This window comes from Symphodus melops (assembly GCF_947650265.1).
Source record: "Symphodus melops genome assembly, chromosome: 9".
Lineage (NCBI taxonomy): Eukaryota > Metazoa > Chordata > Actinopteri > Labriformes > Labridae > Symphodus > Symphodus melops.
Window position 1 is genome coordinate 21,793,482 of NC_136699.1, and position 60,528 is coordinate 21,854,009.

At 39.3% G+C, this 60,528-nt stretch overlaps 3 protein-coding genes across 5 annotated transcripts; all 3 read right to left on the minus strand.

Annotated features, from left to right (window-relative positions):
• Window positions 1–5,925: 5,925 nt before the first annotated feature.
• smad5 (SMAD family member 5) lies at window positions 5,926–12,974 on the minus strand. Its single transcript, XM_079352840.1, has 6 exons — window positions 12,085–12,974; window positions 9,607–9,888; window positions 7,839–7,946; window positions 7,393–7,614; window positions 7,043–7,299; window positions 5,926–6,933 (listed from the first exon to the last, which is right to left on the minus strand). Exons 1-6 carry the CDS (start codon window positions 12,485–12,487, stop codon window positions 6,790–6,792), a joined length of 1,416 nt encoding a protein of 471 aa, XP_079208966.1. The 5' UTR covers window positions 12,488–12,974; the 3' UTR covers window positions 5,926–6,789.
• An 18,488-nt stretch (window positions 12,975–31,462) lies between these two features.
• On the minus strand, window positions 31,463–42,793 carry ap1ar (adaptor related protein complex 1 associated regulatory protein). Of its 2 annotated transcripts, XM_079352837.1 has the most exons (10): window positions 42,487–42,767; window positions 39,800–39,848; window positions 39,676–39,702; window positions 39,234–39,259; window positions 39,050–39,146; window positions 38,789–38,887; window positions 37,528–37,589; window positions 35,556–35,641; window positions 35,239–35,361; window positions 31,463–33,700 (listed from the first exon to the last, which is right to left on the minus strand). In XM_079352837.1, exons 1-10 carry the CDS (start codon window positions 42,555–42,557, stop codon window positions 33,429–33,431), a joined length of 912 nt encoding a protein of 303 aa, XP_079208963.1. In that variant the 5' UTR covers window positions 42,558–42,767; the 3' UTR covers window positions 31,463–33,428. The 2 variants fall into 2 exon arrangements, with proteins under 2 accessions (XP_079208963.1, XP_079208964.1); XM_079352838.1 differs by lacking the exon at window positions 38,789–38,887 and having other exon boundaries at window positions 42,487–42,793.
• A 3,085-nt stretch (window positions 42,794–45,878) lies between these two features.
• cfap100 (cilia and flagella associated protein 100) lies at window positions 45,879–60,309 on the minus strand. Of its 2 annotated transcripts, none has more exons than XM_079352836.1 (14): window positions 60,195–60,309; window positions 58,043–58,152; window positions 57,749–57,938; window positions 57,406–57,467; window positions 57,013–57,176; window positions 56,847–56,927; window positions 56,378–56,547; window positions 51,171–51,255; window positions 50,783–50,819; window positions 50,523–50,677; window positions 49,728–49,851; window positions 49,451–49,653; window positions 46,461–46,554; window positions 45,879–46,039 (listed from the first exon to the last, which is right to left on the minus strand). In XM_079352836.1, the coding sequence occupies exons 1-14, from the start codon at window positions 60,292–60,294 to the stop codon at window positions 45,914–45,916; spliced, it is 1,701 nt and encodes a 566-aa protein (XP_079208962.1). In that variant the 5' UTR covers window positions 60,295–60,309; the 3' UTR covers window positions 45,879–45,913. The 2 variants fall into 2 exon arrangements, with proteins under 2 accessions (XP_079208962.1, XP_079208961.1); XM_079352835.1 differs by having other exon boundaries at window positions 57,406–57,470.
• Window positions 60,310–60,528: the final 219 nt, after the last annotated feature.

The following is a 60,528-nucleotide window of genomic DNA, read 5'->3' on the forward strand; positions in this document are numbered from 1 at the left end:
AGCAACCTAACCCAAACCCTTTTCCCTTTCTTACCAAAACAAAATGACTAATAGTGCTTTTTATTGGTGGGCGGGGCTTTAGTGCCCCTTTGCTTTTAATTGGCTTGGGTGCTCAATCAATGATGTTGCCGTTTCAAAATAGAAATACGATCCGTGCATTGGGCAGAGTAATGTCAACACAAAATTATGTTTCGAACACGTTTTCTTGCAGCGCCTTCTTTGTTTTGATGTAGTTTGAGTTCCTTGTTGAACTAAAAAAAACTGTCAGCTAGCCAACTAACTAAGTTAAGTTTTGCTTGCTGCAAACTACAAGCATTTTTAAAGGGTTATGTTGTTCACCTTTGGCTGTCCAAATGCTTTAAATGACCTTCAGTCAGCAGATTGGACTCCTACCGTTTGCCTTAATACATGAAGTCCATATTAGTCCATATCTGAGGCCTCGTAAGAGAGGAGAGAACAATAGAGAGGAACTACTATGATATACAGAGGAAGAGCAGATGATTCGCTGTCTTTTCTAGAAGACATAACTGACATGAACCTGACCTCAACAAGGTATTAATAAATTGCAGTCACAGGAATATGAGCAGCGTAGCCATAGTTGGTCCAAGTTTATGTTTCTTGCAAACTTCAGCTGCATCACCTTCACCTTCACCTTCATATGTGATTCAACGCAAATATTTCGTTTTTTGCTCAGTTCTGCTGAGATTGAGACTACACCTTCTCTGGCAGTTTTCAGTCACTTAGTTAATCTCTATCTTACATGTAAATGCATATTCTAAAGGGCTTTATTGGCATGGGAAACGTGTCTCGGGCCGTGACAGGATTGGACATGTTTTGCTGCCTCATTGTTCTCCCAGTATGCGCAGACTTTATATTGGTCAGAGAGCGACTCCAAGTCTGGGACTTTAGGTCAATCTGGTTGAAAAACCCTTTTCTTTTTGTTATGTATGTCTGATAGTTCATATACTTTCTATTTCTATATCTCTTTAATCTGATTGGTCCACATTTTGTGAGGGCCTGGTGCAGTTAGATTGTGTGAGCCTCGGGATCAGCTGGCTAAGAGGACTCTTCTTGATGTTCTCCCTTTGGTGATGAACTGCTTTTTAATAAGCATAGAATGTGATTACTCTATTTTGGATTCTAATTAAAGGGGGAATTGTCTGAGATTGTTGTTGGGGTGTTTCTGAGGACTCTGAGGATGCTTGTACAAATCTCTGTGCAGAGTCTCTATTGGGTGTCTGTCCCATTTATCAAAATCTTTATTTGTAAAAGGATCCCACACTTCACTACCACATAAGTTTGACTATAGATTTGAGTATTTTGAGCCAGATTCTAATTGGTAAAGGATTGTGTGTAGCTGTCTTTATGGAGTAAAAGCCCTTCTTCTCTTCTCTATTAACTCATTCACAGCCAGGCTAAAAGTTCCAGTGGATGTGATTTTAAAGGGATACTTCACCCATTTACATGAAGCTGTGTATCATTAGAAACATGGTAGTAGTGTTGAATGGTCGTGAATCCAACCCTCTTTTTGCCCTGAGACGAGAAAAATTTGTTTTTCTTTGCTTGAAAGTTTTCTCCATGTGATGCAAAAACGTCATATTGCATCTTTTTGCAGTCTTTCACCATGTAGTTAACTAACTATATAAATAACCTCCTAGGTTCCTCTGGATTGTTGGTGGGGACACAGGGATGGCCTGTTGCTTTGTCCTCTTCAGGACAGTGAGCATGTGAAAAACCTGGATGTCATCATTAATTGAGATATACACTAATGTAACCACATTACAGCTATTACAAAGCAAGTCTTCCATCATTAAAAATACATTTCCAACCCATGTCCCAATCTGACTCTGAGAAACTGCTCCAGCCAATTGTATTACTGTGATGCCCTATATGCTGGACTTACAAAAAAACAATAAGCAAACTCCAACTTGTCCAAAACGCAGCAGCTAGAAAGGTAAGAAGGACAAAGAATAATGGCGCACTCCAAGCTAGGAACAGAATCCCCAGACCAACCCAGAAATCAACAAGATGACAAATCACCTCTTTTCTGATCATGCTGCAGAGAATGAGATATTTACTGCTGCAACTCCATAGGCTGTAAATAACTTCCATGGTTGAAAGCTTTAACGTCCATTCAATGAGAAAATTCTTGCAAATGCCAATATATGGCAAATTGTGCAGATACATTATTCTTAAATAAAGGTGAAGGAAAAAGGTGACAGATCATAGAACACTTTCCAGTGAGATTTCTTGATGGAGTAAGGAGTATAGAATTCCAAGGGGCGCTGCATGGGGTGCAGGGGAAAAGACAGAAGGCAAGAGTAGTTGGTCAAAGAGCCTTCTTGTGCAGGCACATTGGTTTTTATCAACAATCGCCTTATTCCAGTTCCATAGGTGAATCCAGTCTAAATGTTGGTGTTACACCTTAACTGATATAGACAGTTAAATAATGTTTTTTCATCTCATGTATCTTTGAAATACTATATCTTCCTTTAAGTTTCATAGTATACACACAGACTATGTTAATTGTTAAACAATGGGTCTCTCAAAATTTACCAGGAAATGACAATATTGTCGACTTCTGTTCAAGCTTCTAGCATTTGCTTGTCAGGGAGTTACTATTCTAGTCAACAATTGCTCATAAGGTCATATCTAACAGAACCGATGCTTAATATAGTCAATTTAATTGATTTGAAAATGAAACATGGACACTATGTAACACAAGGGATGTGGTTTGATGCAATGTACCAGAGTTAGGAAGAGAAAATGTACATTTGCAGTCCCTTGGCAGATCAAAATTAAAATATAACTGAAAAACAACTGTGGTGGCTATTTTTCTGAAATATCTAAATAAAAAATAATCAAAAGGCCACTAATGTATGTACTTTACACACCAAAGTAAATTCTGACAACAAATAAATAGCTCCTACAGCTATAAGTTATGACAAAAATAACAGTAATACAGAGCAGGAGATCAAAAACACAACACACACACACTAACATATCAAGAATATATTATGTCCAAAGTAGTGATAACAGACCAGTGGTTACAGGATTGAGTGTTTTTCAGCAGATTTTCCAGTTTATTATAACTGTTCTATACCTCAGCATCTTCTCTCGGCTTACTTAACTGTTCAGTTTAAAAAACACTACATATCAGAAGGGATCCCATGAATGTGAATGTATCACATCCTGTATCTTGTTTAGTTAAAATAGGATTGCTTCCAATATTGGTGATACAGGCAGTTAGATAAACCTGAATAATTTTTTTTATTTAGATGGTGCTTATAAAAATCTGAGTACTGCAACCAAAAAAGCAGTGTCCTATCGATGACAGAATTTGTTCCCCTTAGGGACATAAACCTAAACAATATTTCTATTGTTTAGGTTTATGTCCCTAAGGGGAACAAATATTTTTGTAAATAACAAGTTGTCTGTTACTCTAAAAACAACTTTGACAATGGCGAACACTTAACAAAATCACACTGTTTATTCAGTGTCTTTGTGTGCCTGTATCTATGCATTGACTCTTGTGTTCTGTCACACAACACACATTGGAATGTGAGTTAGTCAAAACAACAAACAGGCATGTTTGTAGGGACAAGGGTTGGAAATTAACTTTTTCACCTACCTGACACTGTGACTAGTGGATTCAAATCTTACCACTCACTAATTTTTCTAACCTGCCACTTTATTGTAACCGGGAGCATGGTTAGAGAAGTTGGAGAGTGTTTTCATCGCAGCCATGTTCTCAAAGGCTAACTCATTGCTGATGTAGCTAAAAATAAACCCAATATCACTTAGTTACGTTAATTTTATTTACCAACCACAGTGACTGGTAAGTTGATCCAGTTCAGCTGATTTGCACAAAAACAGCTATTTGGCAGGTGATGTATTCTCATTTCCAACCCTGGTAGGGACTATAGCCTCAGTTTTGAACATATGTGCAACATATTTTGTTTGGCTTACTTAACAGTGGCAGACTACAAGATGCAGTAGCATTACTACAGTGACGTTTCAGATTGATGTTATAAGCAGCCACCAGCCGACACTTAAATGATAAATACAGTGGAGAGGAAAAGTCGAAGCATTTGAATCTCAGAATCCTTTCACATTCATATGCCTGTGACAAAGTGGGTGAGACTCTTCTCTTACTGACCATTTGTCACTTAAATATTATTCATATTAAATCACATTCTTTACAGTTGTCTATCTCATGGGGTCTTCTATGCCTCTAAAACAACTTGGATACCTTTTCAGCACTGTGGCTGGCTGACAGAGTCATAGCTCCTTGAGCCATGCATTCCTTTAGCTCTCAGCAGTAATGATTTCATGAGCTTTTTATAATAACGTACAATACTAACAATAAGTTAGGGATATTGTTATTAACATGACTGCTTTTCCCATTTGGTCTGAATTTTAATGGAATAAGTAATAGTTCCCTGAGATATATTAATGAATGAGAAGAAGCACCATTTTCATTAGTGCAATATTTAATCCCCCAGCAATTTAGACTATAACAGAGATAGCCCCAAATAACCAAAATTGATAGTGAGTTGCGTGTGTTTCCATCATTTGCCGCATTGACAGAGACATCTCATGTTCCTAACCATCCTCATAATGTTGTTCTGAGGCAATGCATTCCACTCCTCCACAAATGCTACACACAGTTCTGCCAGGTCTTGTGGGGGTTGGGTATTGGTATCCAGTCGCTGCTTCAGCTGGTCACGGACGTACTCTATGTTGTTCAGGTCAGGGCACATTGCTGGTCATACCATATGAGGCACTCCGATTTCCTAGGGTTAGGGTTAGTCGAGATGTGAGATTTTTTTTTGTGCTACCCGTGTTTAGTTCCATTTGCGATATACCTGCAAAAACACTGTAAACACCATTATATTTAAGTAACAGAAGACCTAATGTAAAGTGTAATGCTAAATTTGACAGTGGATTAATATAAAGATAAACTGTTTGGTTGCAAAGAGGATTTCAGACTCTCCAAAGGACAATTGATTTTGACTGTATGAAAGGAATTTTTAAATGTATTGTAGCACTATAGAACATGTTGATGTCTGTTGTGCAGAATCTATTCTATTTCCTATTAAACTTAAAAAAGTATCACTCGCAGGTTTATGGAATTTTAGCAAGAAGACTCTGCTTTATATGTAAAAGTGATACTGAGACTCTTTGTTTCATGTCAGCCACTGTTCCGAAAACAATATAAATGTCAAATGGGGCATTTGTGGCTTCGTGGTAGAGTTGATTATCTGCTAACCAGAAGGTTGAGGTTCAACCCCCAGTTCCTGTTGTTTCATGTTGAAATGTCCGTGGCAAGAACCTGAAACCTCAATTGCCAACACTACTGCGTCAGCAGCATATGATTAGACAAATTAATACTGGTGACACCTGAACGCTTTGGTAAATTAAAATAGCTTGAGACTACACCTAGCACAGCAAAATGTAAATTCTGGTGTACAATTAGAGTACAAGTTACGTTAGGCCACAGTAAGGATTGTATAAAATGTATGGAAGCCTATGGTATTCAGTACTGTCGTTCAGTAAGCAAATATATTAAATGAAAAGCAAGATAAAAGGCTTTGTTCTCTGCTTGGATCATGAGATGGACAGGCGGATGGTGCAGCGTCTGCAGTAATGCAGTCATCGGGCGAAGAGGCATGTAAACCTAAAAGGCAAAGCTTTCAATATTCCAGTTGATCTTGATTTCAACCTTACCTATGGTCCTGAGCTTTGGCTGAAATAAACAGGAGGGTGGCTGAGCTGGGCCTTAAAGACAGGTTGAGTTAGCTCTGAAATGAGTTGGTGAGTAGTTAGGAGTGCCACACGGTTTTATTGAGATGTTGAGAAGATCCCCTGAGTGTTTGCATCTGGCTTAGTATTACTAGAACAAATTACATAATAAAACAATAATTGTCACTGAATAACAATTTTATTTGTTTTAGCTAGTGTCAATATTCTATGAACATATTGCCTTGTACATACACCGAAATTTAAAAATGCCTCAGAAAAAAACGAGTGCACTGCTCGTAATTTTGGTTAATAGAATTAGTTTGGAAAATATTCTCTCTTAGTTGCACAAGAGTACAAATAAGAATCAATAAGGTTATCCATTGCCCGATCATATTCAACAAACTAGTGCTGTAAAGTTGAAAACGGTGTTAGCTGATGGTATATTAAAATATTACAGTGATTAATCTCCCACCTTAAACACTTTCAGTTTGACATACCTTACCCTCTCTGAAAGGCAGTAGCTCAGTGTTTTTATCACATAGAAATAGAAAGCATTTGATATAACTCAGCCAAATGGTTCACACATTTGTTTCTTTACAATGTAAATGTCCGACACTAAGAAGATGAAAAATGTTTTTGTCGATAGTACACAAGGCATAGTACTGAAATATTGGCTTCATTACCAACTAAACATACAAACAAAAATATTTGACAAAAGAATAAAAACTTGATGCAAAAAATAATTTTGGACTTGTAGTGTGACAAATGTGCCCTCAATGCTTCCTGTTATACTTAGTCAAGCTGTACTGTGTTAATGTTGTTACTACTACTCCCTCTCATTTTTATGGTATTTGCTCGTCATGTTACTACAACTGAACTCATTCAGATTGTTACATTTCCCACCACAGTTCAATATCCTTTCCCAAAGTTAGGTGTAAACAGTTCAAAAAGTAAGAACAACTTCATTTACAATTCACAGAAGGGAAGAACAGAAAAATTAACAAAAACGTGGAAAGGATTTTCCAAACTCCAACAACACCATCATTAGGAAACTGAGGAGATTGGGTTGAGAGGTGAGCCCATTTGAGTTAGCACCTTGTCCAGCCACTGAAGGGGCCCATGCAGGTGCACCTCAATCCAGCAGGGGGTGCTGGTGACATCCTGTCTATGATACTCTGCACCCCAGCCCTGTGAGAACACAGAAAATAGAATAGGTTGATGTTTTCCTTATAAAATGATGAGGCTATGTCTACTTTGTGTCACTACCCTCTTTAAAATCAATTCCCAGAAGCCTTACCTTTACAAAGCTCATCCTTATAGTACACATCTTGGTAAGCTCATAGACAGCCTCAAAGCCATGGTTCACTGACTGGGCCAACAGCTGAGCAAATTCTTGGTTGTTGAAAATCTTAAGGCTGCATCCACTGGGGATTTTGCAGACAGTTGTGGGATGAAAGCCATGGTGGTAATTACAGTTTCGGCTCTGGACAAAAATGCTGGTGTCACTGAGGCATTCTGCGTACACCTCCCCTCCCACATAGTACAGGTGCACTCCTAGTTAAAAGACATACAAATGATGCATTAAAAGTGGCCTCTGTGAAACCCCATCAATATACCTGTTGTACTGTTGGCAACTGTTAGTCATACCTTTGCCAATGTGTCTGCGAGTATTCTCAATTGTAGAGTTACGATTGACATTTGAAAGGAGTCCAAGGCAAAAGCGGTTCTTGTTGTTTGAAGGGTCAGTGAAGCCGTCCACCAGCACGCTGGTTGATGATGCATGGTAAGCCTCACCTACACGATTGTTGAGTTCATAGTAGACAATAGAGCACCAGTGGCTTGGCTCCTCATACTCAACTGGTTGTACATCTGGGGGAATGAACAACAGGTGAGCCAAAAACTTTGTTGATCCCCAAGAATGAAAAAAAGTGTGTGAAGAAAAAACACTTTTTGGTTTTAGTCACAGAAATACTTCAAACTAATGCAAGCAATTTAATTCAAATCATTTCCAGAAGTGCCATTGATGTTCAAGATGAGCCCTGGATTAATTAACTGTAATACTGTCAAAAACTGTCCTTCTAAATGTTACTAACCTCCTCTGGTGATGGTCGGCGGAGCCAGCGTGCTACTTGTTTCCATGGACTGGCTCTCCTGGCCCAGTTGTTCATCGGGGGGCATGTAGGCAGGGGGTGGGGTGTCAGCTGTTATAATAAGGGGTGTAGTTAGAAAGGATGAAACCAGGTGTGGCTGCTAGCAAATGAAAACACACACCTTCCATGACTCTTACAATCATTATAATGCCTATTATGTTTTAGGCAATTATGACTAAGCCGTTCTGGACAAATAATTAAATAAACAGTATATTCTGATATTCTTAAAGGTCATTGAAATATTTCCTACAAAACCACCAGATATCAGAAAATAACTGAAACAGGAGCGACACACAACATTTCAATATTTAACTACAACGGTCAAAACGAATCAGACAAAGTTCAATGCTTTCACTGTTTCTGTGCCAGTCACAAACAGTAAGAGGCCCACTGAAGAAGCAGCGCCTGATGTTGAGTGCGTTTGAATGAATCAACAACATTACCTGGTTGCTGGTAAGAGCATACTTTTAGTGACTAGTGTTAACATCATATCTTTTGGGGTCTAAACTTCTGGAAAGTACAAACTGTGTTTACACATCTTAGTAATAATTTCACTGAATAATTCGATGTATTGAAGCCTTTCAATAAAAGGACAAACGTTATGTTGGCAGGCTTTACTACATCAAATTAGAGCTGCAGCTATCGAATATTTTAGTAATCGAGTATTCTATCGAATATCCCGTCGATTAATCGAGTATTCGAATAAATCATACTTTTGCTTAATTAAAGTTTAACTCGTCTTGGGTCGTCCCTACAAACCTGCTTCTTTGCATCTCTGTCTGCTCCTGCAGCGCGTGCATTCAGCGCGCTCACAGACTACAGAGACCATAGACGCGTCTATGACAGAGACTGTGAGGACGTTGCTATCGTTATGTTAGCTGCAAACACGGAGAGAGTGAACGGAGAAAAGCCGACCGTTTGACCGGATCACGTGTTCCCGACTGGGTCGTATGGATCACTGATCAACTGTGTGCTGACTAAAAGTTAAAAGGGGCACGCCGCGCTCGCGTGTGCGTGTTGAAGTGTCTGTGTGTCAGAGAGAGGAGCAGGTAGCTGCAGCTACATTAAACGTGTTTTATACTCATACCAAAGTTTTGATGACGCAAAAAAACAAAAACTTAACGAAGCCTCGAGGCAGCGAAAATTCCTCGATGAATTTTTGTAATCGAATTATTCGAGTTATTTGAGGAATCGTTTCAGCTCTACATCAAATAGTTATCAGAACATAGTTTCACAAGAAAAATACTATGTGTTCTACCACATGTAAAACATTTATACAATAACAATACAAATGAACTCTTAAAAAAGGACTTTTACAGCCTGTAGTACTGTAGGGTACTTAACTCTTGCCTTTTAAATTTCATGTCATTTTTCTGTCAGTTTAGCTGCCTCTTTGTTTATTACTTTGTATTTTTTGTGATACACATTGTAACTGTGTTTGAAACAGTGTTGTAAATAACATTGTTATATTAATTTCAGTGTGGTTTTACTACTAACAGCCCTGAAATCAACTACATTTCAGTACAGAGGAGCAACAAATCTAACCAATCAAACAGTTTCCATCTTTACACAGAGAAGCCTTCAAAGACCTTGTCACTCGCTGCTTTGCTTGGTCAGGCTATCGTTACCTAGTTGAGGCTTGTTTTTGAGTCAGCTGCTCATCTCTGTGTCACTCTGCACAGGGTTAGGAACAACCGTTTAATGGGCATACCTGGAAGCTGGAATGGACTGGAGGGCCCCGAGCTGGCAGGAGAGTTTGGATAAGTACCACTACTGGCTGGCGATGGAGGGTATGGGGAGTTAGGAGAGATGGGAAAAGAACCTCCTCCACTGTTGCTGCTGCCGCCCCCACTGTGCGGCTGCTGGAAGGATTCTGGAAAGGTGGCGTTGAGTGGCATGTGTGGCTCATTGTGGGTGAGATTGCGGAATTGTACCAGCAAGCTGTGCTGAGGGTTGAATTCACTGTGTCGTGGTACCAGGACAGGAGGGAGCACTGGGAAGAGGAACAGAGGGTTGGGTGTAATTAGTTAAATTCATAGAAGACATAGTGAGGGGAGGAATGTTATTTTCTTTTTCAAACAAATATTATATGCTAGGTGCTGATGTCTAACACACGTTTTAGCTCCAAAACCCTAGCTGACTTTGCATAAATACTTAACTCTTGTAAACAGCAATGGGTATGTGATTGGCCGCTACCAGGAGTACTGTTAAACTGAAGGACAAATGGCGCTCTTATCTGCATTTACTTCAATCCCTCTGCTTTAAAGGACAGGGCGGCAATTTTGGAAAACTAGTATGACTTTGAAAGTCTCTTCATGCTCCGTCTGCACCCACCCCCTCCGTGCTCCCTCAAAAACCACGCACCTCACTTACATGCACTAGTGCCATTGGTCCAGAAGTGGACCAATGGCACTAGTGTGAGCTCGTACATGCATGGGGTAGAGAACAAGCAGGGACACAGGGAGGCACGATTGGTTCATAAAACAAGTGCAGACATTGGTCGAAGTTTTTACCCGTTTACAACTGCTACAGATAACAGATTTTTTGATGACGATGATAAAATGACTATTTCAACATATCAGCGTTTACTGAGATAGAAAAGACATAACAGAGCATATTGTAGACCATTAAACAGATAATTAAATGGTAACAAAGTAGTATAGGACATATGCAACAGTTAGACTTTCTGCAGTTAATGTAAATGTTTGCAGTCTTCCAAATTTAGGTTTGCAATGATTAAAAAAATTAAATATAGCTTTTTTTTTTATCTCATATGAGCTGTTTTTTTTAAATTTATTCTTCTGTACAGCACTTTGGTCACCTGCGGTTGTTTTAAATGCTTAACAAATATAACTGGATTGGATTGAATTGGATTTAAAGGTTTAATCTTCAAACATAACAGTTTCCTTGACACATGCACAAAAAGTGAATCCCCTTATTGCGATTAAATCTATAGTTACATATTTTAAGTTTTACATTCACATCATGCGTTTGTTGTTTGCACCAAATGAAAGAAGTATCTTTTAAGAGTAGCGCTATCGATAAGCAGTACTGGTATTGGTAAATTCATAACGATACCCATCACTACCTTAATAATGCATCATCTTCATTTTTCAAAATGAAATAGAAACTTCTAGACAGGCTTGTTATAAAATATCTTATTAACATTTAAACAAAAGGTACAAAAACAAAGATATAGAAATTATCTTTAAGATTTTACTAATTTGGTTATGTGATTTTACTCTATAGGGTGTAGACGATTTTGTACATGAAAGGTTAAAAGTTTTAAATTGCAAGCAATTTAAATATTGTTCCATTTCAAATTTGCTGCTACAAATCCATCCTCTTCTTCCAATTTGTGATGGGCAGCAGGCAAAATGACTCCCTAACCATGGAAATAACAAGGTAAGAGCACCATCTCTCTACTCTCAAATTAGAGCGTTCCCGAGCCAGAATATGAACCTTTTATTTACACCAACAAAACAAAACTGAAACAGAATACCAAGAGAATGACCTAAAATAACCGAAATATGGGGGCACCGGTAGCGCAGTGGCAGCGCATGCGTCACCATGTGTCGAGGCTACAGCCCCCACGCAGGCAGCACTGGGTCCGACGCCAGCCTCTGGCCCATTTCGCGCATGTCAATCCCCTCTTGTTCTACCTGTGTCCAACACTATCGACTTTCTCTCTCTCTCCAATAAAGGCAAAAAGCCTAAAATAAATCTTTAAAAAAATTAAAATAACTTAAATATTTGATCTTGACGTCTTTAGCTAAAAGCTGTATTCTTTAACGCTGTAAACTGAGAGTTTAAGTTTAGATTAGACATGATCCAAAATTAGTTTTTTTTTTTTTTTTTTTGAATCACTGAGCGTGCTGGAAGTTAGTTAGGGTGAGTATAGTATGTAATTAAAGATCGCTCAGAAGCTGCTTCCTGTCTGTCTACTATCTGTCCCCACCAAGAAAATCCCACAGTGGGATGTCTTAAGCGGTCAACATTAAGCAGACAAGGCAATGATAGGCACATTGAAACGCCACCAAATGCAATACTATACTACTTGGTTAACAATTAATCAGTAAATTGCATGTAGTCGTGTCAACCACTCCTGTTTTGTTTTAGTCATTACAAATATAGAAATGACAGAAACGCGTTGCAGCAACTGAGAACTTTGTAGCCTCAGAGTACCTACCAGGACTTTCTACTCGTTTGTAATGATATGGGTTGATGCAGACCTCCTTCTGTTTGGAACCAAACGGGTACTCGCACACCTCCAGTGGCTTAAGCTCATGGTGAGACTGAAGGTCAGGCCAGCGCCACACTCTGCAGTAAATAACGTGAGGCAGACCTTTCCGATGAGAAACCTGTAGCCGGCCATCCAATGATCTTGGAATAGTTACACACTTGCTGGGCTGACCAGGGCAGCTCAGAGCCTTCTCCAAGTCCTCCATGGCTCCTTTCTTCTTCTTCAGCTTTTTCACAAGGGCATCCACAGCTTTTTCTGCCCATTTCTCCTCTTCGTCTCCTTGCTTCCAGCCAAGAAGTCGCTTCACTGCTGGGCTTGTGAAGGAGAAGAGACTGGACATGGAGGTCATGTTGCAGGCTTTATATGTTAAAGGGACCAAGGGGGGTCCACAGGTTTCCTACAATTAAGTTCAAACTCGTGTATGAAATCATAAACTTGTGAAAGAGAGGTCAAGAGAAACTATTTGCGGTGAGTCTGACGGGCCAAAAGAGATAAGGGTGGGGTAGTGGAGAGAAGGTCTAATACTCGTCTGACCCAGGACAGGAAGCAGGGGAAGGATGGGATTCCGCAAGCCGGATGCAGCTTCTGCTGCTCAGGAAGGGCCCTGAGCTGGGTCACCCCCACTTATGAAGAGAGAAGGAGCAGGCTGCAGGAGGTTAGATCAGGACCTCTGTCCTCTGTTAAATTGTCTTCAGCAGGTTGTCTAACAAATAATGAAGTGCTCACTTCTTATTGTCAAGCCAAAGCAACTTGCTCGATTGATTTCTCCATCAATAAACAGTCCATGTTCTACACCGCTGGCTTCCTGCAAAACAAAGAAAAAAGAGCAGATACATTATATCGTAAACAACACACTCGTGTGTAGGGGCCATGTAATGTTCCCAGTATCTGTAAAAACATCACATTTATGATACAATATTTAACTTAAATAAAGTTCAAACAACTATTAAGGCTGCAAATAGAACTAATTGGGGTTTCGTACTTCTGCACACAATATGGGCATGGTGTAACCAGCGGTGAGGATTAAACCACTCAGCCACAAGAATAAATAAATAGTGTAATTTCAAATCTCTGCAGAAGTTCAGTTAATTTGACGATAAAAATGTCCTCCAACCCAGTATTAGGGTAAATGGATTGAGCTTGGAAAGCGCTCTTCTATTCTTTAGGGCTGGATACAAATATTTGGCTATTCATTCGTCACGCAGACAATGAATTGAATGAATTATTTGGTCACCTGACTGCTGTAAGTAAGACAGTAGAGACTTATGGCTGTATCTGACTGAAATGCCAAAAGCAAAAAGCCACAAAGTAGCTGTCATGCTCCCTGTGTTGTTCTCCAATGTGCAGACGAAGGCTCGACTGTGCGTCATTTAAAAAATATATATTCTCAAGTCCAAGGTTTGTTGGGAGCCAACAAACCCTTTTAAGACGTTATCCTCAACAGTCTGCTAAGAGTCAAACAGAGCACTGCTCAGCCAATTGACGATAGAAGATAAAATCCTATTGTTCAAACGGCTGCGTCTGTGTTTTTCTGCTCTTTTGGATTGGATTTTGGAAGTAATTAACAAGCTTCGAAGAATGAAAACAGCCCAAATGAATGTTAGTGACACAGAAGAAAGCGCTGAGCGTGCCAGCTCAAAGCAAGAGAAAACTTGTTGACAAGAAAGGACGCTAACTTTCAGGAATTTGGAGACATTTTGGATCTACATTTACAGTCTGACAAAAACAAGTAAAATGCTCTGTTAACTGTGCCGAAGACGAGTGCAGTTAAAACACTACACACCACACGGTTTGACACAATATGACCCTTTAAAAATACGCTGAAGAAAAGAAATGAGCAAACATCCCAAACCAGTGATAGTGTGGACTGTATTATAAATAATATAAACGGTATATGGTGTGAACCCTCAGTAAGCAGGGGGCCAGGAAGTTAAGTGTTACTAGCCAGCAGCTAACTGTAGGGATGTAACGATTCACGACACTGAGTTCACAATATGATTCTTTCACAATTTATTTTACAAAATGAGACCAAAGAAAAGTGACTAAAAAGGATTCCTTTATTTTTTTCATGAAAACACCTCTTAATCTCTTTGTCGCAAGTGGGGCGACAAACTTGCTTATTGGTATGGTTTGGTGTTTGCAGCTTATTACAACCAATAGTGTTTTTGTGTCACATACACATCTGTTACAGTCCATTTAACTGAGAAAGCATGATGTTCTGTTGAATCAATCACAGATTTAAGTCACAGATTCAATCATTTGATCAGATCAGTAAAGTGCTCATCTTCATTTTTTTTAATAGTTAGTTCCCAGAGCCCCTCTGCTACCCTCTGAACTCCCGCTGCATTACAACATTACAGATTAAACATTAAAATCCATCAGAGACTAATACATTATTCCACTAAAATAGTTCTCTTGATTTAGCTTTGCCAACATCAGACACTTGCACACATAATCAGCCTGCTCATTATTAGACGTGTGCATCTGACTGCTGCGTGTGCACTACCTGCAGTGTTTACTCTCCTGAGTGGAGACATTTACAGAGAGACTACAGCGACTGTGAGAGGACACTGCCATCGTTATGCTACTACAGACTCCGTCGTATGGATCACGGATCAACTGGGTGCTTATGCACAAAAAGTTAAAAGGGGCGCACCACGCGTGGTGGCTGGCTGAAATGTTTTGTTGGAGTCTCAGTATTCTCCGCGATGCTCACATTCATGACAGTAGAGAGAAGAGCAAAAAGTAGATGCAGGAAGCTTCATAAGATGCGCTTAACACTCGTGGCGTAGTTTTGATGACTTTTAGGTTAAAAAAAAAAAAAGAAGCGCATAGCCCTGTGAAATCTACTCGACAAACTGAAATCTACCCGCATTTGGCACTTGGCAAGTGTTAATTTCAGACCCTGGTCACACCTACACATTTACATTCACACCCATTAACACACTGATGAAACCAGTTGCTATGTATATTGACCATCAAGTAACTAATCCCATTCATACGCCCCTGATGCAGCAGGGGGTGTTAAATGTCTGACATGTTCTGTTCTCAGTAGCTGGGGATAAAACCCTTGACCTTCCGGTTAAGAGGAGACGACTCTACCAACTGAGCCACAGCCGCCACATGCACGTGTTGCTCTACATCAGCAGTTATTTATGAGTTTATGGAAGAAAAGCAAAGAAAAAAATTTAATATTCAAAGACAGGGATGGCTCAATAATTTTTACAGGAGACCAGGGATTCAACAAGACAGTCAGCCAATACGTACCACGATTCCCAGTTCAGTTCTGACAGCCCGGGCTGTTGAAGTGTTTTGACAGTTTAGAAAAATGACACACAGGCAGAGCCATTTTAGAGAGAAATACAATGCACTGAAACTAGTTAAACATCAAAACTAGGGAGTACAATTTGTCCGATCCCATCCCATTACTTTGCGTGATATGTCGCAATGCTGCTGGAAGTTGCTGCACGTGTCACATGATCAGAAACTTGCAAGAATGAGACTTTTAAGGAGCGCTGGCATAATGTCAGCCGAGTGGAATTACTTTGTACTGAAAGAGGAATAAAGCAAAACAGCCGATTGCAATTTATGCAATCAAAGTGTGTTGAGTGCGTTTGTGTTTGAAATTGTGGTCCATTTTAAACATCCGCCACTGTGTGTGTGTGTGTGTGTGTGTGTGTGTGTGTGTGTGTGTGTGAGAGAGAGAGTGAGTGAGTGAGTGTGTGTGTGAGAGAGAGAGTGAGTGAGTGAGTGAGTGAGTGAGTGTGTGTGAGAGAGAGAGAGTGAGTGAGTGAGTGTGTGTGTGTGTGTGAGAGAGAGAGAGAGTGAGTGAGTGTGTGAGAGAGAGAGAGAGTGAGTGAGTGAGTGAGTGAGTGAGAGAGAGAGTGAGTGAGAGAGTGAGTGAGAGCGAGAGAGCCTGTAATACTATAGTGTTTCTTTAGTGTAGAAACTAAGCAATTTTTACATTTATTTTGTCAATAATTAAAGCATGTAATTTCATTCCCAACAACTTCAAATGTTCCATATATTTATTCCTATTGCTCCAGGTACTTCACAAATGCACGAAACATCACGAAAGGGAAGGGATGCATTACTGACAGAAATCAGGATGATAGAAGTAATGATGAAGAGGACCAGAGGAGGAGCCTCAGAGCCAGCAGAGATGAACTCATCAGCCTCAGAGGCAGCAATGAAAACGCCACAGATGGAGGCTGGAATCCAGAGCAAACTTGTTACCTTTTTTGATGAAATCCTAGAGGAAAACACACCTGAGTCAAACCCCACAAGTATGGGTATTGAAGTGCAGACCTACTTAGGTGAGCCAACTATTCTGCGTTCAGACAATCCACTGCTGTACTGGAAAGTTAACCGTCTCAGACTGCCCTCACAGCAACTCGATTTCTCAGTGCACCTTCAACAAGTGTTGACAGCGAAAGGGACTTCAGCACAGCCTCCATTATTATTGATGAAAGGAGGAGCAGGCTAGTGGCTGAGAAGGCCAAAATGTTGATCTTTTTGAAGAAGAACCTACCCCTAATGTTGAAGAAGTTGTCACATTAAGACTGATATCAAGTGGTTGCATAGATTTAGGTAGCCTGCCGCGAAACCGCTTTTTGCACGGCCTATTTAAAAAAAACACGGCCTTGAAATTATTGCACGGCTTGACCTAGGCCGTGCAAATATCTACATTTAATAGACGTGCTTACTACACGGGTGCGCTAAATATCTGATTAGGCTACATTCTAATTCTGGCAAAGAATATGTTTGCCGAATACCGGTACTGAAAAACTTAAACCCGATCCCGTTTACGTTTCTACAGCCACCTGTGCCCTATTTGGTAGACGGCGTGTCAGCCGGATGACGATAGCCGCTATGTAAATAGCGTCATATGATAGCAGCTAACCGCTAACAGCTAACCGCTAACTAATGAATTCAACAAAGGAGAAAAATGCTACATAAACAAAACCAACACTGGAAGACATCCAGCAGTCCATCCACTTTGTCACTGACATGTGACTCTTTATTACAAGAACTCAATCAAGCTTCGTTTCAGAGAAGGCTGTGATCGGCGAGGAGAAATACACACGTAAACAATCAGCTGTGTGTTACAGTCAATGGTTTAAACACAAGTGACGATTTTTTCAACCAATCAACGGACTGCAGGGTTTAGCTCCACCTTTTCGGGTCAGCGCCACATTAGAATATGCTGACAGATGATTGACTTATCAAGGTCTAGGGATCTATTATAACTGGATGACACATAATATTAATAAGTAATATTATGAATTTATTTGTTGTTTGTTTTTTAAAGAAAGTGCAGAGAGAAGTAGTGGGCCAATTACAAAGGGGTTAGACAACATGAACCAAGTGAGTTGCAGTCAAATGACAAAGGGGTGTGTCAGGGCAGGGGCTGTACAGTAAATCAACATTATGAAGCTTGGGAAAACTAAAATGTGTAACAATGCATCTTATTGAACAGAATGCACCATTTAGAGACTTATTCAGTTTTCTTCAAAACCAGTGTGTTAGGGAGCACATAACCTCCGCGCCGCGCCGCCGTGAGTAACACTGAAAAAAAATTGCACCCCCTGTATTTTTTTTTGCACCCCGTTTTCCCATTTCTGCCTAAATCACTGAGTGGTTGGGGCAGTTTTAAAAGGCCAGGCAGCTACTGCAATTGCTTGTCATCTAAGGGGAAACCGAAACAACATACCGTATTTTTCGGATTATAAATCACAGTTTTTTTCATAGTTTGGCTGGGGGTGCGACTTATACTCTGAAGCGACTTATGTGTGAAATTATTAACACATTACCGTAAAATATCAAATAATAGCCCAGGCTATTAAGTTGATTAAGTTGCTAAGCTATTAAGTTGACTTCAGTGACAACCGAAACCATCCTGTCGGGATTCAGAAATGCTGGAATAATTGGAACTGCAACTGACGATGACTCTGACGTAAGCGATGTACCGGTAGAAGAGGAAGCAGCGCATTGTCTACCTTTGGAGTTGGCGGAGTTGTTCAGAAGTGACACAGAGGAAGAAGATTTCTTTGGATTTAGTGATTAGGAGCGACATAGCTCTATATGCTATAGTTATTTGAATGACTCTTACTGTAATATGTTAAGTTAACATACCAGGCACGTTCTCAGTTTGTTGTTTATGCGTCACATAACGTACACTTATTCAGCCTGTTCTCTATTCTATTTTTATTTTAAATTGCCTTTCAAGATGAAATGTCTATTCTTGGTGTGGGATTTTATCAAATAAATTTCCCCAAAAAATGCGACTAATGTTTTTTTCCTTCTTTATTATGCATTTTCGGCTGGTGAGACTTATACTCCGGAGCGACTTTTAATCCGAAAAATACAGTATTTTACCCTACAATTATCATTTTCATATTGACATTTTTTTTTTACTAGTTTTTCAATTTATACTAGCGTTAAACATACATTTCAGTTCAGGTTGTATGTGGGGGGAAAAAACCAACTGGCACCGTTTCTTTTTTTTTATTCATTTCTTTTTTCAGTGCAGCAGTTTAATATCAGGTGTAACAGTCTGGAGTTTCTGTGAGTGCCTTAAAAGGTTTTACACAAAGTTGTACTTTAAATTTTATGTTGAACAATGCCGAGTCTGCTGACCAAATTCTGTTGTGAAAATTTAAATAAAGCGTAGCAGCCATACTGCTGCATAGCCTGAGTAATGTTGTGGGCTATTGTATTTTTTTCCTTAAGGGAAACAGAATTTTTTTTAACAGTTTGACCATGATGCTTTTTAGATGGCTCCCTTGAGTAAATCCATACAAATTTATTCTCAACACATTTCAGTAGATTTTTAAGAGTGAAAAGGTTATCGGCAAATACTCAAAGTTGTGGTATCGGGATCTGTATCGGAAACAAAAAAGTGGTATTGTGCCATCCCTAGTAAAAACTGCAATTCACTAGTCAATAGTGAACTGTGGATGCTGTACTGAACGGTTCAATATTTCACTGAGAATTGTTGCATGCCTAGAGGAGATGTACCGTTTCATGAAACAATATTTCATACTTTCTAGTATTAACCACTGCAACCGTCAATTTAAAGTCCATTTACCATTTAAACGAGTGTGTGGCCCTTAGGACACTAATCTTTCTCATACTGATTATCACACCGATGACTCATTTTGCTTTCACCATCAACTGTAGATAAATAAATTGACACTTATTTCAGCCTATGTGTGTAGCAAGTTCAATAACAGTGTACAACTGAATTTCCCCTTACAGGATTCATAAAGTATAGCTTCTTCTAAATTACCGTCCACTCCACTTGATTGAAAATGAGTTTTCGTGCATACATCCTGAGCAGTCCCGTTTATTGCAGGGATCAATAAAGATTTACTTTATTGAACCCTGCAAGTGGAAATTCTGTTTTGCACTGTCTTAAAGAGCATACTGCGGGTTGAAGACACCAGTGATCTAATCACAGGAAAACGACTTAACAATACTATTTTGAAAGAAATTATGAAATTAATAAACCACATCCTGGAGACGTTTTAGTACGTTTGCTCTCTTTACTTCCGCATTCGACTGTTACATAACATATGGGAGTCCCACTGAATCCCCATCTGTTTAACATTGATAAACATGGTTCAGAGTGTCACTCCCATCAATGAAGAGGAACAACATTTTTATTCCTATACATATGGTAGTCTACTGGCTATTATGAACCTGCTAGAAGTGATAGAGAGCAGAAACAGGGCAGGATTAGAAGGAATAACAGCCACAGGAGAGAAGTCGAATTGTGATGCGAGGAGAACAGGGCAGGCGTCCTGGTGAGTGATCAGTGTTAGCTGATATATGGGCTAGTGCTGTGTTCACATCAACATATATAAAGTTTGTAATCAGACACAATTACTTAAAAAACAACTTGTAATAGGTATAAGTGCCGATCATTTACTATTACATTGTATGGGATTGCCCAATGTTTGATACTATACTCGATCCAAGGTAAAGGACCCGTTTATTTCTGTGTGCCTGCTTGAGAGTGTCTGTCTGTTTGTCTGTCTTTTATCATCTTAAAAACTAAGTTATGCCTCCATTTCAGTGGCATTAATAAGTACTCGTGACAGTACTCGGTATCTGTGAGTACCCAAATGTAAGTACTTGTACTTGGTTTGCGAAAAAGTGGTATCAGTGCATCTCTAGTTTAATATGTGCAAAAGCATATATATTAGTACAAAAGTTTGAAAGTTGTAGTGGAATAGAAAAATGACAGACGTAAAGCTTGTGTTTCTGTTCGTTTCCAAATGCTCCAAACTGTGTTGTCTTTCTCCATTGCACACACACACACTCAAATGCAATCAAATAATTAAATGCTTACTGACTGCGTGTAGCCTATTTTATGTAAAAATCATCATGTTCATGTGTTAATAGAGCCTGTCGGCATGCCTAATGCTAAAATATTCAACGCGTCTGTTCGATAGTTTCTGAGGTTGTGAGAATAATTTAGCCAAAACACACTGAATAATCAAGCCACATAATTCATCTGCTATACGCCATGCGCCCAGATTATACGCTGCATAAATTCCAAAATATAAAATCGTACATGCCCCAAATCACTGTGCTTTGAGCCATCACAATAGTGACCATAGAGACAAAGACAGAGGGATAACAGTAACTTTTGTTTGATAGGTGATAGGTGCTTGTGCGGGAAATGTCAGCCCATGGCTTCATTAGTGAAGAGTCTGTGCTACTCTCACTCACTACCACCTATTATTACACCTCTTTTAATTATGCGATACTTAAGTGTGTATTATGTAAATGGTAAATGGACTTGAGCTTGAATAGCACTTTTCTAGTCTTCTGACTACTCAAAGCACTTTTGCACCGCAGATCACACATACCCATTCAAACTGATGGTTATGCCCATCCAGTTACTAATTTCATTCATGCACATTCATACAGGGACATGTTGCTCGCAGGAGCTGGGGATCGAACCCCCGACCTTCCGATTGAGGGATGACTCTACCAACTGAGCCACAGCCGCCCTGTGCTTTTATTTTTTTGTGATGTCTTGTAAATTTCTGTTTGTAAAGTGTTTTATGCTCTCAGTGCAAGACAAACTCCCTTAGCAGATTCCCAAAATAAAGGTTTGATTCATTCATTAAGGATTAAATCTAATCAAAGCAGAGTGAGGGAATGTGAGTCCTTTATGGTAAGTGCCTTCTAAACAGCTATGCTAAAAATAGCCACTTTCTCCTTCAAATTAGAGCCCTTTGTGTTGAAGAGCATGTAAAAAAAATCATGTACTTATTCTACAACCATTATCAGACAATGTGAAGTGTCAATATGCTTTTTAAGTCATGCAACACACAGGACAATGCATACAAATGCACAAACAAGATCCTATGGACATGCACTAATGGAGCAATTACATATAATTAATGTAGGCTACAATGAATTCTGATCTCCAACACTCATCAGAGCACTATATAAAAATGTACCTGTATCAGAGGCACTGCTGGTCTACAGGCAACTGAAGGAAGGAGATACACGGGAATGATAAACTTTAAACCTAAAATGTGGAATGAAAGTTGGTAACCTTCCGCAGGGGCCCCATCTGACAGCACTCCCTCTTGTTGCATGCATTATTAAGGACGAGGAGTAAGCGTCGAGAACCTGGCACACATAATAATGATGTGAACCTTGGTTGGAGGGCCCTAAAAGACTCCAGTCTCGCCACTGACCGGACATGGTGAACAATAAACATCATTCTCCGAGTTTAAGAAGACGAATAGCACTCATACTGACACTTGATAACACACATTCGTAGTTTTGCTGCGTGAAATCCAACAATTACCCAAGTACAGGGGCCAGAGCCCAACTCCCCCCCAACACACACACACACACACCCACAAGAGAGAAAATCGTTTCCGAAAGACGCATCCAATGTTTTACAAATCCCAAAACAATGGTATGTAAAAGTAACTTACTAGTCGATATAAAGTGGTTTACACAAACACGTATAAAAAATGTAAAAAGTGTAAAAACCTTGTTGCGATGGCTTAAGGTATGTAGCTACTGTAAGCACCTCGAGAGTTTGCTAACTAGCTTAGCTAACATGAAAACTGGACTCGGTTCGTTTGAACTTACAGGGAGATACATCACAAAAACAATCACTGGGTTTGTGAAGGTATGCGATACGATAGGTATCTACGAGTGCCTTCTACTAGTGGTAGTTTTATATGCTTTACACTTCTAGCATACGTTTCTTTATTCGTCCTCCTCTTCCTCCATTAAGGAAACTTTTTGAACTTCTCACATCTAAGGCTAAGCTAATGTTAGCTGTTAGCCTCCGAGGTAAAGTTATCCTGTGCCCTGTGAACTACTTTTTAGTGTTGTAAGTGAACGACGTTTGTCACATACCCCTTTTCAAGGCACGTACGCCTTTAAGCTGATTTCTTTCGATGTTTAACGATGGGTTCTCCTTTCTCCAAGGTTTTCTATCGTTGTCCAGCAGAGCTTCCCTCCGTCTCCCACTGCCATATCCTCCAGGTCCTGGACACAAGTAGTTAAGTGGTGGGGCGTAATAGAGATCACTCCGCCATCCTGACAAAATAGTACTTACTTTTAGGTTGAAGCTGTGGACCCTTTGAAGACGTATTACTTGAAACATACTATTATAAGAGTCATTCTGCCAAAAGAGTGCAATTTGCTCGTTGTAACTCTTCGAAATTCATCATCTTTTTCACTTCATTTCAATATTTAGTAATATACACATTTACTCATTCAAAATGAGTACTGGTCAATCCCAGGCTAGTTTTTTTATTTATTTTTTTTTATTGCAACTTTCGAAAGTTTATTATCATTGCAATTTTTTCTTTGCTGTTGCCAAAACACAAATGCCATTTAAAACCATGTTTAAAGGAATATCAACCACATACATTGTTTTCCCTTAGAACAAGAGTTAATTTAGAAGAAATGGTTGGTTACATGATGAAAATGCTAATATCTATGACAAAAAAATTACCAGAGTTGTATTTCTCTAAAAATGCAAATCAAACCTTTTCCTTTATAGGACATAAAACAAACAAATGTAATCCAAAGATTGAGCATGCATTTCATTAAGTAATCAGACAAACGCTAGAACCAATATAAATGTAAAAATATAGTTTCTTTTCTTTATTTTTGAAGAAACAATTGAATAATCAGGAAAAAAAACATTTGGTAACAGGAATGAAAATCGGTAACAGGAATGAGTATGTGAGTGCGTTATGTGAGTGTGTGTGATCTGTTTATTGTGTCAAACCCATTGCTCTACTGAGCTATATGAAGAACATCATATTAGAATGCATTGTTGCGAGTATTGGTAAGATTAAAAGACAGAACATAAACAAAATTATTAAATCAACATTTCAAAAAACTGATAGAGGTAGTATAGTGGGAGTCAAAAAGGAAAGCCCCACTAACTGTGTGTGTGTGAGTGAGTGAGTGAGTGAGTGAAAGAGTCACAGTGTGTGTGACCTGCATGTAACTGAGTCCGAAAATCATATTAAAAAATGTGTAAACGTGTGTATCTGTGTGTGTCTGTGTGTGTCCGTGTGTGTCTGTGTGTGTCTGAGTGTCTACGTGTGTGTGTGTGTGTGTGTGTTTCTGTGTGTGTATGTGTCTGTGTGTGTGTGTCCATGTGTGTGTGTGTGTCTGAGTGTCTACGTGTGTGTGTCTGAGTGTCTACGTGTGTGTGTGTGTGTGTGTGTGTGTCTGAGTGTCTACGTGTGTGTCTGTGTGTGTGTGTGTCTGAGTGTCTACGTGTGTGTGTCTGTGTGTGTGTGTGTGTCTGTGTGTGTGTGTGTGTCTGAGTGTCTACGTGTGTTTCTGTGTGTGTGTCTGTGTGTATCTGTGTGTGTCTGAGTGTCTGTGTGTGTGTGTGTGTGTTTCTGTGTGTGTGTGTGTGTCTGTGTGTGTGTGTCCGTGTGTGTGTGTGTGTCTGATTGTTTACGTGTGTGTGTGTGTGTGTCTGAGTGTCTACGTTTGTGTGTCTGAGTGTCTACGTGTGTGTGTGTCTGAGTGTCTACGTGTGTGTCTGTGTGTGTGTGTCTGAGTGTCTACGTGTGTGTGTCTGTGTGTGTGTGTCCGTGTGTGTCTGAGTGTCTACGTGTGTTTCTGTGTGTGTGTGTCTGTGTGTATCTGTGTGTGTCTGAGTGTCTGTGTGTGTGTGTGTATGTGTGTGTGTCTGTGTGTGTGTGTGTGTGTGTGTGTGTGTGTGTCTGAGTGTCTACGTGTGTGTCTGTGAGTGTCTCTGTGTCTGTGTGTGTTTCTGTTTGTGTGCCTGTGTCTGTGTATGTGTGTGTGTGTGTGTGTGTGTGTGTGTGTCTGAGTGTCTACGTGTGTGTGTGTGTGTCTCTGTGTGTGTCTGTGTGTGTGTGTGTGTGTGTGTGTGTGTCTCTGTGTGTGTCTGTGTGTGTGTGTGTGTGTGTCTCTGTGTGTGTCTGTGTGTGTCTGTGTGTGTGTGTGTGACTGTGTGTGTGTGTCTGTGTGTGTGTGCATCTGTGTGTGTCTGTGTGTGTGTCTGAGTGTCTGCGTGTGTGTGTGTGTGTGTGTGTGTCCGTGTGTGTTTCTGTCTGTGTGTGTCCGTGTGTGTGTGTGTCTGAGTGTCTGAGTGTCTGCGTGTGTGTGAGTGTGTTTCTGTGTGTGGGTGTTTCTGTGTTTCTGTGTGTGTCTGAGTGTCTGCGTGTGTGTGTGTCTGTGTGTGTGTGTGTGTCCGTGTGTGTGTGTGTGTGTTTCTGTGTGTGTGTGTCTGTGTGTGTCCGTGTGTGTGTGTGTGTGTGTGTGTGTGTCTGTGTGTGTGTCTGAGTGTCTGCGTGTGTGTGAGTGTGTTTCTGTGTGTGTGTGTTTCTGTGTTTCTGTGTCTGTGTGTGTCTGAGTGTCTACGTGTGTGTGTCTGTGTGTGTGTGTCTGTGTGCGTGTGTGTGTGTGTCTGAGTGTCTACGTGTGTGTGTATCTGTGTGTGTATCTGTGTGTGTCTGTGTGTGTGTCTGTGTGTGTGTCTGAGTGTCTACGCGTGTGTGTGTGTTTCTGTGTGTGTGTGTGTGTCTGTGTGTGTGTCCGTGTGTGTGTGTGTCTGAGTGTCTACGTGTGTGTCTGTGTGTGTGTGTCTGAGTGTCTACGTGTGTGTGTCTGTGTGTGTGTGTCCGTGTGTGTGTGTGTGTGTGTGTGTCTGAGTGTCTACGTGTGTTTCTGTGTGTGTGTGTCTGTGTGTATCTGTGTGTGTCTGAGTGTCTGTGTGTGTGTGTGTATGTGTGTGTGTATGTGTGTGTGTGTGTGATTCTGAGTGTCTACGTGTGTGTCTGTGAGTGTCTCTGTGTCTGTGTGTGTTTCTGTTTGTGTGCCTGTGTCTGTGTGTGTCTGTGTGTGTGTGTGTCTCCGTGTGTGTGTGTGTGTCTGAGTGTCTATGTGTGTGTGTGTCTCTGTGTGTGTGTGTGTGTGTCTGTGTGTGTCTGTGTGTGTGTGTCTGAGTGTCTACGTGTGTGTGTATCTGTGTGTGTCTGTGTGTGTTTCTGTGTGTGTGTGTGTGTCTGTGTGTGTGTGTGTGTGTGTGTGTGTGTGTCCGTGTGTGTTTCTGTGTGTGTGTGTCTGTGTGTGTCCGTGTGTGTGTGTGTGTGTGTCTGTGTGTGTGTCTGAGTGTCTGCGTGTGTGTGAGTGTGTTTCTGTGTGTGTGTGTTTCTGTGTTTCTGTGTGTGTGTCTGAGTGTCTGCGTGTGTATCTGTGTGTGTGTGTCTGTGTGTGTGTCTGTGTGTGTGTGTGTGTGTGTGTGTGTGTCTGTGTGTGTGTGTGTGTGTGTGTGTGTGTGTGTGTGTGTGTGTGTGTAAACGTACTGGCTTTGTGCCTGTGTATGACACAGTGAAAGACAAGAAAGAGCGATGCACTGTAGTGGTTTGTTTTGCGTCTCTCCCTTTAGCATGTCACGGATGCACAGTATTGGTTTTTTACATCTGAAAAAGATAAAATGGACACAGACAAAAAGTTAAGATGTCACGTTCTTGGATCTATGCATTGATCATCATTTCCAAATATTGTACACCTTCTACAAAATATATTAATTATCCCAAGTTTTATACCAATCATCACTTTAATAGATCAAAAACTAAGACTTTTTGTAGCTTTCCCCAGATTTCTTTGTCAATTCCACGTAACGTGATGTGACTGGTTTAGGGGGATTGATGACGGACACAATATCATCGAACAGGTACCACAGAATATCCCCTCGGGCTGGCCAGAAAAACCTGTTGACCCCAATTTTTGCCATACTGCATTCACATGGTTTTCTATATTTTAATTAATGTCTGTAACCTATTTAGAAATGTATTTATTGATTATTTATTTATTTAACTATTTATTTACATCACACACATACACATCAGACAATTTGGTTTCACCATAATTTTTTTTCAGAAAGTGACTGTATTCAGGATTTTTTAACATTGATTAATTGTGTTGTTTAATACCACCATTCATTGTGAACAAAAATAATTGTGACATCCCTTCAACAAACATACAGAAACTAAACCTTGAGAAGCTGGGCTGCACATCTAGAGCTGTCTCTGGGCTGTTTGGAGGAGTGGCAAGGAGTGTTGTCGTTCTTTGAGAACGACAACACAGAATGTTCTTTCTCTTGAATGACTGCAGATCTCTCTTGTACTTCACATTTTCCTTGACTAAATATGTATCCTTTCTCCCTGGATCAGCATCCCGCCGGGCTCGATACCATTGCTGCTTTTCATCAGCGCTCAATGGTCCCTGTAACTATGATTCACAAAACTGATCTCAGATGACAGCAACTTTAGTTAGCCTATTTCATTTAAAATGCATGCAATCATGTAAACTAATTAATATTCATTCATTCAGTATATTATTTAAATTAATTAATTCATTGTATTCTTTTAATTAACAGAAAAGGGCATTAGAGGGCACTAGCCTACTCATTACCGTTACTCTTTGTTTGAGTAACAACAATGAGTTTTTAGCATAAAATTAGCAATTGTGTGAAATCTAGCCACTTAGCATCTATGCTAATAGCTTGAGCACATGGAGCACATTTTTAAGATTTAACTAATTATTTTACTTTTGATATCAACAAAATATGGTTTATTATAATAATAAAATATAATTTATATCATATTATTACTTGTGTTTATACATTTAATATACAATTACAGTATATGCTGGGGATGGAAATGTCACTTTTTTGGCTGAATGACCCATAACATGAATCACAACAACAACAACAACTTACTTACATAATTCTTTTGTGTGTATATATACATACATATATATATATATATATATATATATATATAGGTATATAGGTATATAAAACCTTTTTTGCACTACCTCCACCTCAAACACCACATGCATATTCAGCACACACTTTCAGAAGATCAACACTCTTCATTTGTTACGCACAGGCCTAATTACAACTCTTCTGAGGTTCCTTAAATGTTTATAGGTCTCTTTTAAATAGCAAATATATTTTCTTTTCCTGCACAGACTGTCTGTCTGTCTGTCTGTCTGTCTGTATGTCTGTCTCTTTATTTGAAAGCGCCAGTTCATAAAAAATGTACAAAAACAGGTAAAAGGTCTTATTCTGTTATTTAACATTACAAAAGAGAAAGACAAACCCTACTCATTGTTTTGTTACAAACAAAGCAAGTAAAAGACCTGACCTATTACTACATTACAATTCCATCATGAGTGCAGCACTAAGCAACATTTAGCAAAAATACAGTTTGCTTAATACTTTGATGATCATGTTTTTAAACTTATAGACTCCAAACTCTTTCCTAATAATATCAATCAATCAATCAATCAATCAATCAATCTTTATTTATATAGCGTCAATTCATAACAGGCGTTATCTCGAGACACTTTACAAAAGCAGGTAAAGGACCTTACTGTTTGTCTGTTAACATTAACAAAAAGAGCAGGTAACAAGACCATGCTCATTGTTACGTTTACAAAAAGCAGGTAAAGGACCTGACTGATGGCTATGTTACAAGAGCCCAGCTTAATCCGTCATAGCGTGGCAAGAAAAAACTTCCTTTTAACAGGCAGAAATCTTCAGCAGACCCGGGCTCATGACGGAACAGCCATCTGCTAAACTGTGCTGGGCTTGAAATGGGATGGGGGGGATGGGACAAGATGCAGAAAGAAGAATAGGATGGGATAGGTTGGGGGGGGTGGGGGGGGGGTCTGGGCAGGCCATCCTTGTGGGGGGGGGGGGGTGTTGTTTGGGCAGGCCATCCTCACCAACAGTCCCAAGGAACCTAAGAGAGCTCAAGGAACCTAAGAGAGCTCAAAAGGAGAGGTTAGAATACAAAGATAGTGACAAGCTACTGCTTGTCACTATAGACATATCTTATTACTATAAGATATGAAAGCTGGGAGAGAAAGAGGGAAAGAGAGATAAGAGATCTTGGTGCCAGTTCCCCCGGTAGTCTAGGCCTATAGCAGCATAACTATGAGCTGGTCCTAAGCCAGCCCTAACTATAAGATTTATCAAAAAGAAAAGTTTTAAGTCTATTCTTAAAAGTACCTAATGTGTCTGCCTCCCGGACCCCGACTGGTAGACGATTCCAAAGGAGCGGTGCCTGATAACTAAAGGCTCTACCTCCCATAGTACTTTTAGAGACTATAGGCACCACGAGCAGGCCTGCATTCTGGGAACGTAATGTTCTTGTCGGATAGTACGGTACAATTAACTCTTTAAGATACAATGGTGCCTGACCGTTTAGAGCTTTGTAGGTGAGCAGAAGGATTTTAAATTCTATTCTAGATTTTATAGGGAGCCAATGGAGAGAAGCCAATACAGGAGTAATGTGGTCCCTTTTCCTAGTTCTAGTCAGAACACGAGCTGCAGTGTTTTGGACGAGTTGAAGGGTCTTTAGAGATTTACCATAGCACCCTGCTAAAATAGAATTACAATAATCCAACCTGGAGGTAACAAATGCATGAACTAATTTTTCAGCATCATTTTGTGACAGGATCTGTCTGATCTTAGAGATATTACGAAGGTGAAAATAAGCTGTCCTTGAAATTTGTTTAATGTAGGAATCAAAGGACATATCCTGATCAAATAGAACTCCTAGGTTCCTAACAGTGGTACTAGAGGCTACACTAATACTACTTTATCGGCAGAGAAAGTCTCTCTAAGGTTCTTAGGTCCAATCACTATAACTTCAGTTTTGTCTGAGTTGAGCAGTAAGAAGTTTCTGGTCATCCAGGACCTAATGTCCTTGAGGCAGGCTTCTAGTTTACGAAGCTGGTTGGTGTCATCTGGCTTCATTGCTATGTAGAGCTGAGTATCGTCTGCATAGCAATGAAAGTTCATGGAGTGTTTTCTCATAATACTACCTAGAGGAAGCATATATAATGTAAATAGAATCGGACCAAGCACTGATCTTTGAGGCACTCCAAAGAGTCCTCGAGTGTACTTAATGGAAAGTAAATCAATTGTATCCTGGCTCAGAACATGAATGTATTGTTCCGACTGAAGGAGGACTACCAGTACCAACATTAATACAAACACATGGAGCTTGATAGGAGGAGGTTGATTTTGAATTACAGACACTTGAGAAAGCTGTTTCAACAGCAGAAGGTAATTCAAATGCAGATAAAGGACACACAGCTGTTTATTAATGTTAGACTATGCTTGTGAACATAATCTCAGCAACTGTTGGTTGAGTCAAAATCTGCCAAATCAATGTATTCTCCTATGTTCAACCTATTGCATTCTCCAAAGTTTAATATGTGTTTTTGACTGGAATGATTTAGATTCAAGAATGAAAAAAGGTACAGATGCTTGTTATTCACCGGTTTATCCAAAAATGAAATCAGAATATTCACGGTATATCAATTTAGCCTTAGATACAGTTAAAGAAGTAAACATCTACTATTCACCTCCAGGAATAAATCAAACCGCATTATTCGGTTTCAATATGGTGAACTTAAACTTTTCAGTACAAGTTACAGTTGACACTGGTTCAAACTAACTGCACAGACATAGGAAGAAATAACATTTGTGTCCAACAGCCTTATACATCTTGAATATGAACTGAAGCACTAATTGAAGTCCAACCCTGGCTGGGTACAAAAGCATTCCTTATGGTTAAAGTAAATTTGCAGTTATGTTCAGTTGTGATTTCGGAGGAGAAAACACCTCCACGTCGTTGCTCTAAGTCCATTCTTCCAGTTCTCACACATGAATTGCAAAATGTTCTCCTATGTTTCTAAGGTATAGGTGACAGCAACAAACCAGATTTGGGTCTGAGTTCATGTAAATTAGTTTTAAATGTTAGCATAAAACAGCAGCCTCTTCCTGAGAGGGTGTATTTGATCAGTGGTAATAGAGCTTATGGCTTAATGCCTTACAAACATGTAAAAGGGATGTTATTTGGCCTACTAAGTTCCTATGGTTAGAGAAGTTGAGTCTAAAGTAACAGCTGCACTGCGATCACTAATGTATAGACAGAAAAGAGAAATGTCTGTGTTTCAGGAGGCAGCAAGCATCCTTTTGCCATCATATGGTGTTTATTTGTCTCAGGGGGAAATTAAAGCATTGTCTAAAGTTTTGGAAAATCGTCTAAATGCCTCTAGTAGAGCTATGCTTGCCAAACATAAAGAGCTTCAAGAAGTTAAAAATATGGTAATGCTAAATAGAATAGCTCTTGATCCCCTCCTGCTGCACAAGGGGGAACCTGCGAAGTTATTGATACTGAATGATTGTTCCTATATTTCGGATGCTACTACTGATGTTATGAATATAGCACATAGTTATGAATATATTATATAGTATTTATTTTTTATTTGTACAAAAAGCATGTTTAATTAAAGCTTAATCACCTTTTAAAATTAGGTTCTGAAATTTTGTGGAATACCTAATGTTCGTCTTGGAGGGTTCGTTGGCAAAAGATTTTCTTTTTCCCCTTTTCAGTTCAATTGAGGGATGGGTTTTGGATTTTTTATTTGTAGGTAGTATATGATGTATGACCTTTGCCCTTGATAATATCTTTTTTGATATAGACAGAGCCTTTAGAAGTGTCTGTGTTTGAGCATGACACCGAACCACAGGTGTGAGGTTTATTCATGTCTCAATGAGTAGGCCTTCTCATGTGATGTATACATTTTCATCAACGTAAGCCATCTGAGTCTAAGGAGTCTTATTGTGTGGGGTCAAGTCTTGATAATTTCCTCAACACATTCCTTTGGTTAATGTGAGGCCAGAAAACAAAAATTACCAATATGAAACACCTGTTGTCTAATGACATGACATACAACAAATCATATGTAATCATACAGTAATATTGAATTTATTGTAGAAAAATGACAAATTTAGGGCCATAGTCATCTCTTTCAGTTCAACTTTCTCCTTTCACCCAAATAATATGACCTGAGAATAACTGAATCCCATTTTTATTTCAAAATCTGTCTTAAGAGTAACACGTTTCCTGTCAGAGAAAATTAAAACGATTAAAAATCTTGAAATTCCTTTATGTGAAATACTAAATGCAGCCATGGACATTTAGAGATTTTAGGTTTGCGTGAAGGTCGTCTCCTACTACTGCAATCCAAGAATGTCAAACTGAAATATCTGTAGTTAGTCTTTTGTATTTCAGAGAAATTATACACAAGTTTTAGGATTTGTTCCTAGATCATTTGAGTTTAGGATGTGTAAATAGAGAATGAAAGCAAGATTTTGTGCTACCACCATATTGCCTTATTAATGTTTCCTGAATCTGTTGATCTTACCTTTTTTTTTTTAATTATCATTGTGTACCATCAGAAATCAGGGAACCACTTAAAGATATGGTGTTCTGAAAGCTGACAATATTTGAACATGACTGCTTATTCTCACAGCATAAGTTAAGTCTTTGCATTCATCCATTGACTGTACCACTTATCCCATTCTAGGTCACGAGAGGCTGGAGCAAATCCTAGCTGTCATTGGGCAAAAGACCCTGCATAAGTCACCAGTCAATCCCAGGCCGGACATATGGACACAAATGACCATTTACAGAAATTAGTTAGCCACCAATTAGCTAACAAGCAAATCTTTGGACGACTGGAGGAAGCTGGAGTATCTGGAGGGAACCCACACATGCGAAGGAAGAACATGCTAACACCACGCAGAAAGGCCCCATCAGGCCTGGGATTCAAACAAAGAATCTTACTGCTGTGAGGCAACAGTGCTAACCACTGCATCACAGTACAGCCCATATAAAGGCCTTCATATTTTAAAATAACAAATGTTTGTGATTGTTGTGGATGTAATAATGTAATAGAACAATGGGAATTTGAGTTTGGACTGCTTTTGTTTTTAATGCTAAATGGGTTTTTTTTTTAATTATATAAAATAAAATGTGTAAGCATATGGCATTGTTGAATGTTGCATTTAATATGTTCCATATTGGCCATAATAACTTGCATTACATGGGACCTCACAGTTAAACAAATACCACCTTTGACTGGAGTTTGTGCAATGACCATAGATTTCTTTTAGAGAATGCACTGACACAATAGCACATAACCTTTTTCCTATTTTAAAGTTGCTGCTTCCTAGTAATGACACAGAGGCTTGCCTCTTGTAGATCTATATCGATCAGTCAGAGAAATGATACAAACATTTTTGTGAAGATATCAATCTAAAGCTCAGAAGAGCTTCCAGTACTCTTTCAACCCCAAGGTCCTAGGCACCAGGATGAAATGTAGATATGGTGATATTGATTTATCAAAATAGTCTTGCCCATTTTACTTTTTGAATCTGCAATATTTAATGCAATTCAGTTATTTTGATGCCTTAATGCCAAAACTAAATATAACTAAAAGGAAGAGTGCTTGTTGCTTCACTGTGTACCCCCCACTTTTTTTTCCATACATCAGAAGATGTTCACACAGACTCTTTGTTATTGATCAAGGCACTTGCCTCAAAAAATGTGTTTGAGCACTGAACAGTGGCTATTTATTGGGGCATATGGGTAAGAGAGGTCAAATAAATAGAAAATTCTCTTGATTAGAAATTAAAAAGTACAACTTACCAAATGATTTGCTTCATCAAAGTATAATAACTGATAAGGTTAAGTTAAAATGCATACGATGGTCCCCAAGTGAAAAAAAGGCACTAAAATGTATTTCAAATTGCCACACAATTTCGGTCTCTTATCACAGAAATGAAAAGCAAATTAGTTCTATTCCATGTCTTGAAAAGCTGGTGATCTCAAAGATGAAGATGACACCACAAACATCTCCTTTGGTGCTAAACACTATCTGTTCTGGTTGTACACCCTGAGGCCACAGTCCAATGCATCCTCAGACAGAGTGTCCAGAACAGGATTGATAAACCCTTCAAATTCAGTGTCTGCGTCGTCCTCTGGATTAGTACTGACAAAATCATTTTCCCACTCCAGTGCATTTGAATCCTCAGAGGCTGATGTTGGGCCGCTGTTAATCGGTTTGCTGCTGGGCCTAAGGGCTGCACGCAGGATGTCCTCCTCAGTCCGAGACCTCTCCCAGGCTGGAAGTGCACGATTGATTCCTGCAAAAAACAAGGACACAAGCTTTCAGCCGGAGATCAGAAGTCACAAGAGTCTAAACCTGTTGGCTTTCACTTGTCAAATGTACACCCAACAGAAAACTGGTTCTGCTGTCATTTCATTTCATCTTTTTTTTGCATTGTAGTGTGAGTTAAGTGGTGGGTTAAGAGAAAACAAACAAAAACAAAAAATGAGTAAGCACATACTAGATCTGGAGAGCAAACATAACTCTGTCGCTATTTATTTAATAATAACAAAAAAAAAAAAGATATGGTGCTAATGTGGTCATTACAAAAAGGGAAAGAAAATAGATCCAAAGTAAGAGAGAAAATAAAAATCGTATATACAGCATATATATATATATATATATATATATATATATATATACACACATATATATATATATATATACATATACATATACATACACATATATACCTACATACAGGCACATAGAAGCAGATGCCACATACACATGTAATATTAAAGAAGAGCATCTGCGGGAGGTCGAGAGGTACCGGCTAGATATAGTTGGGTTCATATCCCCGCAAGCCTTCGGCTCTGGAAGTTGCCCGCGGTGAGAGGCGGCGGGCTAGTGTGGGCTTACTCATAGACCCACTGCTCAGCCGCCATGTGTTGGAGTTCAACCCGGTGAAAAAGAGAGTCATGTCCCTGCGCCTTTGAGTAGGGGACAGGTCTCTGACTGTTGTCTTGGCCTACAAACCGAACATCAGCCCGGAGAACCCGGTCTTCTTGGACTCCCTGGGGACTCCATTGTTCTACTGGGGGACTTTAACCCTCACATAGGCAATCACAGTGAAACATGGAGGGGGTGATTGGGATGAACGGCCTCCCCGATCTGAACCCGAGTGGTGTTCTGTTGTTGGACTTTTGTGCTAGTCATAGCTTGGCCATCACGAACACCAGAGTCAGCTGAGGTGGCTCGGGCATCTGTTTCAGATGGCCCCTGGATGCCTCTCTAGGGGGCCTCGGGGTAGACCTTGGACACATGGACAGACTGTTTCTCAGCTGGCCTATAACACCTCGGGGTCCCACTGGAAGAAGTGTCTGGGGCGAGGGAAGTCTGGGCATCTCTGCTTAGACTGCTGCCCCGCGTCCCGGCCCCAGTTAAGCAGTTGAAAAAGGATAGATGGATGGGTTTCTAAATGACAATTGTTGTCATCTGCCACATTTATTAACACTCACTCATCTGTTGTCTGTCTGTGACCGCCTACATACATAGGCTTCATAAGTTAATAAGTGAGGGCGATTGTGAGCAGTAATTTGATATTTTAAAGAAGGAATGTGCTGCTTTTTGATCCAGTAGATGTCATCCTAGAGCCCCAGCTTGAACAAAAACCCATTCCTGACATCTGTCAAAGTTTGAAACCCTATAACGAGGTTGAAGGGTGTTTTGACCAATCAGTGATTTGTGCCATGCCAAACATCACTTTGTCTTTGCAGCTGAAAATGTTGCAAAAAAAAAAAAAAACTCAACTACTCAACCAGAGAAAGCTTTTAGTAAAAAGTCTACCCAGACCTTCCTCGTCTTCCCACTCTAGGTCCAGTGAGTTCCCGTCATCATTAGTGGAACGGGTCTTGTTGGTGAAGTCCCAGCTGCACTCCGTGTTGGGAGTTACCAGGTTTGTGTCAGATGGCAATCCTGAAAAAAAAGAGTAAGTAAATACAGAGACGGCTGTGGCTCAGTTGCTAGAGAAGAGCAGAAAAGCGCCATTTACAAATATGGAGTTGTTCTTTAAAGTTTTTTGATGGTTCTGTTTATTTCCGAATTGATATTGGACTTTGTGTAAACCATTAAGTAGACTTAAATTAATGAAGAGAAGGTGGTTCACTTACTGTTGTTTCTGAAAGCCTCAGACTGGGTTTTCACAGCTTGGAGGTACACATCAAAATCCTCTCCAGAAGTTTGTCCAGAACAGGCCCTGATGACAAAAAATAATTTTTTTTTATAAAATTTATAAATAAAAATAAAGAGAGCCTATACTCATAGGTTTGACTCAAAACTCTGTGGGTTACATTTCACCCAGAAAGATGCATCATAACTAAATAAGTAATAACACAATTCTCGTTGAAAAAAAAATTGAAACAAGGGATCTTAATCTGCCCAGATTCCTGAAATTTACAAGTGATTCACTGATCCACATTTTTTCAGTTCTGATCCGATAAATATGTACTATTGCGATTCGGACAATGTTTATTATCATAACTAATAGCATAATTATTGTTGTTATTGGTGTAGGGTTGTTGTAGTAACCTGGACCGAAATTCTGTATCATTGTGCTGGCTACACTTAGAAACAGAAATCTGCGAACAGTGAGCTCAAATTAAATCTTTTAAAACTTAAACTGAAATTTTGATAATATAGAAGGAGCTGATCCATCTCATTGTCATGGAGACAGTTTGTGTACACTACTTACAGTTCAGTCCAAAATGTAGAAGAAGTCTGTACAGACTTAGGCCACTATGCCAGGATGGAGATTAAGTGTATCTGAAGCATCTTAGTGTCCACAGTGAAGACAACTGAGAGAACACTTCTTTTTTTTTTTTATAGATGAGGAAGACATTCCAGTCATAATGTAAAGTCAATAAAAAAACATGGACATACAGAGATTGTAGACAATGTGCAGACCAGGGAGGCTAGGGGCTCAGCTTAGGCAAACCAGCAGGTCCCAGAAATAGAAGGAAGCTGGTAATGGAGCAGGTACGTCAATAAGAGGAAGTAGTAAGGTGTACAAAGTAAAGCAATGGCTCAGGTGAAGCAGGGACAGTGGTTGAACTTGAAAAATGTAGATAACAGGAACCAGCAGGTATTAAAGTCCAAGAGAGCAGGAAAAGATTGCATGTATTCAGTTTGTCTGTGAGGGAGAGATATATAGAGCAATAGCCCATTGTGGTGGGGAGAAGGGTTATAGATCAGGGCACATCACTGTTGCTCTGCTTCCACTGCCCTTTTCAATCTAAAGACTTTTTTTCATTGTTTCTCAATGTTGTCTTGTAGGGGTGAAAAGCTTAATCATGAGGCAGTCAAAATTGATTCAAAGTTGTCATGGTTCACATCGATACTTACAAAAATGAATCGGAGTAACAGGGTCCAAAATCCACACCAGAGATGCCCCAAATGCGGGTAGATTTTCTGTTTGGTGAGAACATTTCAGAGCGCTATCTGCCGGGTAAATGTTTAATCATACAGTCATCAAAACTACGCTGTGACTATAGCATATTTATAGCATTATAGCGGATATGCAATCAATATGCAACATCGATGTGAACCGTGACAACTTTGAATCGATTTTTAACTGTCTCACGATTAATCTTTACATCCCTAGTATATATTATTTTTATTGCTTTAGTCACTGCCTGGTAGCTCGCATAGACAGAACCTGTTTCTGTTCAAGGGGGCAATACAGGTTCGGTTGTGGTGGCAACTAAGGATACCCAACTCCTGCGAGCAACATGTCTGATGTGTTCTTGGGCAAGGCACTTTGTAAATTACTCCCCCTGCTGCATCAGTATGAATGAATGGGATTAGTTAGTTTATGGGCAATATACATAAAAACTAGCAATCAGTGTGTGAACGGTTGTAAATGGGTAGGTGTGACATGCAGTGTAAACAGCGCTTTGAGTAGTCTGAAGACTAGAAAAGCGCTATGCAAGCTCAAGTCCATTTATCATTTACATAGTATAAGGGGTGTCTTCACTGGGCTTTAATTTGGGCACAAGTATATTGCTTATTTCAAATACTAATGAAAAGCACCTTGTCCTCATCTACACAAATCTCTTAGTGGGTGATGATTTTTTTTGGACTTACTCTCTTTGATGAGGATCATAACTCGAGCCATCTGCTTTCCCCCGTTTCCTCTGGGCTGACACCTGCGAACAATCCAACAAAGATGACAATCAATGAAACATCAATCTCACTTTCTCTTTTAGAAAACATCCAGAAACCAATACTACTTTCTGTTCCAGAGTCTGTTGAATATCAGCACAGACACTCCTCTTTTTACTAATTTGGTAAGGCCCTGTATCACCCTCCCATTTTTTTCCTGAGCGCGTAGAAACATCAGCATCAGCAGGCGGCCGCCTGGAGAAAAGAGTGCACAGTATCTTTTTTCCGAGCGTTCCGCTTTTGTTTGTGCTGCTGCCCTGAGCGCTCAAGTTGTAAAATCTTTTAACTTTTCAGGAAGGCACTGTTGACATCACAGGCAGTCTTTTCAAAGATATTCCCCGTCTCCTTCAGACAGTGTCTTGTTCTCACATCCTCTTTTGTACAGGAAATAAAAAAACTATATAAACTATAAACAAACAGTACAGTCATCAACAGACTGTGCAGCTCTTCTCTGCCAGGATAAAACGCTAGGTAGATACCCAACATTAATGTGAAGGACCGGTGGAAAGCATACCAGGATGCTGGAAGTTAAAAACCAGGCTTCTTTATTAAATATTAAATTCTGAACTCTCCCTAAGTTTAAAAACAATACTAACTTGTTTTCGTAGAATTCTTAACTGTCTCTAAAGCACTGTATCACTTAGTTATCTCAACCAATCATTTATATCTTGCAAATAAAATACCTAATTAAGTTTCTTTTTTTCAGAAGTTGGGAAATGCTGTAAAAACATCTTAATTTTATTCAAATAAACATCAATAAAAAGTAGAACAAGTGAAGAACATAGTACTGCATTGGTCTCTTAAATCTGTCCAGAATGTATTATTATTTACGTGTGTGTTTGTATGTGTGAATAGGACAGACAGATATTACAGGACAACAAAACAAAAACAAAGAAGCAGTGCAAGATTACACGGGATCAATGAGCCATTTACAGTTACAGCTCTCTGTCAGAGAAAATTCTGAGGGGAGTCCTAAAATAATGTAAAAACATTTGGTGCTGATCTGAAAGGAAAATTATTTTCGACTAGTTAACAAAGACAACTAAATGAGGAGAAAAAGGCAACCAAGAAAAGGTCACAGTGTCGCTTTAAGACACAGAAGGCTGAGGACCTGACAACAAGCATGTTAAGATTTTATTCAAGAAGTCAAAGTTGCAGAAGGGAGAGCTCAGTGCTGCCTCACCTCCTTTAATTTGCGCTCACGTGCCAACCTGGCGGCTTCACGCTGTGCAGCATTTCTAGCCTCCTCTTCTAGCCTTAACTTCTCCTCTTGTGCCTCTAACTGAATGGGAAAAATTAAAATGAAACACAAAACAAGTAATTATAGAACAGAAAAGCAATGCAGCAAATCAAAAAAAAAGGAAAAATAGGTTTTAAATCATAAAATGAAATATCAAGGAACAAATCTTAGCAATGAGAAAGATCTTTTTAAATTGTGTATTACTTCCAAATGGAGCCTTTGGTCTATCAGTATCTGCTTGTCTGAGATTGCAGCATAGCGTTGCTCGTTGAGGTCCCTGATTTCATCTTCATTGATTGGCCTAAAAAATACACAACAAAACATATTTGAATATAAACTGTTCTTTATAAAGTCTTTTGGCATTTTGTTTTTTGATCAGAGATCGTACCTTGGGCATGGCTGTGGGCTCTCAGCCTGTAATTCAAGAAACAACATTTTTTACGAGACAGCAAAATGAAATGCAGCGTCCTTCATTTCAGGGTTACTAGTTTGGAACTTATAGCAAAAATGGGTTCTTAATAATAATTTATACTTTATTAACCCCACAAGGGGAAATTCAGTTTCCACTCTGCCTAATGAACATGAACATAAACATAGGCCGAGATACACACTCATGGACAAACAAGGTCCTAGTGACATGCATTAATGAAGACTTCTCAGAGTGAGGGAGCTGCCCACAGCAAGTGCTCCAGAGCAGTTTTGGGGTTCGGTGCCTTGCTCAGGGGCACCATGCCGGGGCTTGAACCGGCGACCCTCCGGTTCCCAACCCAAGTCCCTACAGACTGAGCTTCAATACATTATAAGAAAACCAGCAGGATGATCAGACTTACCTCATCACTCTCTACAAGATTTTCGAACTGCAAAATTAGAAAGCACAATTAGAAATTTAAAATTGAGCTAATAAAAAATAATTACTATTAAAATAACACACGCTAGATCGTAGAGGACTCATACCTCTATTGTATAATGTTCCCCTGTGGTACTGCTGCGAAAGTATTTCGACCTGTAGAAATGAGAAAAAGAGTACAAGTGCCTGCAATAAGCTGAAAAATAGATCACTGATTATTAGCCCCAGCCACACCCCCTCTCCAGAGTTTCTTTGTCTGTTTGTTAATGCTCTTCAAAGAACTTATTCTCTTGTGTTTTCTGAGGCTTTAATTTTTTGTTCGGCTGGAGCAAGTATTAGTATTTTTTTTGACACACTCACATTAGGTTTTGTATTTGTTTAGAAACACTAGATTTAGGGGTTCTGTTTGTTTGTTGTTCAATTTGGCTAGTTAGGTTTTATTTTCATTTATTTCACTATTTAGACTTGACTTAATGTAAAACATTTATTTAGAGTCCTTCTGTTTTATTATGTTTTTGATTTGAGCAGCGCTCGTTGGCCCTTTCAGTTTGCCACATCTTTTGTTGTGTTTCACAATTTGCTTCTTTTGTAATAAATAACTTTAATTTACCAACAACAACTGGTTTTATGTTACTTCCATTTCCCTCCACATGCCAGGTCGTAACACTGATTTAATAATAATAAGTGTCCCGACTGGTGACAGACAATGCCCCGTTAATGGCCATTTCTGAACATATGAAGACGTTTCGAATTGGGTTCCACTGCTATAACTTCATCAGTTTCTGAGGGGACACCCTGCAGACTAATTCCCACTATACTGGCATTTATGCCACATTGTCAGCTACTCTATCAATACCTTGTTTATCAATTTGTCAGACGATTACTTTTTTGATTATTCAATGAATCGGGTAAAAAAGAAGTGAATGACAAACTTAATGTTAGCAGACATTGCTACATCAAATAGCTTTAACAACCCATAGACTAACACAATAGAAATACACGTGTCTGCTGTACAATGTGTGTAAAAAGTTCTTTGACTTGACTTCACTCAAACACTTTAAGATCATACTGAGGGGGACAGAACTGATCAACTGGGAATATTATTTTGTTGTTGGATACTGAAGTCTTAATTTTGTCTTCAGTTGTACTTGTATTTTAAAACTTTTTTCTTTACGTCATTTACTGTATGTCCTCTTTTCTGCTTTTTCAATGACCTTATATTTCTCTGTATTTTGTGTAAACTGATCAAACAGTTTCCATCTTTATGCAGAGAAGTTTTCAAAGACCTCATCACTTGCTGCTTTTCTCAAGCTATCGTTGGCTAGTTGAGGCTTGTTGTTGAGTCTGCATTATCTGCCCACAGTATACCAATGTGTGTTTGGGGCGAATCCAGCATGTAGGGGTCAGAAGACTAAAGGAGCACTATATAAGTTTAGCCCCTTTATAATTTATGTCCAATCTGTAAACAGGCAGGAGGGTCATTGTCTTGGATTCACCTTTGGGGAGATGTCTGGTTGGCCGTCTTTTATACAGGCTAAGGTTTTGCCAGAGGGCAAAACAGATGAAGTTCCTTCTTTGCTGATAATTTCCTTGATTAGGATCAAATTGGTTTCGGGAACACAACAACTCTGACACTTTAAAATCTACCCCGCCCCCTCCTTAGAGTCAATCATAGCGCAGGTTGCTCTGTCACCGACACAGAAGCTTCCGTGTTAAGCCAGCTCTGCCTCGGTCTGTAAACCTTCTATGTTTCCAAAGTCTCTACATTTTTCAAAAGTGTCTTCAATATTATATGGTCAAGAAGCAAATAAGAATTACGCCAAGGCTTTTTATGTCAGGTAGAAAGAGTTCTATCTGAGCTGATTCACTTGCCCCCTTCCATCACTGCAACACTGTTGGTTAGCCCTGACATCTGTTAAACAATTAAGCGTCTAAACAGTGGGGTGGGGGCGCCTTAAAACTGCCTGCCTTCTCTTTTCAAAACAAAATAGGACAATCTCAGACAAGAATTGAAGCTTAGGAGGACATACAACCTACTGCACTGTTGTCAGAGAAGCAAGAACATAGCATGCTTCCTTCATGTCTGATCATATAGTAAGGTCATTCATGATAAACAAATTAAATGTTACATTATCCTTCAATTTTAATTGACTGAATGTTGAAAAAAGAACTACGCAGCCATACAGTTTCCTTAAATCATTTAAGCTTTCGACTTTCATTTGACAATATTCAACTTAGGTTAGGTTTCTGTAAAAAGTTGTGTTAACTTCATCAGAGGAAATATTGTTGTACACTCGTGGGAGTGAGGAAAAGCTGTCTGATGGATAACATCAAATGTCAACCTTAAATTTAGCAACAAAAAACCCTGTTCGTCACGAAGGAAACATTTAGACTCTGTTGTGTCAAGAAGGATGTTGAAGACAGTCACTGTGAAACACTTTCCCTTATACACTCTGTCTTTGGTAGTAGCCTTTCTCAGAAGAACAAACGAGGCTCCATGTCCTGTTGACATGAAGGGCGGGGTCTAAATCATTGTTGACAGTGGCCTGAAGTGGGACAGACTTAATAACAAACATGTAACATAGCGTAACTAGTGAAGTGTTGAGCAACCCTTATACATCGTTTCAACCACACACGGAGCTGATTAAACACAGCCTGTAAGGACACAATGGTATGACTGGAGTAATGGGATAATGAGCTTCTGGCTAACTGAGGAGTAACCGGAGACGCTGGTCTGGATGCTGCTCAATGCTAGTTAAGGTAGTTCGTCTCGCTAGTGGCTTTTTCGACTTACCCGCCTCCACTCTGGATCCTGTTGGCGTGTCCCCAGAAGAGCCCAACACAGTAACCCCAACAATTACCCATCGCATTGTCAAATATTTCTTTTATCAAGCTGCCACGCTATTCATTTCCTCACAGCTGTGTGGGCATCAGTGTTTGTTAGCTACATCTCCCGGCCAACTCCTGTCTCAGCCACTTCCTCATCCTTCTTCTTCTCTGGATGATGACAGAGCAGAAATGATCAACATCGACACCTACCGTCATTTCTGGTATAGCCGACATTACGACCTTTTCGTTAAGGTCAATTGCTTCAACCATTGCTTAGATGGGGACAATTTTAATAGGCCATGAATATTTTTTATTTTCTGGGATAATTATCTTTAGAATCCATAGACAAGAAAAGTCATCAATGTCCCAGAGAGTATAGGAGGAATATGGGGAACTAGACTTTCCCCTTTTTGAGGAAGCCTGTAATATATCAATAATAAAAAATGTTTAGGGCAGCAGTACCTTAGTTTGTAGGGACTTGGGGAGGGAATCGGAGGGTCGCCGGTTCAAGTCCCTGTGCAGACCAAGTCTGGAAATTGGTCTGGTAGCTGGAGAGGTGCCAGTCCACTTCCTGAGCACTGCAGAGGTGCCCATGAGCAAGGCACCAAACCCACCCACCAGCTCATGAGTGCTCACTGTGGGCAGCCCCCTCACTCTGACACCTCTCCATCAGTGCATGTCCAGTTTGTGCATGTATGTGTATATCAGTCTGTATGAGTGCAACATGTTCAATAACAGAGTGTAAGAATTTAAATTCCCCTCAATAATATTAATAAAGTATATATTAAATTTGTCTTGGACTCCATCTGCTGTGCCTCTACAGTAGTATTGATTAAAAAAAGAAGAAGGTCAGAATCATAAATATTTTATCAATCCAAGGGGGAAATTCTGTAAAGCAAACCACAATCCACATGTAAAGGTCTACCAATACAAAAAAATCTACAAATCAATCGTCTGCATTGACAAGTTGGTATGGTATGTATCTACTCTAATATAAGAATGACAAATTGTCTACTGCACAGCATCCTTTCTCCTGTTTTGCATGCCAAAATATACCACTTAATGTCTGCCAGTGTAATGTCAGTGCTGTGTGTATTGATTTTGACTGTGTAGTCATTGTGGGTGACTAATTATTTGGCAGCCCGGGACAGTTGTGGAGCGCCCTCTGCTGACACAAGATGTACTGTGTCCTTATCTGTTTTATCACCACAGAGCATGCAGCTTAATAAACTGGCCCAGAGAAGAAGTCAGAGAATCTGACTGAAGAACAGGCGAATTGAGTACTATGAATTTTAATACTCTTACCATCTTGCTTGTTTTAGTTTGTGGTGGGAGTTAAGCAGCGTACCATTACCTGCAGTTAAGTTGTTTCTTCTTTGTTTGCATCATGTTTGCAGTTGCTGGGTATTATAACTTGTTTTGTCAAAGCATAATTTGCAGTTCCTCCAGTACAGGCGGATAGTCTAGCCGTGTTCCACTGGTATGCCTTATTCTAGATGTCTTGCCATGTTTAACTGTGTATAGGGGATAATAAGGGAAGCCCTTTTGCTGGCCGAGCAGGTAATGGGAGGTTCTCTGCTCTCTCTACCTTAATTTGATGAATTGTGCCTTCTATGAATGTGTCAATATAGTATAGGAATGTGTTCTATGAATGTGTCAATATATAGTACAATATATAAAGCTGCATTCTGTTATTTGGTGGCTCTAATTTTAAGGCCATAATTTCTTACCACCATCCTTGAAACCCACCATGTGTTACATGAGGGGAAAAAAAGCCACAAAGCTGTATTATATATTGACCTATACTGTCCAAGAGCCAAAAGAAAGTCCTGTGCAGTATTACGTCCGCACTATGGACCTGAGACAGAATGTTTTTCTGAGCGAGCCAAGACAGGGTTGAAGTATAACCCAGAGCGCATACAGACCCAATTGTTGCAAACAGTGTTGATGATGCAGTTCATGAGCTAGATGAGCTGTAGCGTTGCCAAAAGTGTGTAAGTGTAAAGGTGGAGTTTCTATGACCAAAAAAGAAGTGAAAGTGGCTATAGATTCAAGAGGAACACTTGAGAAGTTAAGCAGGTTAGATCTTTGAGAAAAAAACCAAAATCTTGTCTCCTAAACCCAACCATAGTACAGTACTTCAGAATGTTGATGCTCTAAATAAGTCATTTGTGAAGTTCTCCAGAACATAACCACATGTTCCCAGTATCAGCCAGGTAAAGATAAATCAAGATGATGAAAGAACGCACAAAATTTCTCCGAAAAACTGGCCAGGGCTAAACAAAAAACAAAAATTCTTGAGTGTGAAAATCAAAAGTAGTAGCTCAGATTAAGACTGGAGGATGTGAGATGGATTAGACAACACTCTCTGTCCCAGTCTGAGAACAGACTGCTCATATATTGGCGTAGAGAGAGGTTATTCAAAAAGTCAGAATTCTGAGATTAAAGTAAAACTCATAATTCTTAGAACTTTTTTCTCAGAATTCTGATAAAGAAAACTAATCTGAGATGGATTTTGCAGCTTTACCCTTGAAAAAAATGTCTCTCTCATCTGGCTGGTCTTCAACATTAGTGCACTGGGGACGACCCACATTGAGAACAAAATCTCAAACTAAAAATATTGAAATTTAACGTTTATGTGACCGTATACTGGGTGTATTCATTTAATTGTGTCTAAAGTGTAATCTTGAGGTTCAAAGTATTTTGATGCAGCCTGTATACCTACAGGAAAATGTTTGGCAACATTTTATTGTTTTAGTTGGGGAGGTTGTGACATACTAGTAATGTTTCATATTTTTCTCGTTGATTTTTGATATCAGTGTGTCAATTACAATTAATTGGATTAATGCAAGTGTTTAAACTAATTCATATTTGTAATATAAATAGTTTAAAAATGCAATTAAAACCAGTTGGACTGACCTTAATTCTTGTTATAACTGTGTGTATTCCAAACAATGTTTCACCTACCTTTATAAGAATAAGGAACTGTTTCTTGAAATAGGTTCAATGTAAAGATGCTGTATGGCTGGAAAATGGAGTAAGCTTGTGTTCAAATACGGCCTTTTCTTTAATAAAAGTTGCAAAACGTGCAGAAAGACATGCTCTGACTGGTTCATTTTTAAGGGTGCAACATAAGGAACAGAGGACATATCGAGGTCAGAGGCCTTGAAAGAGTTGCAAGATCTGCACCTAAAAGCACGCTTTCATGGTCCTGACACTTGGTTTGAAGAGGTAAGCTTTTGCACAGTATGGTTGCTCATGAATGAGCACAAGCATGGGAACGCAACATGGACGACATGACATATAACCTAATCGATGCGGTACTTAAAGTAACTCTTACACTGTCATACCATAATGTCATTTGATTGTAATCGATTTAATAGTTCTTTGCTTTAATCTACATCCTCAGTTTTGAAGAGGAAAAAATCGATCTTGTCATCAGCAGAATTGTTGTCCACATGGACCTCTCTGACCTTCGGGGCAACAGGCATGCATCTGGGCATGAGCTTTCTTGTAGTCTGAAAAAGAACATGGAGTTAGCTGAATGCATAAATAGTGTGTTTTAGGATTTGATATATGCTTCACGTTATAACATGAGAAGTAATCATCTATTAAAATAAAAGGTTTAATATCATAACAAAATGAAATATTTTTTTCATGAAGAAATACATTTCTTGTTGAATCATAAAACATTAAAATTTCAACATTATCACATGACAGTCATTTTCTTTCACTCGCATGCATGGCAACAAAAACTGGCTGAATCCAATTTTAGTCTGCCTCTCGAAAGCCTTGAAAAAATGTAATTTTAAGTTTGGTAAATTAATGATGTACTACTGTAGCAAACTGGGATTACATTTGATGTAAACTAGAGGTAATACAACATTTAAAGTATTTTAAAACGTGTTTATATGAAGCACTTTAAAGCGAAAAACTCACTATTTTCTTGGAGTCAGCCAGGGATTTTTCCAAGTACCTCCTCATCCTTTCCTTCTGTTTCTCTCTCTGCTCCTTCAGCTTTTCCTCACGATGCCTGCAGAAGAAGTTGGAATAGAGAAGACATTTTATTATTGAAATATATTTACATAAGGTGTGCAAACTAGCCACTAGGCCACTGGCGCCCCAAGTATATGTCCTTTTTTCTTTTAGTGTACTTGCTTTTTTCTTGGTGTTCCACACCTAAGTGCTAAGTGTCTAAGTGCTTCTCCACTGGCAATCTGCCTGTACCTTCGAGCATATCCCTCGTCTTGTGTTAGCTTTCTGTTACCATCTCTTATGTTAACGGGTCGGTTTTGACCCATGTCTTAAATCACCTTTAAAATACACTGAAAACAATTATCTATCATCCAATTTGTTTCTCATCTCTTGGTTACCTTGTTAGGCTTCCTTATCCATGAAAATATTGGTTTTAATATTTTTGGTGTGGGCCATTGGGCCTTTTTTTTGTCAGTATACCCCTCGATTTCAATTTTAAGAAATGGTAAAATGAACCTCAAGAGAATTGTATAAATAAATAAAAGGTTGTTGTGTTACCTGACTATTACTGAGGGGTATTAGAACACATCTCTTAAATAAATTTGTTTTATTTATTTTTTCATTTTAATAATTTTAACTATAGTAACATCTATGGTGTTACGGGTCAATTTCGACCCATATATATTTACTATTATTTTTCCATTACTTGGTGGATGTGGGTCCACAACACAAATGCATTATATGCAGATACATCGAGGATGTTGTAAAACACAACACCTATGGCCCTGGGTTGAACATCAGTGGAAGAAGCTGCACTCATGTGTCCCAGACATCCCTGATGGGGGCAAGCTTGTCAGATCTTGCTCTGGTTGTCAAATCTGAGGACTCTTGATATCATATGAAAGGTCTGAAGTGACATTGTTGCCTGGAAAATATTTCTACCTGTCGATGCATCCAGAGACTATCAGTGGCCTTATTGCAGGATCTGTACACTCCAGCAAAAAAAAGAACACCAATATAAGCATCCAGGTATTCCTCATCCATGTCTTTCCACATGTCGCCATGGACTTTTTTTCCTTCAAGGTTTGTCATAGCAATGATGACTCTTTTTAGTGACAATGGCATAAATAGCTCAAAACATGTCTTGATGTCAGTGACTCTCGTCACAGCAAACCTTGAGATTCCAGGGGTCATTTTGATGACATTTGCAGCAGCTACCCTGCCATGTAAATCATGATGAAATGAGCTCCAACAGATCTCACCACTTTTGGACTTGAATCTTTCAGCAGGAGTAGCTTCACCACCGGTGACCTCCTCATCAGACTCATCAGATGTGTCTGTGTCTTCTGGATGATACTCCACATTGTCTTTCTCCTCAGAAACCTGTTCATCCGTATCACTATGCTGCTCTGTGTCCACTCCCTCATTTTCAGCAAAAATATTATCCAGAACTTCTTTCACTGTAAATCTTTTTTTCATTTTTGCATGCTGCAAATTGAAGATGTGCACTCTGCAAGTCACCAACTCTATACTGAATTGACCTCACATGTCTGGAAATGCCTGTCGTTGTTTGTTTTGTTTTTGTACTGGATAACAAGGTAAAATGAGAATCCCCTAAAGCTCACATGATTGGGAGAGGAGCTGGCTGTCAGTGTGTGTTCAATTTTGGCTCTAATTATTGCTTTATAATCTTATTTTTATAACTGGGTCAAAACCGACCCTAACAACACCAAGGTCATTATTTTAACCAGAGCATTTTACAATTTAGTGAAAACAAAAAAAATGTTTTATTTTGTTGAAATAGAGATTCCTGACAAAGTCAAAAAGCCTTGATGCAAAAAAAAAAAGTTACGTGGTTCTTTTATGCATTTAAAAACTAAAACGGGTCGGTGCCGACCCTAACACAAGACGAAGGATATGACAAAATGACAGCAGTGCTGATAAACAATAAAACTGCACTTTGATGTCATAGTGCTTAAATAAAATAAAATCATATGAAAATGTGACAGAAGAGGGTAGAGCTACATGTGCACATGCACAAGAGATGGATGATTGATTACCAAGTTGGTGACAATTTAATATAAAACTTTGTTTGATCACGAATCTCAGCAGTCTCATCAGACACGTGGCGCAGAACGTCTTGGCTTGCAGTGCAGATTTCTTTCTATTATCCTCACGTTGGCACAATAGCATATATAGTTGCCTGTTAGCATCCAGGGGTGTTTGTTTTCAAATGAGATGTGGTCAGAGATGATGTATAAACTTAAAAAATGAAATAAAGTGTATTGTACCGTATCTAAGTCCCTAGTCGCTGACTATAGACTCACTCAATGTTACTCTACAATTTATCAGTGAAATTTACTACATTTCAGGCTGGAGTCTCTTTTGACAGTGACAGATTATTATCAATTCCAATGACCTGCATAAGGGCATTGATCTGTAAAAAAAAGAAAAAAAGATGACGCATCTCCAGCTCCTCTGACTCAAAATATAGTAAGTCAAGCCAAATTACCCCAGGATCGTTGGTGACATCTTGTACTAGTGTCATTATTTGGACCCAAAGTTTTTTCAGTGTTGATGGGACTGGTAGAGTTATGGTATTTATATCCTGCTACTTCATGACAGGACTCAGCCAGGAATTCTTGAGAGAGATTGAACCTCTCCTCCAGCCAGCCATCCACGACTGTACATGATTCATGATTTATTTAAGGCAGCAAAGTCCATGCAGTGCTGAAATGATAATTTTTGTTAAACAGGAAGTCTAATTTTGATTAAATTGGGGGAGGGGTTAGTTATAGACACAGCGTCCCCGTAACATAAAAAAAAAGAATTCAGTTGAACAATAGAAGTGGAATAACAATGAAGGGACAAACTTCAACAGGCTGCATGCAGGGTTGATAAATGGGTACCAAACACTTAAGAGAAGATCATTAGAGTTTGGTCAATGATAATACCTGCTCCTCCTCTCACTCTCCTTTAACTTCCTCATCATCTCCAAGCTTTCTTCTGGGATGCTCTCAATGCTCTGTAGCAGTTGTGATAACCGGTTTTCAATATTGGCCAGCCTCTCCAGGGTGCTGAGGCTAGTCATCCTGTCATCCACACAGCAGTGATGAACCTCAGCTACCTTCTTATCCAGCGTGTCCCACATGATATCCTGTTAGCAGGAAAAGTGCTAAAATTACACAGTTCTTTTTATCAACATTTAGCCATACACATTATGTTCCTTACCTGATCTTCTGTGTTCATATGGAACTGAACCTTCTGTTTGAGTTTGATGCATTTTGCTTTCTCTTTATCAATTCTCTGGTAAATGTTGTTTATCTGCAGCGTTAGCTGCTCTTCATCCTTTTCACTTCAGAAAAAAAGGAGACATTTAAGATGGATATGGAAAAAGGTTAGGAGTTAGGAGAAACAGATTAAAAGCAAGTTTTCAAAACGTTTAAAATGAAAAATATCTAAGTTCAAGCAATGCAGAAAAATGGCTGAATGGAAATTCCAATTCAACAGAGAAATAAGGGTGTCTAGACGTTTCATTTGTAACTTAATGTTAACTCTTTTCAGTATTTGTATCACAGTACAAGGCTAAAAGAGGAGACGTCCTTATTCATAAATATAGATTTAGGTGATTTAATTCAAATAAATTTCTTGCAAGGTTAAATCTCTTTGTGATGTCGCTGGCTTCTTTTGTGCTGTGCCACATCCTCTACAATAAGAAGATTACATGTTTTGGAGGACTGTTACCACAGGACAATTCTGGATAGGCAATGAAGAAGCCTGATCTACAGGACCAGTAAATGCCAATCAAGTGGGTATTGTTTGTCTTTATCTTTTTGCAGATTTGTTGCAATGCATTGTTTTCCCTGGTTTTGTTTGTCTTGAGGTTTCCAGGATTGGAATTTAGACATAATAGGTGGACTTTTTTTTTTTAAAGAGAGAGAGTCTGCTTACTTTATTCAAAGGAAACTGCAAAATACCAAAATCCTTAACTCCAAGGGGCCTTTACTATGAACAAGTTATGCTTACATTTTCTTTCTTATAGTCTCCATTGACTGTCGAAACTCCTCCAGAGTCTCAACAACTCTGGAGGAGTTCTGAATGAGTGACAAGTTTTGCTCTTTAAGCTCAGTAACCAGATCCAGAAGCTGCTGGGGATCTGTGAAGTATATCATTGGCTCATTCTGCAGAGGGGACAATGAAGTAAGGAAGAAAGTCAAACTTTAAATTTGGACAAAAAAAGGCACAAAAGGAAGAGATGGATGGTGAGAGAAATAGATTTTCCTAACCTCATATTCTGAGCTGTCAAACTCCAATGTAGAACCGCTGATAATAAAAGACAAAGGAGAGTTTTAGAGGTCAGGATAAATTACTTGTATTTAAATCATTATGAATGAATATACTGAAAATGTTCAGTAATTATCAAGCATGCTGCGGGTCAAAAAGACCCCCAAAAAGTTTAATTAAGTATGTTTCAATGACAATGAAACCTTTGTTCTACTTAACTTTTTACAAGTGCTTTTGTCCTCTTTAGGTAGACAATCTAAAGCCACTGTTTTTATGTACAGCTTGATTTTCATATGGTAAATACTTGAGTCATGGACTGTCAACCTGATGGACAACCAAAGCAATGTAAAGGATTTGTTGATTGAGGATGATGTGTTGCTGTTTCCTTACAGTGTATTGATGTGGACTGAGGACAGCTTTGGCTCGCTGATGAAGGGCATCTCCCTTCCTGGACTGGAAACATTGCGCTCCAAACCTGAGTCAATTTTATCATTCAAATCATTCTACTATAACTATTTACATAATTATTTTACCTGTGAGAAATTAACTAGACTTCCAGGAGACAGCAAATGTTCTGAAGAATGAAGGTGAAAGAAAGCCACAGGAGGGCATCCTCTTTCTCAGACAACACCATACAAAATGTAAATGTAATTTGATTATCACAGAGTCACTGTCTCCAGAGGACAGGATACAGGAAACTTCAAATAACTATTGTAATGTAAAGATCACCATTTGTTAAGTGTAAGGTCACCTCCCTCCATCTCTCTGTACTGCATATAAGGATTTGTAATGTAAGGGTTCGGGAGAAGATGCTCTGGCCTCTCCTCCGTGCTGCACGTATTAAAAGAGATCTGATTCAAGCGCCACCGTGAATTTTCTTCTTGAGAATTAGCAACTCTCCACCTCGTAAAAGGAGAATTTTCCACGACATTATGGCGACGAGAGGATGGGATAGACGTTTCCGCTGATTGCAACCTGAGACTGAACTGGAGGAGCTGCCGGCCGGGAAAATTCCGCTCCGACAAACGGAGATTTTGGATCCCACCTGACGTCAGATACAGGGTGCAGACAGCGGACGCTCTATCTAAGTGAGTACGGCGTTTGAATCATTTGCTCAATTTGTAAAAGCCTAGGTAGCTGAAACGTAATTTAAGTCCTTTGGGGTGGTTTCAGTTATGCTTTTCGGGTCCATATAGTGTTTTATGGACGCCATGCCCATGTAATACCGGTCTTGGAGGTTTATGTTTTGGTAATTCCCATACCCTGCGCGGTGATGGAGGTTGATGTGTAGTGTGTTTTGTTGATGTGTTGTGCGTTTTATATGTTTAGAGTGTCTTAAACGAGAAAAGTTAAGAAAAAGAAAAAACGAAAAATGAAACTAAAATATCTAACGAACAGCACGAGGCTGTCTGCACTTAAAGAATAAAACACGTGAAACAACGATTATTATAGATATACACAAGGCCCCACTAAAATAAAATGGGCGTATGAGTGATAATCAAAAATAAAAACTTTGTTTGCGACATTCAGTGTCTGGCATGCAGATTGTATGCTATTGAGGTGCGTTGCTCGGAACTTATGTGTCATACAAACCACCTGGCTGAATTAAGTTGCAAAAAGTTTTAGTGTATGTTTGATAAGATCCAACCATACACTGTATGGGAAGATCAGTGTGATTGTGAAGTTGTGTGAGTGATAAGCCCATTGAACGTTTAAGCACATCTGTCCCAGTGAGTCACTGAAAACATGAGAAAACAAAACGGGGAAAAATAACATTTATATCTGAATTTTCAGGCTCTGCTGAATTAAGAGCAGACAAATGGGGAATATGTGATTTAGAGATGTTCAACTTTAGCAGTTCTTCACACATGAGATGTCTTCTATTAAAAGAAATTAAGCACAGAATGTTTTATGATGGCGTTGAGTATGTTAGACTAAAAGGTAAAAATGAAAGTAGGGAAGAAAAGATTATTTTGTTTTTTCAAAATTAGTAGAGATTGAAAGGAAAAAGAAATGAGGTTTTAAATAAGAAATGAAGGACAAGTAGAAATGTAGGGTTAGATTTTAAGATGTGACTTCCTCCTCTGTCTCCACACCTACAACTCTGCAGCAACACCTCCTCCACAGGAGGTCAAGCACACCAGACGAACTCTTAGAAAGAAGAGGGGCCGACCACACACCCGGATTTAAAAGCCTTCTTTCTGTCTCCTTAAGCAAGTAACTCTGTTTCTCCAAGAAAGAATTTTTACACAGGCCATGTCAACCAAACGTGAAGGAGGTTGCAGAGGAAACACCTGAAAAAGACTGGAGATTGATGGGCCACAGAGTCCTGGACAGAGATTGCCACCAAAAAGCAAAAGGAGAAGAAGACTGGGTCCATATCGAACTGAAAGTGCAACAGCACTGACTCCAAGAACAATGCTACAGGAGGGAAGGAGATGGGAATCCTGAGATTAATACAAGATCCAGAAGAATCCTGGTCACATGCACCACTTGAAGGTGTCTGTTCATTCTGTAGGATTCCTCTTGACAAAGCCAGAGGAGGCAGTGGAGGAAGGTCAGAGTAGTGAGCAGCACATACAGAGACACACACACACACCTACACACAGAGAAACACTGATTCAACTGAAAAAGAATAAACGTTGCAACTAACACTGTAATGATAATTAAAACTTTAAACAATTTTGAATTTTAGAAATATAATAGCATATTATATTGTTTTCCAGTCAAAATTTAATTTTAGACGAGATTAAAAGATATCCATTTAGTCCTGAGACTGTTTTGAAATCATTGTTTTATAAATTAAGGTGCTATTGTTGAACTTTTCTAAATCTCACCATACCTCCCCCATCGTGCCTGAAGAAAAAAAAACAGATTGGGGTTGGAATTCATTAAAATGCTTAAGGGATGTAAATAAGGGTGGTCAGCATCCGGCAGATGTCTGTAACACCTATGTTAATCAGCTTGGGTTTTTTTAGTTTGTTTTAACAAATGCAAATTCTAGCATTTCTTTTCATCTTGACTCACAGTTCTGGGTTGCTTTCACAATCAATGGTGCATTTTATTTTTGGATGTAGATACCATAGGGTGTTTTTCTCCAACTTTCACTGTGGATTGAAATGGAGCTGAGAAATTAGTTTTTATCAACCATTGTGTATTAATACACTTGTTCAGTATATTGACAGTGTCTGTGTATATGTTTCCCTATGCAGAGGCATTGTCAAGCTGAGACAGTGTTTGTTGTTTGTCCATTTTTGTTTTCTGGCAGAAAACGGTCCGATATTTTGCAGGACAAGTTTGCAAGCTATTTTTAGTTTTTTAAAAATGCATTATTTTACTCCGGAGTTTCATAAATTTGGTCCTGATTTACGTCCACAATCTTGGATGTTAAAAAACTGCAAAAACAAACAAACGGTTGCCTAATTGGTTTGAACAGGCTATTGTTGTCCATGGATTTTAAAAAGGGTGGAGATCTCCCTACCCCCACACATGGGGGTAGATATTTGGCCATGACTGACTTTTTTGACTTGAACTCCTGACACAGATAAAGCTTCAACTGACTTGACACAAGCTTTATCGAGTTCCCTCTGTCTATGACTACCAGACACTACCAACCTTTTTAAATCTTTTTGTGCACTCATGTGATTTTAAAATGAAGAACAGTCTTAACCTTACTCTTTACAGCTCAAGATGGAGAACCACACCCCTGTCTGTGTCAAAAACCAAGAGATGCACTCTTTGACACTCTTTTCATTAACTTTGATTTGTTTGTACTAACACTGCTAACCTGTCTGCTCAGGCAGCTGTACTATTGGGAAGGATTTCACAGTACATACTGACTTTAAATATGCATTTCATCAGTATGTAAATGTCAGCTCATACAGGTGCTAATGACCCAGAGTCACTGGGATTTGAAGCTCCTGGGACTGCTGCTCTTTCACCTGTCTCCCCCACTCTACAAATGTTTTATCTGTCCAAAATGACGTTTTTACCCCTCAAAGATATCTCTGTGCCTCAAAAGTTTGACACATGGTCTTGACCATGTGTCAAAGGGGTGGATAACCATGTTTTCTAAGTTGTCTTCCCTAAGGTGAAAGCGGCCCTTCTGGGGATTACATTGGTGAAACTCCACAACATCCAGCCTGGAGATGGAAAGGACCTGAGAAGGAAGCATGGACGTTTTAACCACGGTGGACAAGAACCAGATCTGGAGCTGCTGACAACAACAACTGCTGTCCAGATAACTGAGAGGGACACCTGGAGATGATGACAACATCCACTGACGATCGGATAGCTGAGAGGGATACCAAGATCCATACATCACTGCAAACCTTTTTCGAGCCATGGCACCGACGGAAGAACGACGATCTAACCTACGGAGTGCTGAGAGAGGACGCCGTGGGACGATTACCTATCATCAACTGATTCACTATACTGATACTTAGACACCCCATCTCTTACAGAAGGGTAAACATGGACTGTGTACAACAACAGATGAAGACACAAGATTCAACACAGGATCGGAACATCCAACAAGGGCATGATCAAAAAACTTGCCACAGAGAACTGTTTCAACAACATAAGTGCCTATTTTGTTATTATTTTGTTTTGTTTTTGTTTTATTTTTTTATCTCTTTATTTGTTTTTTCATTCATCTTTTCACTGTAATGAACAGTCTGTTATAATGACCTTGTATGATAATTTCTATAAATGTTGTTTTGACACTTTGTGTCAAAAAGGGAGGAATGTGAGAAATTAACTAGACTTCCAGGAGACAGCAAATGTTCTGAAGAATGAAGGTGAAAGAAAGCCACAGGAGGGCATCCTCTTTCTCAGACAACACCATACAAAATGTAAATGTAATTTGATTATCACAGAGTCACTGTCTCCAGAGGACAGGATACAGGAAACTTCAAATAACTATTGTAATGTAAAGATCACCATTTGTTAAGTGTAAGGTCACCTCCCTCCATCTCTCTGTACTGCATATAAGGATTTGTAATGTAAGGGTTCGGGAGAAGATGCTCTGGCCTCTCCTCCGTGCTGCACGTATTAAAAGAGATCTGATTCAAGCGCCACCGTGAAGTTCTTCTTTTGAGAATTAGCAACTCTCCACCTCGTAAAAGGAGAATTTTCCACGACATACCCTACAGTAACAAAGAACAGATATTCTGAAAAACAATAATATCAGGTAAGGAAGGGAAATGAAGATCGTCACACCAAGAAGCTCCTGTTTAAAGGGACTATTAAATGACCTTTCAAGCAATCATGCTCTTCCTCAGACTTGAAGGTGTAATTTGTGAGTCGCCACTTTAAATACACACCGACACAGCTATTCCTGTAGTTATGGGAACAGGAATTTTATATTACTGTGGACGGTTATATATTTGTCCACTGGTGTTTGTCAGGTATATATGTACAGTATGTATGAAGATTTATTGTTCTCTACTTATGTATCTGATCTTGTTTTTTTTCTTTCGTGTTTTTTGGATCCAGCATCCACAGATGTGCGTGTCTTTTTTAATTTTTCATTGAAGCAACAATAACAGGATAACAAGTGTTTTCCTTGTCCTCTAAAACTGTTCAAACGAACTTACCATTCCAAAAATCTGACTCAACAGATTCCCTGATCTGTTTGTCAAGAGTGTCTTTGGATGACAAAGCCTGAGACTTCTGGGCCTGCTGCCACTCCGAAGGAGACAACTTGAACAGAAGTTCTTTGTATCTCTTGTAGTCTATCAGGATCTCTTCAAACTTGGCAAGTTCACTGTGATACATAAATAATAGTTTCAACCCTCAACCTTCAAACATATAATACATGCCGACATGACAAGTTTCTTTGAAGAACAAAGAAAGAAGAGCGAAGATTTTTTAAGATAAGAACAAAACAGTAATCTGGTCTATGAGTTCTGGGAAGATACCACGGTTGGTTGGGTTAGGGTTACATTAATATGGCATGTCCAAAAATGCACAAGAACAAGGTTTCAGTGTGCAAACGCCTTAAGTGCCCCTTATTGTTTTATACAACATGGGAAGGTTCAAATGGATACTTTGACAAAACTCTACCTTGTCAAGGAACCCATTTCTGCCATCAGCTTCTTGATTTTTAGGTTCTTCTCCTGTTTGGACTTAGCCTCCAGCTCAAAACTAAAAACAGAAACAAGATGACTAATGTCTTCTTCTCAAGGCAACATTTGTATTTCGGCTTATCAACAAAGCAAGCGACACTTACAATGTTCTAGCTGCGACCGACTTCTTCTCATTATCCCTGAGGACCTCTTCAAATTTAAGGTTGTCTTCCTTGACGATTGTTTCAAGCTCCATTAGCTGTTTCTCTTTTTTTGCAATGGCTTTGTCCATCCTCAAAATGGAAGATTTCTTTGTCATCAGAGATAACTGGGGAAGGGAAGGAGAGGGAAAATAAACCAAGAGCTACAAAGTAATATCAAAAACCACTAACTGTCTGAACCTTTGTTAGACTACCCACAATTCCCCTCTTGAGACAAAATGGAATACATCTCTCAACACTTCAATCCATTTATGAATAACGGTATTTTGCTAAATAAAAGTCAACATATAAAGTAAGTTTTTCCCTTTGACACCATCGACTTATGAAATCATTTACCTCCAAAACAGCCTTCTGCCGTTCCATGGAGACTAAGTCATGTTTTCTGTCTTTCATAATGTCTTCTGGGGACAAAGGAAAACTGAAGTTAACCTTTTTTTTTTTTTTTTTTTTTTAAAGAAAATGTATTATTTTTTGCAGTTATTAGTTTGGGAAAGCTGAAGATGACAGGAAACGAGGGAAAGAGGGAGAAGATGACATGCAGAAAAAGCTCCATGGCTCCTGTCTTAAGGACTTGTAGCATTAGTCAACGCAAAGCACAAAAAATCATTCAGAGTTTCTGAATGAAACTTTTGAGGCAAGTTAAATAATCTAGCACCATTGAACTTTTTATTCCACTCACCTTGTTTCAGCATTGCTATCTTCAGCTCATGTCTGGCAGGTGCTTGGTTATGGCAAACTGTTTTCACCTTGTGTTTTGTATTATTCAACTCTTTTCCTTCCTCTTCCTCCTCCACTTGACCTACCGGCCCCATTTTTGAAGTGTGTGTTGTCTTCTCATCACCTTGCAAAGCCATGAACTTACATGTGTCCTGTGTGCAGTAGAAAACAGCAACAGACATGATTTTTTTCTCAGTGCCACACAAGTGTCTAAACTGTATTTCTGAAACAAAAGGTCCCAAATACAAAGCCTTACCTCTTTTTGGTTCCCTTTTTTATGTGGAGTCAACTTTAAAATGCTATTACTGTCTGGCACTTTGAAAGGGCTTTGTTGAGTCTCTTTTCTTGTCCTCCTTTGCATGTCTCCTAACAATACAAAAGAGAAAATGTATTTGGACAATGATATCTCTACTGCTGTCCGTTAATTGGCTAAGAGTATAGTAACTTTCCATGCAACAATTTACTTTCCTTATCCCCTCATAATTGTTTTTTTTTTTTAAAATCAGCAGCGGCGGTCAGATTTCAGGAGCGACGCACCACCGCTGCTTAATGCATACTGCAATGACAAAGTCGATGAATTGCTGGACGTTGGTCTTTGTTTACTGTGTCGTATTTTTCTTTGTTGAATTTATTTGTGGGGTACACTGTGTCGCACTGCTATAATGTCGTAATTATGGCTTATATGCCACCTACCAAATATGGCAGGGTTGACTGTGGAAATGCAAACAGGATCAGGCTTTAGAGAACCAAACTGTACTGATCCATACTGGACAACTTGAGTGTGACCATACGACTCTAGAGGGGCTCGGCCTGCAGCTCCATACCCGAGACTCAAAGAGCAGAACAAACACCAGTGAGAGAGTAACCCACCTTGGGGAGGGGCTACTGCCCTTTGTGATGTCATTCAGGGAAAATCTCCAAACTGCCTGTTTGAGCACTTATTTTCTGAAAAGTTGAGCAGACAATAGATGGAGAGGATGGACTTTTCGTACAAAGCCTGTTGTTAGAGCCATTTTTGTACTGTGTGTTCAGTACTTGTCTATAAATATGAGAAAAGCATGTTTTCTTAAATGCTTTATATAAGGATATTTTCATTGTAAGAAAATCAAGAAGCCAACATATAGTGCCAAAGTCATAATCAGGTATTGCTGACAGCCTATACGAGCAAGAATATGGGGCTGCATGCAATTAAAAGCTGATGAAAAATCCACAAACAAACGTGCATTTTCAGCCCCTCCAGGTGCCCGACAACAAGATCCAGTAATGTTGCAGTGGCATCGTCCCTTCCTTGCTTGGTAAGTGAATTGGAGTGGGTCAATTCTTTGAGACATCATGAGTAATCTCTTTTTTTTTTCAATACTTTCCATACCTTTCATGACTAGGGAGGTGAGCAGCACAGGGTGATAGACATTCAACATTTTTGTGGTTGTTGACCTTGGCTACGGGCACAACAGTGGATTCTTTCCATAATGCAGGAACTTTTTTCTGGGATAAGCAAAGCCGGAAGATGAATGTGAAAATGCCACTCAAGAACAAGTCGCAATTCTTTAGTAATCAGCCCGTGATGCAGTCAGGCCCATGGCTTTTCCTTACATTTGTCCGTTCAAGTGTCTGCCAGACCTCAATTCCATCTTCAATCTGTATTTGACTGCCCTCTGGTATATTTCTGAACTCGGCCAGTTCATCAGTAAAATCATGTGAGTCAAAAAATGAGTTTAAGAGATTAAACACCTGCTTTTTATTGTCCTGTTAACCGACCCTCCAGGCAGAGCGAGAATTACCAATCCTTAGTTCGTCCTCAACTTTATCTTTAAATCGCATTTTGGCTCGCTTGATTTCTTTTTTCACCAACTTCTGAGGAATTCTGTACTAAGTGATGTCTCGTTGGCCTTTTCTGATTTAGGACTCTCTTGGCGATTTACTGACCCAGGGCTTATTGTTTTGGTACAGTGTGATTGTCTTCCTGGAAATAATCATGTTTTCAGTTCATCCAGGTCAGAACAACAGTCCTTGAAGACTTCCCAGGCAGTACTGTAAAGACAGCCACCTCTTTACATTCAACATGGAGTGATTATTATTATTACTCCATCAACTATTTAATGACTGTAACACCTCTACTCAAAATATAGCCTACATTATAATACTGTGTACATTGTAGTAGGTAAAACGAGCCTTAATGTTTGTATAATATTGTAGATTACTTTTTAGTGTAGTGTAGCAGCAGAGTATGCACCAAGAGCAATCCTGTTGATGTGGACAGAAAAACGAATAGCCTAGCAGTAGTCCCAGTTTGCCTTCATTTGTTTCTCTCACGCTAAACACAGTGGTTCTTCCATTTAGCTCTCATGTTAGCATTAAGAGAAAACTTAAATACACAATACTTGATGTCAGTAATGAATTCGACTTACCGTGTGACATTTCTAAAGACAATTGACTCAAGCGCAACTCAGCACACTCAAACTTCGCTGTTCCGTTCGCGTCCTGTTGCTTCGCAACTGATGCCTTCATGGTCTCCTCGGAGCCTGGCCAATGTTGCCTTCATGGTCTCCTCTGAGCCTGGCCAATGTTGCATGGTCATCACTAAGTTTCAAAATTAAGTCGTTTTTCGAAAACAAAAGCGGCAATTTCAACATGTACAAACATCATGTGTCATACCTATGTATAATAAGGTTTGTAATAAAGCAAACCGTTTGTAAATCCGTCAATATTTCATGGAATTAAGAGTATTTTGTTTAAGCTTAT

Excerpts from the sequence above, each read along its gene's own strand:
- smad5 (XM_079352840.1), bottom strand. The coding sequence starts at position 12,487 with ATGACCTCCATGTCCAGTCTCTTCTCCTTCACAAGCCCAGCAGTGAAG. Across the intron at positions 7,947-9,606 it reads CAGTCCATTCCAGCTTCCAG|CTGACACCCCACCCCCTGCC; the intron begins GTATGCCCATTA and ends TTATTATAACAG. Across the intron at positions 7,300-7,392 it reads TCGCAGACACATTGGCAAAG|GAGTGCACCTGTACTATGTG; the intron begins GTATGACTAACA and ends TCTTTTAACTAG.
- ap1ar (XM_079352837.1), bottom strand. The coding sequence starts at position 42,557 with ATGGGTAATTGTTGGGGTTACTGTGTTGGGCTCTTCTGGGGACACGCC. Across the intron at positions 39,703-39,799 it reads GGGAACATTATACAATAGAG|TTCGAAAATCTTGTAGAGAG; the intron begins GTATGAGTCCTC and ends CTAATTTTGCAG. Across the intron at positions 33,701-35,238 it reads AGAGTGGGAAGACGAGGAAG|GAATCAATCGTGCACTTCCA; the intron begins GTCTGGGTAGAC and ends TGTTTTTTGCAG.
- cfap100 (XM_079352835.1), bottom strand. The coding sequence starts at position 60,294 with ATGAAGGCATCAGTTGCGAAGCAACAGGACGCGAACGGAACAGCGAAG. Across the intron at positions 57,939-58,042 it reads AAAAAGGGAACCAAAAAGAG|GACACATGTAAGTTCATGGC; the intron begins GTAAGGCTTTGT and ends TACTGCACACAG. Across the intron at positions 50,820-51,170 it reads TCAGTCCACATCAATACACT|CGGTTCTACATTGGAGTTTG; the intron begins GTAAGGAAACAG and ends TTTTATTATCAG.